At 45.2% G+C, this 72,089-nt stretch overlaps 2 protein-coding genes across 2 annotated transcripts; both read right to left on the bottom strand.

Moving 5' to 3' along the window:
- Positions 1 to 12,485: 12,485 nt before the first annotated feature.
- LOC109766676 (MADS-box transcription factor 51) lies at positions 12,486 to 42,820 on the bottom strand. Its single transcript, XM_020325453.4, has 6 exons — positions 42,287 to 42,820; positions 41,251 to 41,350; positions 14,787 to 14,848; positions 14,610 to 14,697; positions 13,197 to 13,238; positions 12,486 to 12,989 (listed from the first exon to the last, which is right to left on the bottom strand). Exons 1-6 carry the CDS (start codon positions 42,583 to 42,585, stop codon positions 12,921 to 12,923), a joined length of 660 nt encoding a protein of 219 aa, XP_020181042.1. The 5' UTR covers positions 42,586 to 42,820; the 3' UTR covers positions 12,486 to 12,920.
- A 2,112-nt stretch (positions 42,821 to 44,932) lies between these two features.
- On the bottom strand, positions 44,933 to 47,893 carry LOC109766677 (glutamate-1-semialdehyde 2,1-aminomutase, chloroplastic). Its single transcript, XM_020325454.4, has 3 exons — positions 47,572 to 47,893; positions 46,653 to 46,826; positions 44,933 to 46,201 (listed from the first exon to the last, which is right to left on the bottom strand). The coding sequence occupies exons 1-3, from the start codon at positions 47,746 to 47,748 to the stop codon at positions 45,134 to 45,136; spliced, it is 1,419 nt and encodes a 472-aa protein (XP_020181043.1). The 5' UTR covers positions 47,749 to 47,893; the 3' UTR covers positions 44,933 to 45,133.
- Positions 47,894 to 72,089: the final 24,196 nt, after the last annotated feature.

Raw genomic sequence — 72,089 nt, 5'->3', positions numbered from 1 at the left:
AAGCACATTTTTTTTCTTTTTTCTCCAATTTTCAGACTGGCACCGAACACTTGATCTAGTTCGGACGTCAAGTTTCTACTGATTTTTTTTGGTTTTCCAAGCCTATGGCACTTTTAAACTATTTGTGTGTTTCCAGCATAAGTCTCGCAGTGTAGCGTCGGACACCTTTAGAGATTCGGCAAAAACATTCTTGGATATTACTATATATGCATCGGTTTCGAATTGTGTCTTCGGTCAATGGTTGGGTTGCCCGGATCCTGTGCTTGCCTCCTACGTTCCGCTTTGTTCGGCTAGGTGTGCAAAGGGAGAACCACTGCGATTGTGCTTCCAGCTCACATGGTTAAGCACCTCAGTGGAGAAAGCCGAAAACTAACTGTCACAATAAGCATAAACTGGTAGCGATCCGATGACTATGTTAAATGACGGGCCGTTCATAACATTGGCCGAAGTGTTTACGGCTTGACCTCGGCTGTCGCCGAACACTAACCGGGGGCTCGTAGCTAGCTTCCCCAGTTTAAAGCTCCTATTACTAAGTGAAAGTTATAAAGCCCGCATATCTGATTACCTCATTTCCGCTAACGCAACCGCCTTCGGGCACCGAGACGTCGGCTAAGGGTTGTCTTGTTATTGCGGAAACACCCTGCGTAGTATCTACAAAGGGGTAGAAGCCGACGATGAGCCACTTTCAACTGATAAACGGTCGCAATGGAGTCAAAATAAGTATATATCATCAGCGTTTGTATTCATTATACAAGTGTTGCCTTCCGTAGTTAACATTATATAAAGCCATAAATATGCATCAATTTGACTTAAGATTTTGGCCAAGCTGGGTTACCTGCCTCCTGTGCTTACCCCTATGTTCCCGATTGTTCGGCTAGGCGGTAAAGGGAGCACCTTTGTGATTGTTACTACCGGGTCATCCGAGTTAGTACCTCAGACTGGGTGAAGCCGAAAGCTAGCAATCTTAAAGGATCACATTGGTCGGCAATGACGGAAGTGAAAATTTTGGTTCATTAATACCATAGAGTTCGGGAACTTTCCCCGAACTAAATCCTCAATATTTTCCTCCCACATTGATCGGATCGGAGATGAGGTTTCATGATCATGATAAGCATGACGACCCAAAGAAAGGAACCGATAGCGGGACTATTTTCTTTGGAAGATGTTTCTTACGTTAAAACGTAATATAACATATCTCTCTGTGTACCTTTGTTTATAAAACCGTATGGCCGGATTGCCTTGTTTTCCATAAATCTTTGCCCTTATAACGGCTTTATAAAGTAGGAAAACACTCCTCGGCTACTGGCCGAAGAGGTTGAAGCCGATGGTCGGTCAACAAGGTTTTGTACAATACGGATTCGAGCATTAATGATATAGAGTACTTGGATACATAGAATCATTACACATAATTTTTGATTTTACTACGGATATCGACCCTTAATTCGGCCACCGTGCCCGCATTAAGGCTCAGGGGCTACTGGGCTTCGGGCTTATTATTTTATTAAAGGGGCACATCGATCCCCTGATCTGGTGTTGCCACCCGACCAATGTCTCGGGGGCTACTGTGTTGCCTGTTCAATGCAGAAAATTCAAAGTGCTTAGTGTTCGGCTGGACCGAACTATGGGCAAACGCATCTTCGGACAACAATAGGTACCATCTGAACCTATCTGGCGTCAAGCTAATATATTGCGGCAACTTCTCAAGACCCTCTCTCAAGGGCCCGTTCGCCGATCACTATTATCTCTAATATATTACACTGCGTTTCTATTCCTACGTATGTTGCCGAGCTAGAAGTTGATCCTCAGGCCGATTTTGCAAATCGACCTGAGTCTCAGGGGCTACTAGGATCAGCAGTTTTATGTTTTCCTTCAGGTGCATCTTGGGTTTAGACCGACACACACCTTGAGGGCTACTGGATATACATATACTGGCTATATGTCTCGGCAGAGAGTAAATTGCACCAATAAAAAATATTCATAAAAATCAGCCCGTGGTCAGGGTGGTGCACCACCTCGGAAGCAGTCCGGCATAAAGCTCGGGCGCCAGTGGCTGGCTCCATAGAGGGCATTTCCGGCATTAAGCTCGGCTAAATTCGTTCAATCTTTTAAAAGACCAAGGTAGTTTACGACACCTCGGACGCTGACCATCGTTGGAGCTCGGAAGTGGTCCGGCATAAATCCCGGATTTGAATGGCTCGTTCCATAGAGAATTTTTCAGCGTTAAACTCGGATAACCTCCTTCAAACTTTTTCAAGCCAAGGTGATCTATAACACCTCGGATATAGTCTGGCGTTGGAGCTCGGATACAGTCCGGTGTTGGAGCTCGGATACAGTCCGGCGTTGGAGCTCGGATATAGTCCGGCGTTGGTGCTCGGCTGCAAAAGATACCTCGAATACAGTCCGGCGTTGGAGCTCAGATGCAAGAGGACACCGCCGCCCGGGAACAACTTCAAACCCGAGGTGGGCGTAAAAATAACAAGGCATCGATAAAGGTCGAGAACTTAAAGGGGCTCCTCGGATACCCGACGTGTAAACTCTTCGGATTCACCTCGGCGATCCTCAAGATCGAAGATGAGAAGATTTGTTGAACCAGTTTTCAAGACCGACGACTGAAGATGAAGAACATTTTGGAAGAATCGAGGAGCGTCCCCAACTTGAAGACCGGTTCAGGGGGCTACTGACGGTGTCCTGGACCCGAGGGTACTCACCACGTCGTCTCCCGATCGGTTGGATTGGGCCAAGGACCCCCATGACCGTTTACTCATGGGCCAGTTCGGACAGCCGAAGTATACACGAGGAAGTTTCCACAAGACTTGGTGATCAAGACAAGGACTCCTCTCCACTAGCGTATTCTTCTAGGACTCTTGTTATCCTAGGACTCTGGTACATTATATAAGCCAAGGCCAGGCTAGTTGATAGATTATTATGACAATACTCATCATACCTCTAGGGTTTAGACCACAACATACGATCTCGAGGTAGATCAACTCTTGTAATCTCTATATTCATCAAGATCAATCAAGCAGGAAGTATGGTATTACCTCCATTAAGAGGGCCCGAACCTGGGTAAACATTGTGTCCCCTGTCTCCTGTTACCCATCGATCCATGATCCACAGTTTGGGACCCCCTACCCGAGATCTGCTGGTTTTGACACCGACAGCGGGTTATGAAGCAAGCTTATTGAAGGCCCAAGACCCAGAGGCGACCTGAGGCCCAAGAGGATGAACCGCCATATGTTTAACTTGTATTGTAAGGAAATCTTAGTTAGTCATCGAGCCGGACACGTTGTGTATGAGCCGGACGGGACTCAGTAAGCCGCTGGGCATCAACCTGTATATATAAAGGGGTGACCCGGCGGCGGGTTAGGGAAAGAAACAAGAGATCGAGAACTAGGTCAAGCGTATTCTCTCCCTGGTGATCAAAATCCAAGAAATACAACCCCCAAACTTGAGTAGGCCTTTACCTCTTTGCGAGGGGTCGAACCAGTATAAACTCTTTGTGTCCTTTGTCCCGATTAAACCCTTCAACCTAACCTAGTTGTGATGGCTCCACACCTAAGTCCTTTCGCTAGGGCATCTGTCGTGTTAAGTCCACGACAAAGACCATGATGAAAATGTTGAGTGGATTTCATATGCATTGATGTTGATCTAACAGAGAGACCATATTACCTTGTCTTCTCCTTTGAATAAATGTTTGCAGATTCTAGCTTAGTCCAATGCACGTGCACTCTTATTATTATTCACATCATTCGGTCGTGCAAGTGAAAGGCAATAATGACGATATTTGACGAAATGATTGAGGTGGAGAAAAGCTGGTACGAACTCGACCTATTTTGTTTTTGTAAATATGATTAGCTCATCGTTCTTGATTCGGCCCATTATGAATGAAACATGTTTGCAATGACAATTAGAGATTATACTTAATCATGCCATTATTAATTAACTAGGAGAGGATAATGGTTTATCTTGCGTGCCAACATGCATTTAAAATGGTTATGATGTTGTATGATAGGATGGTATCCTCTTCTAAATGATTCAAGTCGCTTGACTTGGCACATGTTCACGCATGTAATTGAATCAAAATCAACATAGCCTCCATGATATTTATGTTCATGGTGATTTATATCCTACTCATGCTTGCACTCAATGTTGGTTAACCTCAATGCATGTTTATGACCGTTGTCGCTCTCTAGTTGGTTGCTCCTCGATCTATTTGCTAGCCTTCACTTAAACTAAGCGGGAATACTGCTTGTGCATCCACTTCCTTAAACCCAAAGTTGTTCCATATGAGTCCACCATACCTACCTATATGCGGTATTTACCTGCCGTTCCAAGTAAATTTGCATGTGCCAAACTCTAAACCTTCAAATAATAATATGTTTTGTATGCCCGAATCGCTCATGTAGCAACTGGGGGCTATCATTATCTTCCATGCTAGGTGGGTTATTCTCACAATGAGTGTTTCTTCACTTGTAATTCACGAGAAAGTGGCTGGTATTCGAGATGCCTAGTTCCATGCTCAAAATCAAATCAAAATATAATAATAAAACAAAACTCCCACAGGACTGTTGTTGGTATGGACGGTACCCGTGGGTTCGGCTAGCCGTGGAGTGTGATTGTTGGTGGAGGGGGAGTAAAAACTTTACCATTCTGTTTGGGAACTGCCTATAATGTATCTAACATGGAAGATAGTGAGATCTCTTGGTTGTTATGTTGACTATGAAAGCATGCCGCTCAAAACTATATTCATCTCTGTTTTAAAAGCTTTGAACTCTTGGCACCTCTACAAATCCCTGCTTCCCTCTGCGAAGGGCCTATCTATTTACCTTTATTGTTGAGTCATCATCTCTTATTAAAAGCACCAGCTGGAGAGCACTATTTTCATTTATATGCTTTGTTTTTAATTGATGTTGAGTATGAGGGTGAGTGGATCTCTTTTGCCATGAATTATAATGTCTAGTTAGTCGTTGATCTTCAGGGGTTCTCTGCATTTATGTTTTGCGGTCTCAGAAAGGGCTAGAGAGATACCATTTTGTCATATTATATCATGATTGTTTTGAAAAATTGTTGTCATCTGAGATTTATTTTTATTACTCGCTATTTGATTATGCTATTGATATGAGTAAATGTGAGACCTAAATGTTAATGTGAATATGGTTAGTTCATAATCTTTGCTCAAAACCTGAATATTGGCTAGACATATTTGCAACACCAAGATAAAACAGAGTTTGTAAAAGTTTTTCTTTCTCACTTTCAGTTTGTCAACTAAATTGCTTGACGACAAGCAATGGGTTAAGCTTTGGGGAGTTGATACGTCTCCATCGTATCTACTTTTCCAAACTCTTTTGCCCTTGTTTTGGAGTCTAATTTTCACGATTTGAATGGAACTAACCCAGACTGGAGCTGTTTTCAGCAAAATTGCCATGGTGTTATTTTTGTGAGAAATCAAAGTTCTCAGATTGACCTGAAAATTTACGGAGAATTTTCGTGGAATATATAAAAAATACTAGCGCAAGAAGTTACCAGGGGGGACCATCAAGAGGCCACAAGCCCTGGGGGCGCCCACCCCCCTAGGGCGCCTTGCAGGCTTGTGGGCCCCCTGGACGTCCTTCGTCCCTAACTCTAATTCTATAAGTACCTATTCACGGAGAAAGAAATCAAAGAGAAGGTTAGTTCTTGATCCTATCTTGCAAGTTGTAGACACCGATTATGAGTTATGATCCACATACCCCAAGGTGACAATAATTGGGATTCTTTCCGGTGATTACCATAGTTTGAGGAGTTCATGTATTCACTAAGTGCTAATGCTTTGTTCCGGTTCTCTATTAAAAGGAGGCCTTAATATCCCTTAGTTTCCATTAGGACCCCGCTGCCACGGGAGGGTAGGACAAAAGATGCCATGCAAGTTCTTTTCCATAAGCACGTATGACTATCTATGGAATACATGCCTACATTATATTGATGAATTGGAGCTAGTTCTGTGTCACCCTAGGTTATGACTGCTACATGACGAATATCATCCAACACAATTATCATTGTCGATCCATTGCCGACGAGCTTTTCACATATTGATCTTTGCTAAGTTACTTTCGTTGCTACTGCTGTTACAAATCACTACAAACTACTACTGTTACTTTTGCCACTATTATAGTTACTTCCATACTACTTTGATACTGAAAACTTTGCTGCAGACATTAAGTCTTTCAGGTGTGGTTGAATTGACAACTCAACTGCTAATACTCGCGAATATTCTTTGGATCCCCTTGTGTCGAATCAATAAATTTGGGTTTAATACTCTACCCTCAAAAACTGTTGTGATCCCCTATACTTGTGGGTTATCAGGCGTCGCCGGGCAAAGCCCGCGCAGCATGGTCTGTGATGGGGCATGTTATCTCTTCCTCTCGCATCGTACAAGGTGGCGTGGGACGCCAGATCTAGCGGAGGCTCTCGTGGCGGCTGGGTGCACGCCGGAGTCGACCGCGAGCTCGGGGCGGCCTGGGCAGGAGTAGTGGTGCCGGCGGTGGTCCAGGTGGAGGCTACGACTCAATGGGCGTCCCTTCCGTCTGGGTCTGGCCTTTGTAGGGGCGGCGGCTCGACTCACCGTGACCGCGGCTAGAGGTCGGAGGTGGCCGCCGCTCCGAGAAGAAGGTGGATGGTGGTGGGTGGATGCGCGACTCCGGGTGGCGGAGGATGGCAGAGATTGGTGGTGTCCTTCCCATCGGTGAGGCTCGTGGCGTCGTGGATGTGGAGGTGGAGGGTTGACCTTGGCCATGGAGGCTCGTTTGTGAGGTGGTGGCATGGCGGTGGCTGCTGTGTGGCGATGCGACGACTCCCATTGCAGTGGTCGGCCTGCTTGAGCAGCTCCGGTTTAGGTGTTCTGATCTTGGGCTGCGAGAAATCCCTTCTTCGCATGCCAAGGCTAGCAACGTCGAAGTCCGAGGACGCCGTCCCGTCCCTGAAGCTGTTGCTTTGGCCCCAATCCGACTCCCTTCCTCATGCTTAGGGGAAACCCTTGGTCCGGGCTCTAGACCAGGCGGCGGCGGTGTCATGCCCTCGTTCCCTCCTTGTAGGCGCGGTCCTATAGCTCGAGGAGTACATGTTGCAAGGCTTAAGTCGGTGTTGGCTACTACTATGGGCGTGGGCCTCCGGTGCGCAATGTACACCATCGCTGGCGCCCTCTCAACGACGCCGTCTTTAGGTCTACCCAGGTCCTGTCGTCCACTTGCCAACTTCTTCTTGGCGCGTTGGGTGGGGTGCGTTGGTCTGCTTTGTCCTCGAGTCTTGGTCTTGTTGTAGAGGTCTCCGGCATCGGTTGTGACGTGGCCTGGTTGCTATGTGGCTTGCCTCATTGCCTTTGGCATGAGGTTGGCCTAGGTATAGCATGTATCATAGTTAGCGTGGTGGGTGTGTGGGTCGATATGGATGCTAATCTTTGTGATTGGCATGGAAATGGCCGAAAGGCGTTGTATCCGGCTTCATTGCCGCTCCTTCTTTAATATATGATAAACATGCTTATGCGTATTCGAGAAAAAAATGTTACTGATGTATAAAAGAACTATATGATGTTTATGGAAAGAGTAGGCAGAAAAATACAACTTTAAAAAATTATAATTATATAACTGGAAAATGTTAAACATGTATATATAAAATGGCCCTGATGGATAAAAATGTACAATGTGTATGAAAATAGGTAGAGACAGAAAAATATAAATTTTCAAAAATGTTGATCATGTATTTGAAAACTATAAATATGTATGTAAAAATATTACTGATATATACGAAAAATGTTGAATATGTATGTAAAAAGTTGACATCAAATATATGTTTCAGAAAATGTTAACCATGTGTTTGAAAACATATTCAAGCGTGTATAGGAAAAATGTTTTAGATGTATATGAAAAATGTTTCATATATTTGGAAAAAAATTTAAACAGGTATAAAAAATATTCATGTTCTATGCGAAAAGAAAAAAACAATGAAAACCAATGAAATTAGTGCAAGAAGAATGAAACGTAGTGAAAACAGAGAAAGAAACAAAGAAATAAAGAAAACGGAAGGAAAACGGTAAACAAACGAAAAAACCATTGAAATGGAGAAAGAAACAAAGAAAACCTAAGAAACACAAAGAAAAGAAAAAAAACCAGTGAAACCCCAGAAAAACAAGAAATTAGAGAGGCCAACTTTAGCCTTTTTGACACCAAACGTGATTCTACTATAAGCTGCTTATTAATATAAAAACTAGCAAAGCCGATATTACTGAAAATCTTATAAAAACAAGTTTTTGATAAATACATCCCAAATATCGCTATCAAAACAAGCATGCTCAAATTTGTGTCACTAACATGAACTCACTACTCAAATTTGCCCCTAATTTCGAAGCATGCTCAAATTTGCCCCTCTGCCACTAGTTTCATTTATAAGAATGCCCTTATGTGCCGTTATCGTCAAGTCAAAGAGCTTTAACCTTTTCTGGGCGTTTGCTGGACAATTTTGCCCCTCTCTTCATGTGATACTTACAAGTGGGACCCATTGAAGAAAAATAAAAATAAAAACCCTATCTACCTTCTCACTCACTTGTGGGCCCACTGAAGAATAAAAGCAAAAAAACCTCTCTCTTACTTACCTGTGGACCCCACATGTAAGTGTCTAGTTATTTTTCTAAAATGATTTCCCAGTTTTGTTAACTCTTAAGGCCCACGGATTAGTCTCATTAATAAGCATATTGTTAATACTAGGTAGGATTAGGGCTAAACTAATTAATGCGACCCACATGTCATGGGAAGCTCACTATCCTAATCAACCCACCGGCGAGCCACGGCAGAGGGCATGGAGCTCTGTCTGGCGACCAAAATGGCTGGTAATTTTGTCCTACGCACTCCTGGGCTCACTCCGCGTCGAATGGAAGTGGCAGGGCAAGCGGGGACGGCTGGAGTGTCGGCTATGGTCGAGACTAGCGGCGGCCCCGTTCGAAGCTTGGTAGTAGAGGGGCTAGAAGGCACGGGGAAGAGGGGATAGAGGTGCATCGGAATCAGGGGATCACCGCGAGTATTCCATAGTGGAAGAAGGGGCTGGCAAGGGCCGATAGTGGCTGAACTCGTCTGCGACCGCTGGAGCGAGGCGTCGTGGGGAGGGGGCTGGATAAAGAGGAGCTCATCAATGAGGTGTCTGGAAAATCCACTACAGCGAATGGATCTCTATGACAGTAAGGGAGCGGGGGGATCTCGGACAACGGCAAATCAAAGATGACGGCCGGCTAACAGATGTGGCGGAGATGGCGTTGGTTGCGGAATTGCAGGGCACCCGAGGTCACTATCATCGGCGTGGTGATTCTTAGCTTGATGGCGGGGCTCGGAGACATGATGGTTGGGCTTCTCAGCGACATTGGCCACGGGAACCGTGGCTCGAGTGAGCACGCGGGTAACGTTCCCTCGGCCTCGGCAGAGGAAGGAGATGACCAGCCAATGGGCTAGGTTGGTTGGGCCGTCCTGGGCCAAACGGTAAGCGCGCCCTCTCTCCTCTCTTTTTCAATTTTTGTTTTCTTTTTTTCCATGGGCAAAAATGTCCAGCAAACGCCTAGAAAATGTTCAAGGCCCTTTGACTGGACGGTAACGGCACGAAGGGGCATTTTCATAAGTGCATCTAACGACAGGGGGGCAAGTTAGAGCATGCTTCGAAATTAAGGGCAAATCTGAGTAGTGGGTTTGAGTTAGGGACAAAAATGTGAATGTCCGTATAATTTTTTTTACTGATGTATAAAAAAAGTTGTACAATGTTTACGGAAAGAGTAGGCACAAAAATATAACTTTAAAATTATATTTATATAATTGGGAAATGTTAAACATGTATATATAAAATGGCCCTGATGGATAAAAAATGTACAATGTGTATGAAAATAGGTAGAGATAGAAAAATATAAATTTTAAAAAATGTTGATCATGCATTTGGAAAACTTTAAATATGTATGTAAAAGAATTCCATATATATACAAAAAATGTTGAATATGTATGTAAAAAGTTGACATCAAAATATACGTTTCAAAAAATGTTAACCATGTATTTAAAAACATATTCAAGCGTGTATGAGAAAAATGTTTCAGATGTATATGAATTTTTTCATATATTTGAAAAAATGTTAAACGGGTATAGAAAATATTCATGTTCTATACGAAAAGAGAAAAAACTAAGAAAATAAAAAAATGAAGACCAATGAAACTAGTGCAGAAGAATGAACGCGGTGAAAACCGAGGAAGAAAAGAAATAAATGAAAACCAAAACAGAAATAAAAAACGGAAGGAAAATAGTAAACAAACGAAAAAAACATTGAAAATGGAGAAACAAAAAAAACAAAACGTAAGAAAACAAAGAAAAGGAGAGAAAAGAAAAAACAAATCAATGAAACCTGAGAAAGGAGCGAATAAGATCAACGAAAAACAAAGAAAGCACAAAAACAAATAAACACAAAAACAAAGAAAACAAAGAAAACACAAAACCAAAGAAAATCATGAAACAACAAAATAAAGGAAACAGAGGAAAACCAGACTAAAACCAACGAACAACTCACAGAAAACGGGCCAACCAGAAACGACAGAAGAGGGGATTCTTTCGTGCGAGAGCTACTTCCATGTCACGAGAGCTATGTCTCGCATTAAGCAGGACCGAAGGTTCTCTCCCGTCGAGCGAGAACAGTATCGGGCAGGCCCATATAGCGTGCACATACTTAAAAAATCAGGAATAAATGGGGGCACCAAGGGATCGATCCTAGCCACTCGGCTCGCCGTTCGTTTCGTGATTAGCTAGTTGGGTGCGGCTTACTTTAGGCGGAACAAGATATTTTTCACTGGTTTTTCCGGGGTTTTTTTTCATTCCTTTTTGCATTTGTTTCTTCATTTTTTTTTCATATTTTCTTCGATTTATTTTGTTTCTTTTGGGGTTTTCAATTTTTTTTGGCTTCCTTTTGTTTTTCATTCTACATTTTTTGTATATGTCAACAACATTTTTCTAATACACATTTAACATTTTTCTATACAAATTTAACATGTTTAATACATGGTCTACTTTTCTTAATACATATTTTTAACATTTTTCAAATGCTTGATTAACATTTTTCAAATACAAGACTAACAATTATCTGAATACTTGATCAACATGTTTCCTATACATACTTTTAAACGTTTTCCAAACGCTTGATTAACAGTTTTCAACTAAAAAGATTTAACATTTTTCTATACACATTCAACACTTTTCAAATGCTTGATTAACATTATTCAAACACTTGTTCAATGTTTCTTTTCAAATGCTTGATTCACATTTTTATATACACGATCAAAAAATTCATCATTTTTTAATACATCATCAACATTATTTCTATACACGTTTTTGACATTTCCTAAATGCTTATTTAACAATTTTAAATCTTGTTCAACATTTTTACAAAGTCTTGGTTAACATTTTTATATACATGATTAAATATTTTTTTTCATGTGTAATACATTATCAACATTTTTCTATACACATTCAACATTTTTCGAATGCTTGATTAACATTTTTCAAATACATGTTCAACATTTTTTGAATACTTAATTAAAAAATTGCAAATACTTGATCATGATTTTTCAAATGCTTGTTTGCCATTTTTCAAATATTTGTTCAACATTTTCGAATGCTTGATTAATATTTTTGTCAAATACTTGTTCAACATTTTTCTCATATTTATTTAAAATTTTCTAAATGCTTTATTTACAGCATAAACAAGAATATTTTATATTATAAACAAAAATAAAAGATTTAAGAAAAAATAAAAAGAAAAAGAAAGTAGGCTGTGGGCTCCCGTGCTCGTGGGCCAGCCCACCTCGCTCGCCCCTTCAGCGAGTCGGAAATATGGGGCATATGGGGCGGGCCGGGCTGGCCCAGGTTGCCAGGTCTGTGGGCACCGTGTAAGGCCCGTGTCCTCGTACGTCCTGACGTCCCCCTTCCTTGCCAACTGAAACCCTTGATGCCGAACTGCTCCATGTCTCAGTACATCCGGTGTAGCACGGCTATCTCCCCCAACGCAACCCCTCCCACAAACTTCCGGCTCTTCCTCTGCACCGCCTTCATCGCCCTTGCGTCGCGCTCGCGGCGGTGCAGGCCGTGGCGTACAGGGGAAGGGGGCAGCGAGCCCGAGTGCACCCGCGGCAGGCGTTGAGCCCCACGAGGAAGTCGAGCACATGCCCGTTCCCTTGAGGCGCCGTGGGCGCCATGGGAGAAGAAGAGAGAGGCGATCGTGGGGCTAGGTGAGAGGGGAGGTCGCGGAGGTGCGGGCGCGCGGCGGCGGGTAGGAAGGCGCGCGATTTGTTCGGGATTAGGACTCAAAGAAAGGAAATAGATCTGCTGAACTGCTGAAGGATGGACACTGCGGAAGAGAAAAACCGGTGGCAGAGTGCACGAGAAAAAAAAACGGTAGGAAGGGATATGCATCGATGGTAGTGGTGGAAGCAACAACCAAACTTTCGTCACATACTTCATTTCTTCTTACTGATATTTTGCCGGGATTTACACCATATGAACTCGAGCTCATGCAAACAAATGCAAGTACAAGCACGTACATGGACGGAACAAAAATAAATGTTTGACACAATACAACAATACACGATGATTCTTGAAATGCTCTTATGGCAATAAATATCAGAGCCCCGGCTGTTCGTAAGAACGGCGTATTAGAATTTGATACAAGATACTTGAGCTCGGTGTTCTTAGGCGATATATATAGCAGACTAGCAGAGCTCCTGCTGCTTCTTTCCTGAGGAGGCTATTCTTAGGCAATAAACCGAGTCGGCTATTGCAAGCATGAACATTGGCTGCAGGTTCTGAACGTCTGGATGCAGATGTAGACTGTGCCTACGTATATATATACCCTCCCCTTCCCAGAACGTTCTCACAGCCTCATTCTTTTCCCGACTCTTGGCCCGACCAGTTGTCCCCTTTCTTCTGTGGATCTCTCTTTAATCTCGCCTATGAACAGAAGAACAACAAGAATATAAAGTAATTTAACCAATGTATGAAGACTAACTGTGAATGAACAATTGATATGTTTACTATGTTCATCCATCAATACTGAAACTTTTTTCTTCTTCTTCTTCTTTTTTTTTCAAAAAAAAAAAAACTGAAACTTTAGTTGCATTAGAGAAAATACTGGAGCTTCAGCATTCTCAAACTAACCTCAGTTTGGGTGAGCTCAGCCACCTTCATAATACGGATGCTCTGCACACACAAAAAAAAAAGCAGCTCTCAAACATTTTTGTATATATACGTGCACCATTCATTAACATTGCAAATGAAATTGTTAATTTTTTTTAGAAAAGGAGGACGACCCCGGCCTTTGCATCTGGACGATGCATACGGCCATTTTATTAATTATTGACACAAGACCTTACAGAGTCATACAACAATAAGCCTAAAGCCATCAAACTAAGCAATATCTGTCGCTATCCCTATCCAGTTGATGTAGGGGCGCTGAAAATCTTGGCCTAATACCAACCAGACCTCGCAGCCAAACCTAACATCTAAGACTTGAGGTCCCAACTAGGACGCCTGCCGGGTATAGGCACCCATCAGTCTGGTGTGCTTCTCAACCAGGACGCCTGCCGGGTATGAGGCCACCGCAGCTACCTGCCACCAATCCATCGTCAGAGCTGTACTGCTGCATCAACCTTGCCCGGTCTAACTGCCGCCGACGCCACCACGACGCCAGGCAGCGTCACCCTCCTGTGCGAGTCCTTCGCCGCTCATCAGGCGCCAAGTCTCCACTGCGCCACGCCGCCGAGATCCGCCGTCATCAATGGAGCAGAGGAAACACCGCTCCTCCTCTTGTCCCCTCCAACCAGCACTTGCTCCAAAACGATGCCCCCATGAGGGAGAACGATACCGAAGGCACCGTCATCGTCCGATCCGGTATACCCAGATCTAGGGTTTCCCTCGGAACTTCCCGATCAGGTTGATGTGACCTGCAACGACGATGCCTCCAGAAGGGAACGACGTCTGAGACGCCGCCATCGTCCGCCAAGACCGCAGTCAGGCGCGATTTTCACCGGAAGCCACGTCTTCCCGACCTCGTGGCTGGCTGGAACCGAGCGGAACCTCGCCACGAAGACGTATGTCGCCGTCGGTACTCCGGCGGAGATCCGGCATCTCCTCACCGGTCCCTCCATGCGCCGCCGATCGGCGGAAGGCCTCCCCGCGACGGATCCAAACGGGGCGTTGGATCCGCAGTGACCGCCATCACCATCACGACCAGGACAGCGCACCCCGCCGGATGGGGCGCTGCCACCGCCGCCGTCCATGCAGGGCCGCCGCTCCGCTGACGATGGTGCTCCGGCCCCCGCCGCACAGCCCGGATTCGCCGTCCTAGCCGCCGTCGTTGGATCGCACGAGAGGAGCCGCCCCCGCCGCCTCAGATGGGATCCGCCGCATCCACCCGCCCAGAAACCTTCGGCACCGGGCCGCGGTGGGCCGCCACCGCGGCCCACGCCGGCGGCAGCGGCGGCAGGAAGGGGCGGCAAGAAGGTGCTGGCGGCGCTAGGTGAACTTCAAATGTACGCTAGAATGTTCTGGAGATAAAAAAAACTAGCTGACCTTAACAGCTGCCAATACTTCTGTAACAATTTCCTCGAAGCGGGTTAGCTCAGCGATGCTCATCTCTTTAACATCTAGTTCCAAGGCCCTGAAATTAGACAGTGTGTGTAATGCGAAATATATAATCTTAGGCACAGCGTCGATCAGTGTATGGATGTGTGATGGATGAGTAATTACATTTGAGCGAAGCTATTTAGTTCAGATACTGACTCCGGAGCTGACTGCTCGTTCAGATCAAGCTGTCCAAAAAATCGAAAGAACCGGTTAGTAACTTGCTACAGAAACCAAGCATGAATAAATCCATTGCAACAGTACAGGTATGAGGTTGGAACTAAATCTCCGATGCATGCTTACCAACTTTACCAGCATTAATTCTCTACCGCAGCTGGTTATATACCTAAATAGCCAACAAAATGGACCTATGGAAGATTGAATTCAAACCCGAAAATTTGAACGCAAGCTGTTTACTTCGAGATTGCTATCAATCGCTGATAAATGTCATCTCCATCATACACTTTTTATTTCTACAGTCGTGTTTCCTTTGTCAAGTGCTTAATTGAAGCTAGAAACAGGATCTAGGATTAAAACAGGAAGCCCATTCTCCTGGGACGATACTTGGCTTAAAAGAGAAACTTTTATGTGACGTCTTCCTTGTCAAATATCTGTATTGACTGTTTCTTTCTTTACACCTGGGTTTAGTTTCACTTTGGAAGATGGTCATCTGCTACCAACAACTTAACTATTGGAGAATGATTGGGAGAGGCTGTTCTTGGTCTGAAAACCATTCCTTAGAATTAGAATAGTATCATTTGGGCCCTAAACAAAACAGTGTTTTTACCACTAAGAGCATCTCTAGCGGATTCCTTATATCTTAACTCCTTATATGCCTCTGTATACTTAACTCCTTCAGAATTTGCTCCGCTAAAGGTTGCGGAACCTAGCTGAACCCCTATATTTAACTCCCTAAAAAAATTGACAAATTCTTCCAGCCTTTATCACATACATTTCAAAGAATTGCACAATAATTCATCAAGCATTCGAACGATTCAAATTCACGTACACGACAAATCGACCATATAAACATGCATATAGTTCATATCATCAAGAAATTCAAATTAAAACATGCACAAAGTTCATCCAAAAGGCACCACATCGGTCAAGTTTGATCCAAAATCACCACAACATTGCATGTCTTATGTCGTGGATTCAGCCCTACCAAAGGCATGTTTCGGCTGAACGTTCAAAGCACTCTCGTGCTCATCATCTCCAAAGAAAACATCACCACCCCCACGGCCACCACCATCATCACCTCCATAGACACCACCATCACCCCCATGGCCACCATCATCACCCCCACGAGAGGCCTGCGATTGTGCTATGATCTCTAAACGAGTGAGTTCCCAATACTTCCTTGCCGTGGCATCCATCGCGTTAGGGTCCATGAACATGATAACCCTCTCTTCGGCCTTCTTATCTTTTGCAAGCCTTTCCTCCTTGAGTGCAATCCTACACTCCTCCTTCACCTTCCTCTCTTCGGCCACCAACTTGGACCTCCAATTCTCGTCCTCCAAGCACTTGAGCTCATTCCGCTTCGTCGTCCTGTCTTCTTTGCGTTTGGCTGCCAGTGCTTTCTTGCTCTCAATCATAGCATCAAGATCCTCTTTGTAGGCGTCGACGCCTCCATGCTTCTTCCTCTCTTTTGCAATCTTGTTAATTACCGTCCTGCCTCCTGAAAGGGTGTTCATCCTCCTCGTCATCAGCTTCGACGGATATGGTAATCCATGGCCTCTTCGGCATGGTCTCAAAGTTCCTCTGGATTCATTTCTCATTGCCAACTAGTTCTTGTCATGGTGCAATGTGAAGGGCTTGCCACCATTCTTCTTGTTGTGTTGTTTGTATAGGTCTCTGATGATAGGCCCATACTCCATGATTGGCACCCCACTCAATGATCCATGGTTGACTTGATCAATACACCTGGACGATCGGGTATTGCTGTTGGACGGTGCCCCGACGGTATCCAAGAGAGCCTTGAGTGCAGTTGGACCGTACGGTGATGGCGTTGGAGTAGTAATCTTCAATCCTAGTCCCGGTGGCAAGGCGTCGGTGGTCGCGATCCCATCTACAAGTACGGAGGCAGCGGCCTCCTTCTGCGTTCCAATAAGGCTACCCTCCGCTCGGATGCTCGGATAGCGATGTGGTCCTGTGCTACTAGGACGTTCTCGTAATATGTCCGAGGGTCTTGGGCCTTCATATCCCCAGCAACGACGAGTACGTTTTGCTGACCAATTCCGCCCCACAGACGAGGATGAAGGAGCAGGAGGACAATGTGCGATTGCCGGAGTGTCCCGGATTGGGATTTTCGCAGTGCCGATGACCTTCCTCACCCGCCAATCTTCTTCAAACTTATGATAATGACCTTCGCCGTACTAAGCCTTTCGTGTCTCCTAGCACTTGTAGCAGTTTGATTGTCTGTTTTTGCGGGCATGGTCGATACTGGTGTAGCGCCTCACGTCGAGACCGTGCTACACATGTAGCTGCTAGTATGGTGGAAAGTGGTGGCGACAACACATGATGATTTCGATTTGGTCATGCTTCTTGAGTACCCAGTCTCAAGCTTCGAGGTGAAAACCCTAGATGTGACCGTAGTTGGTTATACCTGGCAATGGTGATGTTTTCTCGTCATTACCTTGTTGAAGGCATTGCTAAGGTTTGCTCGGACTTTATCTTCAAGGTGAAAACCCAGGATCTCATCATTGGTGGTTGGATCCAGTGACAGCGATGCTTGAGTGTCGTTCCCTTCTTGGAGGCAATGCTACTGGAGAACCTCTCTCATTGTCGTGATGTGAATAGATGATTGGTGCAGATCTGGGCGTTGTAGGAGTTTGTCGATCGTTGTTTAATCCCTGTAGAGTTTCTTTTTCTTCTTCCCCATCTGCCTAGGCATAGATTCGATCTTGTATGAATTTTTGCATTTGCATTCATGACTCCTTGTGTGTATGTGTGTGTTGGTGTTGGATATGTGGATCCTAATTATGCATAGGCCGGGTGTGTGCTTATTGTGTTTGTATCCCTTTTATGCTTCATTTTGAGTCAATAAAATTCACCCATCGTCGAAAAGAAAGGCTCAATTTGTGATTGCTCCACTGTGTTGTGTTGTGCTTATTTTATCATCTACTATAGAAAATTAGCCAAAAAGATAGGCTAAAGCGGACTAAACAAACACTAAAATAGACAAAAACTAGTTGGGAAAACGGGATTATAATCATCCATTGCAATGTCAAAAGCAGCCTAAACCTCTCTAATTGATAGATGGCTTGGAAAGGGGCTTTTTTATCTTTGTTTGCGAAAGAGGCACAGTTTATTCAGATTCCAGCGTTACAGAAACAACCGTGTGAATAGTAAAAATTACAAGAGAGCCCCTGAGGAATCTATCGTCTTCAACCTCGGGAATGAGTAGATGGCGCGTCGTCGTCTCTGCTGCTCCCTCTAGGAGCTGGTCAAACCTTCTTTCAGGCGGACGATAAGTCATCGACACTTCAGCCCCTTTGAACCTACATCCTGGAATCAAAGTCATCACTAGAATTGTAGAAGCATGCCGACTGAGGGATTCGAGCACTTCTTCCAGATCTAGATCCCTCCACCAGATAATGGAGGTCGAACATCGAGTCATGGTCGCCACCCAAACAACCACCATCACTGTCGCTCGAACCAGCGGTCTAGCACCCACTTCATCTAAATAAACTGCCCAATCCAATCGGATCCGCTGCTACCACAGCTTTATGGACCTTCTGTCATTGTTGGAAGCACCGCTGGAGTGGGGAGTGGCGGGAAGGACATTATTATGACTTTAGGGTGCCTTCGCTTAGCCACCGTAAGCAGGACACAAAATTCTACTGGGATAACAAATGTAAACAAAAACAGAACAATTCCCTCCCACTCCGGCCAGTCGCCTCTGAGGCGGGCCGCATAGTAACCCGAATCATCCTTTGTTCGCCAGTGAGCATAAAAATGTTGGGACTTTTTGTGTTAAATAGATTTGCAAAGCTAAGATTCCCATTGATTCAAATTTTCACACGAAAACTTTTCCTGAATGCTCTACTCATCAAAGACGGTTGCAAAGTAGAAATGGTTGGATCTCCCTATGTTTCTTCATGACAACCTGGAATCTTGTTACCATTTGGTTTCGACTACACCATTGCTAGGGTCTTTTTTGTGGGGAGGGGCACCTTGTTTTACACTTTCGTGATTCCTAACTATTTGGTACAATTGTTCTAGTCGATGCATGTTGAAAGTGCATCTCTATATACTCTAGTGGTTCTGTTAATTTATGACAAAACAATTGAGAGACTAATGTTTCATTGTGTTTATTCTGGTATAGCATGTGATATTATGGTTTATGATGCCTTTTTATAAGTGGAAGATCATTGATGAACCCTACCTGCAACTTTTCAACTTGATGTCTACATAAAGCTCTTAGCACGTATTTTACATGCTCTTAGTCAATCCAAGATTCACATTGAGTGTAGGACGGCCATAATGTGAAGAGTGGAAAAGGTAAAGTACTTTGGTCTTAACTCCAAGAACATATCCTAAGACACAATCCTACAAAATTCACACCTTATTCATGTTGAAGTATATATGTGGATTGCCTAGCCCTTTCCATCAGTTCGGACTTGTCTTCCCCATCACACGTGAGAGGGGATGTTACAGTATATGTGGATTGTCTAGCCCTTGCCATCAATTTGGACTTTTGGTTGCATTGGATAGTGCATGAAGCTTAACATGGTATCAGAGCTAAGGTCTTGAGTTCAAGTCCTGGCTTTCGCAATTTATTTAAAAATTGCTGCTGCCCCCCTTTGTGTCCACGTATGAGCCTCTTGAGCCATACCTCTGAGTCTATCCACATGTTGACTTTCCGCGTCACGTGTGAGAGGGGGTGTTGAAGTGTATATGTGGATTGCCTAGCCCTTTCCATCAGTTCGGACTTTTAGTTGCGTTGGCTAGTGCATGAAGCTTAACAATTCATTCCTTTGTATGAGTTTCTCTTTGCCCCAGAACAAACTCAATTTGAACAGTTTGGGACCACAGTTTCTTTCATTCTATAACCGTCGAACCATTCCAACGTAACATTATACGTTTGCTATCGCACTTCCAAGCACAACATTTTTCCTCAGCGCTTCCGAGTCATTTCGGTTTGCTCCTATGCTAGTCACAATTTAGTTTCAGTGCCGCAACTCATTTTCAACTAGTACTCCTGAGTTTTGTATTACTTCTTTTCTGCAAATTCTTATTCTTAGAACTGCTTTGTTTACTATAGTACAACTGAGCGATTAATTTTATCTGGTACTTCGGAATCATTCTATCTTTGTAGAAAAGCTGCTACTTTTTTCATTCGGAACCACCACTCATTATTTCACCAGTACTCTAGAGTACTATATTTCATCTAGTTCCTAAAAATTGGCCGGTAGTCCCACAAGTTTTCTTCCGATACTTTTGAATCTAGTTACTTTTTGGGTGACGGTCAGATTTTGGATCTTCTCTATGAATATCCTCTCATACCTTTTCATGCCTCCGTCCATCCATCTCATCCACCCTTGTTCATTCCACCTCAACCATCCACTTCCTCCACTCAATCCATCTACCACATAGAGAAGCAAGATCCAAGGAAAGGAAAAAGAAATAATTAAGTGTTGGATGATTCCATTTTCATTTCTTGATTCTTTAAAGGCCAAGAAATCCCCTTTACTAAATGCCTACACCTCAAGCTCATCTCCTTTCACCACAATCCTATCCTTGTGAGAAAGAGATCCTTGGATTCTTGAGAGAAGGTTTGATTGATGATCATTCAAGGAGTTCTTATCCAGTGACTTTGCTTTGCTTGTTACTCTTGGATGGTGAGTGCAACCCGGATGGCTAGGAGTCACTTGAGTTCCTATAAAGTTCTACATGTGAAGGACTAGACAGTTTGTATGGGCTCGGAGATTGCCAACTTCAGGAAGATTTACCCTTGGTGGTTATTTGGATAACCAAAATTAGCGCCTAGTTTTAATAAAATGCTCTCAGTAGGATTTTTTTAGAAAAATAGTTTTATCAATAATTTTGTAAGGAAAAAGTATGTGTATAATCTTGATTGGATGAGAATGGCTGCAAGAGATATGCTAAGGGGTTTATAGAAAACTGTTTAATTCTAGTTTTCCGATAAAGTCGTTTTTGGTTTTAGGAAAACTAAAATTTACTTATCATTCAGTTTGTTATGATAACCAAAAAAATTAGTTAGTTACAAACATATTTGTGTTTAGGCAAATCGATCAATTAAAATCTAGGTATCTAAACAACCCTTTAGTGAGGCTTCTAAGTGCAACCCATTGTGGAATAGGTTGGTTGTGCTCCGTGGACCGCTTGGTGGGCGACACAACCAGGACCCTTGTGATCCTGGAACCGTTGGTTCGAAGCCTCCATCAAGGTGGGTGTAGGACATCACCAACATCATCATGTCAACCTATGTTTGCACATTCTACCTTACTAACATACATTCATGCAGGTTGTTATATTTTTGTTTCTCTACTTATTCGACATGCTTGATTGTGTAAGGATGAACTAGCCTTTTGTGCTTAAACTATCAAATCTAAAAACCCTCTAAACCTTTGGACAGATCCCCCCAACATGTCCTTTTTCCATAGGGAGATTGCTTCTTTATGGATTGTCTATCAGTTATATGTTGGCCCATCTACAAATTACACCTAATGAAGCATTGCGTGAAATGAAAGTCATTACATCTCCACATGAGATAACTCACAGATTGCTTGTTGTTTAGTATTCGATAGGTTTGAGGAATAAAGAAGATAAATACATGTGAAGGATCATCGTAAGATGCTGATGAGATGATCTATTGTTGTTTTTACTATATGCAATGAATCATATACCTTGTTGGTGAAGCTAGTGGGATGCGGGTGATTCAAGGATATGAATCTTATGGTTGGGATGGTCAACTTGTCCCCTTTTGGGTAATGTTTTTTATTCATTTGGTTGGTGGTTAATTTTGAGAATGCTTATGATAGTAAAATTTGAGATGTGATAGTTGTTCATAGTCTTTTCCCTCAGCTTTTCATCGAGTTGATAGGGAACAAGGGGTTTCAGATAAGTGTGTTTAACTCATTTTCTTCCTATATGATATTCTCTTTGAATTATTCTAGATCTTGACAATGAGTTGTACTATAGATGATATGACACAATGGATGTCAACATACGTGTACCATGGATGTTTCCACTTTATCTCATATATATTGTATATCCTTCAAGCTTAGTAATTTTATTGTTTATTAAATGATCCACTACTTTGTTCACACACATCTGTTGTGTCGACCATCGAACAACTATGGTTAGACAAAACCCTAGCTGTTGATGCCTCTTTGCGTCCCCTCGCCCATTTAGAGGTGGGGCTAGATACATGGAGAAGGTGTTCTTCTGTTGTCTAGGTATCATGAGGGATACATCATTGCAATCCCACATAACATAGTTTTCAGGACACATTCTTATATTCAATATTGGGCACATTTACAAAGTACAGAAGAACGCGTCATTTTCAAGGGTGTTGCTAAAATGCTAATAAGAAGAGCTTGGCCTTGTTAGTGAGGCAAGAAATCTTCCGCCTTTGTGGACGAAGCTGATTTTACAAGGGTGATTTGAGGAATACAATGGATATGGTTGGGATGGCCAATTGGTCTCCCCTTGGATAGATTTGTGTTGAATTCGGTTGGTAGTTATTTTGAGGAGTGCAAATGATTGTTACTTTGAGATGTAATATGTGCTAACTTGTTTATCCCCTTAGTGTTATGTCGAGCTAATACGGAACAACATTTTTCATATTAGTGTGTGCAACTTGCTTTGTTCATTTATTTCTCCTCTTTGAACTGCTCATTTAGATCTGGGCAATACATCATAGAAAAGATGTATGTCACTATAGGTGTATCATTGATATGTCAACCACTTTTAGACATATATATATTTTATCCTTGAAAATAGCAATTTTTCTTTTCATCAAGAAAGATATTATAAAACTAACAGAGTTGGAAGCCAAGGACTTCTTCTGATATATCTTTTATCCTAGTAGCATAGAAATTAGCTTGTTTATTATATGATCAAGTAGAAAGTGTTTAACAAGAAGATTACTACAAAGTAAGTGAGTTGTAAGTTAAGGATATTAAGGTGAAAGAAATATCTTAGTCTCAAGCATGAAGATGTTTGGGAACCAATTTTCAAGATAGACATTGGTCTTAATCATATGTAATATTTATGCATGTCATCTTGTTGCTAGTGTCTAAACCGTGTCACTACCACCGATAAAGACTAAATCCTGGCCGCCAAGGCTAAGGTGACTAGGTCCTCTTCTACTAGCTGAGCCTCAGAAGGGGCACATCACTAAATCCCCTCATGAGATGATTTCCATATTTTGCTCTTTGATAGGTTTAAAAGGGATGAGGATAAAGCAATTTTGAAGGTGGTGTTAGGATGCTGACAAGGCAAGCTCATACTCTTGTAATGGATCTTCTCTATGGTTGAAGCTAGTGTGATGAAAGTATTTGAGGAATACAAAAGCTATGGTTAGGAGTTTCTGATGATATCTTTCGGATAAAGCTTTCCATTGATTTGTCAGCTTCTCTTTTTGCAGCGCTTATTGTAGTGAATTTTGAGATGTAATAGGGTATAATAGGTTTTGTTCCTTAATTTTCTATTGAGATGATAGGGGACAACAATTTCTAGTTTATGTCTTGAACACACTTTCTTCATTGCATGTCTCCTCTCTAAACAACTTTAGTGTAGAATTTGGTAACAAGTTAAACAATGCGTCATATGACAAGATGGATGCCAACATAGGTACATGTATCCTTGATGTGATACCCCCTTTATCTCCAATACATTGTGATAAGTTTTATTTATACTCACCATTGCATTGAGTTTAACCATGATACTCTCGGGATTTATCTCAAAATATCCCATTAAGTTTTGCTTTTATTTCGTTTCCCTTTTTCTGTATTTTGTAGGTCTTTTGGTTGTTTCTCCCTTGTAAGCACTTACCAGGAATTGCTACCCATTTTTTAGTAAAACATAGCACAATTTGTGGCTGTATATGGTATATTGAACGAGATTGTCCTCAAAATGAGCTCAAATGACGAAATAACAAATTTCCTTTTTGGATCATCCCTATTTGAGGTTGTATGCAAGATATGACCAAGCGACCAACTAAGCACATTAGAGCAATGGGCATAGCACAATACGAGCTCGGGTACGACCGTACAAGGTGGTATGACCATCTGTACCATGCAGGAAGAGCTGGAGAAGAGGCCTAGTCTTCGCGGTCCAAGCTTTGATTGGGTGACATTTGTTTTTATTCCATATGTGGGAGGTAACTAAGGTTTAGGGGGCATCTAATTCACATTGGAGCTCTTGGATCAAAACAGAGGAGTCAACTCGATTCTTATATTCATCTCCAAGAGGTATCCGACCCTAACCCTATTCTAGTCCAATCCCTAGGCATTTTGGGGGTTGTGCCCTAGCCCATACCTCCACACCACCAAGATCCATCACATCCTTGAAGGAAGGACAAATGAGAAATACAAAGAGAGAATCTGCCATCCTTCATTGTCATAGCCCTATTCGCTGACGTTGCGACATCTCACTACATCCGCCTCTCTATCCCTCGTTGAGCCTTCGTGATGGTTGTAAACTTGAACCCCTTTTTAATGTGTCTACTATTTTAGTAATTGTTGGTTCTAGGTTTTGGATGATTTAGTATGTAAATTTAATCTTATTTCATTTTAATTTTCTCTTTTCGTCTTGTTTAGTTACTAGTTTAGTTCGCTACCCTTTACAATTAGCATCTGCCAAGAAGCGAACAGATTAAGTTATTTCCAATGTAGGTTTGGGTGCAATGTAGCTGCATTCAGTAACATGCATAGCTAAGGGGTTGGTAAAAACCTTCCTTAACTCCTGAAGTTTAATAATGGCTTACACTTCCCTTGAAAGGTTCTATTGTCATTTGGACACTTGTGGTCACCACCTTGCATCGTATCAATTTTAATGTTTACTATATGATCCAACTACAAAGATTTCATCATGAAAATTTTAGTAAAGGTTAGGACTTGGATGTTAAGGCACTAATATGAAAGAAAAAATTCTTTCAAGCAAACAGGTATCAAGGAACTAATTGTCAAGATAGACATTGATCTTAAAAGAATAATATTTCCTGCATGTCACCTTGGTGCTAGTCTAATATTTGGCCACACTAGTCTCCTAAGTTTCTTGCAAAACAAAGGTGCCATGACCCCTATACCTCATTCTCCTTGATGATGCCGAGGTCAAGTCAGCCAAATTGGTGAGTTGTTCTTCTTAAGGAATGGACCAACGTACACTATGGTTGTGACATCTAGATGTGGTGGTGGGTGTATAGCAAGGTGCAAAAGCATGCATATCTAGAATAGGTGGCTAGCGAGGTGCATCAGCTAGCATATCTAGAATGGTGGGTTCCTGATTTGGCATGAATGAGGGAGGCAGTTATGGTGCACATGGCTACCGTTCTGGTGTGGAGGTTACATCTTTTCTCAAGTGTACCTGACTATAACGTCCTATGGCCGCATGGGCTAGGTTTTCCTAAGATCAATGTGTAGTGATGTGGGATCGTTGTTGGGATCCTATCGATCATCAGATTTGTACTTCTCGGGATGTGGCTTTTGATGAGTCTCGTCCCTTCTACCCGCGTCCATCTTCCTCAACCTTTTCAGTGGAGTGCATCTCTTTCCTCACTTTTTCTGACACACCTATCGCTCTCGTTGAGCCATTGTCCATTTATCCTGTTGCCTTATTTGTTCGACTATTGCAGACATGACATTTCCACCCATGGTTTCCTCACCTCGGTTGTCACAGGATTCCTCACCTTCCTCCTCGATGACTTCTTCGTCTCCTTCATCGGAGTCTACCCAGTGAATCCTCCTTGTATTCTTCCATCGTCTCCATACTTTTATACTCTCCATTCGTGTGTTGTGGATGCGTCTATCGATGTGCTATCTTCCTTGTCTTAGCCTACTTATGGCTTCCATCCTCGTCCGCTACTGCCTGTTGATCTCCCTGGTTTCTCTGCCTGGCGTTGTTGTTCTTGAACCGACTTCTTATTGTGAAGCTGTTGTTCATCCTGCTGAATGGCGGCTTGTGATGGCACAGGAGCACTTGAATGTAACGACATGTGGGATCTTGTTTATCTTTCTCCCCATGTCTGCCCCATCACTTGCAAATCGGCCAACAAGGTTAATACCCGCTCTAATGGTTCTCTAGACCGTTACAAAGCTCGTGTTCTGGCTCGTGGCTTTCAATAGGAGCATGGTTGTGATTACAATGAGACTTTTGCTCATTTGGCCCATATGACCACTGGTCGCACACTTCTTAGTGTGGCCTCTATTCGCCATGTCTGTGTCTCAACTTGATGTTAAGTGTGCATTTCTTAATGGTGAGTTGCATGATGAGGTTTACATGCAGCCCCCACCTGGGTATTCTGTTCCCTGACGACATGGTATGTCGTATCCGTTGCTCTATTTATGGCCTGAAGCGAGCCCCTTGCGCCTGATTAAGTGTCTTGCCTGGTGACTGTCGCTGGGTTTTCAACGAGTGCTCATGATCCAGCGTTGTTTGTCCACCTTTCTGCTTATGGTCGGACACTTCTTCTTCTATATGTTGACAACATGATCATCACTATCTAGGACCCAAAGTATATTGCCTTTGTGATGGCCCGTCTTAGTGAGCAGTTTCTTATGTCTGATCTTGGCCCTCTTGGCTACTTGCGTTTGAGGTCTCTTTGACCTCTGATGGCTTTTTATTTCCCAAGAAAAGTATATCCAGGATCTTCTTGCTTGTGCTGCTCTCACTGATGAGCGCATTCTTGAGACTCCGATGGAGCTCACATGCTACTTATGGTGATCTTGTTTGATCTACCCATTATCATAATCTTGTTGGGAGTCTTGTCTATCTAGCTGTCACTCGTTAGGATATCTCTTATCCAGTTCATATTTTGAGTTACTTTGTCTCTGCTCCCTCTTAGCTTCACTATAGTCACCTCCTTTGTGTTCTCCGATATCTTCATGGCACGATATCTCACCATCGGTTCTTTCCCCATTCCAGTTCATTACAACTTCAGGCCTATTTGGATGCTAATGAGCTAGCGATCCTCAGATCGTCGTTCACTTTATGCTTACTGTGTTTTTCTTGGTGGTTCTCTCATTGCCAGGAAGACGAAGTAACAGACTGTAGTTTCCCGTCCGAGTGTATAGGGTGACTTGCGTACTGTGGCTCTTTTGGCGTAGAGGTTACTTGGTTATGGTGGTTATTTTTGGAGTTTGGTTTTTCTGACACTACACATACTCTGCTCTTGTCTGACAGTATATGTTCTATTAGTATTGCGTGCTATCCTGTGAAGCATGAGCTCACCAAGCATATTGGTGTTGATGCTGCTTTTGTGCACGCTGGTTTGCAAGATTAGGTTATTGCTCTTCAGTATGTGCCTTTTGAGTAACACAATTGGCAGATTTCTTTGCGAAGGCCTAGAGTAGAGCACAACACGACTTCTATCTATCCAAATAAGTGTTGTTGATCCACCATGAATTTGTGGGGGGGTGTTAGAGTTATATATATTTAGACATGCACCTATTTGTATTTTCCCCGTTTTATACTTAAGTTTTTTGTGTGCATATTTTACCACACCTGTACATGTATATGCTAGCCTATGGCCAACTGGAAAGACAAGTTGTGTATTTCAACAGATAGTCCACTTACTCATTCCACCTATTGCAAGCCACTCTATCCATTCGGCTACCACCAAAGATAAATGGACATCAAATGCAAGAAAGGAAGGAAAAAGGTGTTGGGTGATTTCATGTCACTTCTTTGATTCTTCGAGGACCAAGAAACACATTTCTTGAATCCATCCTCCCAAAGTCCATCTCTTCCACCATGATACGCCTCAAACATACCGATATTTTTTGTATGAATCATCCTATAATGTTATTAATTAGATACCATTTGGCAATAATTCTTATTGAATTTATTAGACTAACATATTAATCAAGTGCCTGGTGCTAGTTCCAAAAAAAATTCCTGTTTTTTTGTAATTTCAAGAAAATCCCTAGAGAAAGTCTGAGGAAAATTAAAATCGAAATGGTTCGAGAAGTTTGAAGACACCAGAAGACCCTGGAGCCTAGGCCCCACCCCAGGTGGGTCCCATAGGGCCTAGGTGTCCTAGGGTTGTTGGCGCCTACAGGGGTGCCTAGTACGTGTGGGACCCTCCCGGCTGGCCTCCAGTGCCTGATGCTCCATAAATACCCTAAAACTTTCACCCTAATTATGGAGCATTTTTCATCGCCTCCACATCATGTTTCAGATGCAATCTTTGTTTTTGGCCTTGATCCGGAACTCTGCCGGAAGGGGAAACAATCTTCATCACCACGCTGCAAGATGAGTTGTATGTAGTCAACCCCCTGGATTACGGGTTCATGGTAGTAGCCAAAGTTGTAATCTCTCGACCTTGATGTTTTAGATGTTCAATACAATAGTGATATGAGCTACCCTAATGATTATGGTTTATCTGATGTACTCGTAGTGATGATGTTGATCATGTTATTTATCATGATACTTTGTAAGTCATATGATCATGTCCTTACTCTTATGTTGTTTTCACAGAAAGACTGTAAGGGAGGCCCCTATAGTATAATTGGTGCAACAAGCCAAAATTGCAAGTACCATGCCTTAAATCTAGATGGTTGGGAAGGCCGCGGCCCCTTTCCATCACTACGCTATGCCTTAGTCTGCTCCTTACTCTTATGTCAACTCATTTCATCATGCTTTGGTCAATGTGTGGGAGAATAATATAAGGCAAATATATATGCATTGTCATAATTCATTAATTTTCCAAAATGCGGCAGGTGTCATTGTTAACCATGATACTTTGTTAGTCATTTGATCATGCACTTAATTTTACTCTTATGTTAACACGCGACGGTTGTGGCTACACGCAGCGGACACCAAATACTTATGTTAGCACGTGGATGCAGCCAACGTGCATGGTCCACACATCCACATGTGGTAGCACGCTGTAGCTGCAACCATGAACTCCAGCGAATGGTCGGGGCAAGGACGTGGGCGGTGTCTAGCACATGCCGGCGAGTTCCTATCTGACCCATGCAAGCTCCTCTCCGACCTTGCATATCGCGGGAGATGAAAGAGAAAAGGAAAAAATATGTGAGGCTATAGGCGGGGCCAAGTGGGTGGAATGGATTTTGGGCTGACGTGGCAGGCACGTTCGTGCGCGTTCGAGCGTCCCCATATCCGCCCCATATATGATCTGACTTTGGGGAGTGTCGGATAGCCCGAGCGTTTGAGGAGGCTTTGAGGAGTCCGGTTGAATGGCCTATTTTTCTTCTCTCTCATGTTCAGACCCTGACCGGGCTATCCGCCCGGACATTTAGAAAACCTTCGAGGAGTTTGGTTGTAGATGTTCTTAGTCCACTTTCACAAATGTCAGATATGTGAGTGTCAAACAATGCTAAATATGTGGTGATTACATTGCCTAAGGTCTTGATTTCAAGTCCTGCCTTTCGCAATTTATCCAAGAATTGTTGTTGCCCCCTCTGTGTCCACGTATAGTCCTCTTGAGTCATACCTCTAAGTCTATTCACATGCTAAACTTCCCACGTCAAACATGAGAGGCGTGTTGAAGTGTATATGTAGATTGGTTGTGTCGCCTAGTGCATGAAGCTTAACATGGTATCAGGGCATAAGGTCTTGAATTCAAGTCATAGAGTTTGTAATTTATCCAAAAATCAATATTCCCCCCTCTATATCCACGTATAGGCCTCTTGAGCCATACCTCTGACTCTATTCATGTGTTGACTTCCTGCATCACACGTGAGAGGGGGTGTTGAAGTGTATATTTGGATTGCCTAGCCCTTTCCATAAGTTTGTACTTTTGGTTGTGTTGGCTAGTGCATGAAGATTAACACCCCTGACTAAGCATGAGATTGCACGATTTCGATGCCTGGTAGCTGCATCTTTCAGTTCTCCATCCATAGGTTCTGCTGGTTCTGCTACCGACTCTTCCCGCAATACGAGACCACCTTCTACACACGCAGGAACATCTTAGTGGATCCTTGATACTAGAGCATCTTTTCATATGACACATGATTCATCCACTTTGTCCTCTATTCAATCTCTCGATTCTCTCGTTCATGTTTTATTGGTGTTTGTAGCTCTCACTCGGTTACTGGCCGAGGCATTCTTAGCACTTCATTTGTTCATGTTACTGATGTTGCTCATGTTCCTTAACTTGCCATGCAGCTCACTTCTGGTGGTGAGATTGTTGACTCTGATTGTAGGGCCATTCTCGACTTTGACTGATGTTCCATTCTGGACCAATGTTTTCATGGCGTCCGTATATCGTCGCTATATCGACGATATAGCGGTATGGCGCGGTCGTAGCCTGGGCCGTCCAGGCCCGCGATAGGTTTGGCCTGTGGCGTCCGCCATAGGCCCGTGGAGTCCGTAGGTCATCCACATGACGCGTTTTCATCGCCATACCAGAAATCGAACGCCTTCGACTCGGTGAGCTCGTGCGCGCGGGAATAGCAGCCGGCGGCAGGAGAATTGGCGCGCGCGCGGGAAGCATCAGGCAGCGGCGGGAAGGAAAGAGCTCTCCAGAGCTAGAGAGAGGGAGAGGGAGAGAGAGAGAGAGGGAGGCCATGGCAGATTGAGATCGTACTTGGAGTCCTCGACCTCGTCCTCTCCGGCGAACGGCCAACGGCAGCCAGCTCCAGCTCCGCCTCCAGCCTCCGCACCACCTCCCCTCCACCCCTGCGGCCCCTTTCCCTACCTCCCGCCAGCCCCCTCTTCCCTCCTCCCGCCACCCCCTGTCGCTCTCCTTCCGCCAGCCCCTTTCCCCTCCAGATCCAGCTGTAGGGAAGCGCCTTTGCTCCAATCGAGCACAACTGCTCATCTCCTATGTGCATCAGGTGACCATCATGGTATTTCCCCGGCTCCCCCCTCGCCCTCTCCTTCTCCTTGCTCTTCCTCCCCATGCTAGTGCTCTGTTTCTTCTGTATCTGTCCTCACTGTGCTAATTTCTGAATATATGTACATGTACTGCCTGTTGCGCTGCTGCTATATGTAGTGTTCAGTCATGTACAACTCACTTGGGCAACTCATTTGGTACAACATATTACAGCAAGATTATGAAGTTGTGATTTAATTTGCTATCATCCGCCATAAGGTTGTGTCTATGATGTCGCCATGCCATACGCCATAAGCGTTATAATGTTACGAAGGGGGTCAGTCGCCATAAAATGCGTTACGCCATGAAAACATTGTTCTAGACCGTCACAATATGCTCTCCTTGGTGCTAGCCCCCAGCGCCATGACTGCCAGGGCCTCTGGGAGCCTAGCTGGCTTCACCTCCCCTCCGCTGCCATCGCCGCCAGCCTTTACGCCTATGTTGCCTTGTCTACCAGCTCTTTTTAGCAGTGGCATCATCGCTAGTGACTTCTATGGCTCTCATCTCTTGTCCTTAGTTTGACATGGCCTTCTTGGATCAGTCTCAAGTGGTGTGTCTTTAGACTGACGGGGTTTTCAGCTTGGCAAACAGGCCCAACTACCTTATCATCATAACGCGATTGTGTCTCGGTGCCCTTTCGACCTTGTTCACTCAGATTTGTGGTGCAACTCCTTTTGGCTGGAAAGGGGGTCATCCCTACTATATTATCTTTATAGGTGATTTCTCTCGCCACACTTGAATATATTTTATGTCTTCTCATTGTGTCATTTATTTATTTATAAGAATTCCGCTGCCATGGTTCATACTTGATACGTCTCCAACGTATCTATAATTTTTGATTGTTCCATGCTGTTATATTATCATTCTTGTATGTTTTACAATCATTTTATAGCAACTTTATATCATTTTTTGGGACTAAACTATTGACATAGTGCCCAGTGCCAGTTGCTGTTTTTTGCTTGTTTTTTACTTTGCAGGAAATCGATACCAAACGGAGTCCAAACGCAGCGAAACTTTTTGGTGACTTTTTCTGGACCAGAAGACACCTGTTGGGCTAAGAAAGTACCTGAGGGGACCTCCGAGGGGAGCACAACCCACCAGGGCGCGCCTGGGGGCCCAGGCGCGCCCAGGTGGGTTGTGCCCACCTCGGTGGCCTCCCGCACCGCCTCTTTGTTCTATAAATACACCAATATTCCAGAAACCCTAGGGGAGTCGACGAAAATCAATTCCAGCCGCCGCAAGTTCCAGAACCACCAGATCCATTCTAGACACCATCACAGAGGGGTTCATCATCCTCGTTGGTGCCTCTCCGATGATGCTTGAGTAGTTCATTGTAGACCTACGGGTTCGTAGTTAGTAGCTAGATGGCTTCCTCTCTCTCTCTCTCTCTCTTGATTCTCAATACAATGGTCTCTTGGAGATCTATTTGATGTAACTCTTTTTGCGGTGTGTTTGTTAGGATCCGATGAACTTTCAGTTTATGATCAGATCTATGTTTTTATCCATGAAAGTTATTTGAGTCTTTTGATCTCTTATATGCATGATTACTTATAGCCTCGTACTTCTTCTTTGAATCTTTGGTTTAGTTAGGCCAACTAAATCGATTTTTCTTGCCATGGGAAGAGGTGCTTTGTGATGGGTTCAATCTTACGATGCTTGATCCCAGTGACAGAAGGGGAACCGACACGTATGTATCGTTGCTATTAAGGATAACAAGATGGGGTCTATTTCTACATAAATAGATCTTGTCTACATCATGTCATTGTTCTTATTGCATTACTCCGTTTCTCCATGAACTTAATACACTAGATGCATGCTGGATAGCGGTCGATGTGTGGAGTAATAGTAGTAGATGCAGACAGGAGTCGGTCTACTAATCTTGGACGTGATGCCTATATAATGATCATTTCCTGGATATTGTCATGATTATTTGAAGTTCTATCAATTTTCCAACAGTAATTTGTTGACCCGCCGTTTGCTATTTTTCTCGAGAGAAGCCACTAGTGAAATCTACGGCCCCCGGGTCTCTTATTTATTATATTTGCCTTCGTGATCTATTTTTATTTGCTTTTCTTTTCAGGTCTATTAATCCAAAAATACAAAAATACCTTGCTGCAATTTTTATTTATTTATTTTATCTCGCGTTCCCGCGAGATCTATTTATCCAATCTACTACAATTTTACCTATCTTTTTACCCGTGAGGGATTGACAACCCCTCTCTTACATCGGGTTGCAAGTATTTGTTCTTTGTGTGCAGGAGCTGTTTACGTGGTGTTGCGTGCTTCTCCTACTGGTTCGATAACCTTGGTCTCATCACTGACGGAAATACCTATCGTAGTTATGCTGCATCATCCCTTCCTCTTTAGGGAAATACTGACGTAGTTCAAGCCGCATCAATACTCAATTCTCCATGCCCATTTGTGTGTTTCGTGCTGACTCTGCTAGAGAGTATATCTTGAAGATGTTGCTTGGAGGTCTTGCCGAGCAGGGTACTCTTGCTCAATTCTCTTGTCCTGGTGCTCATGCTTAGAATGGCGTGGCCGAGCACAAACATTGTCACCTTCTTGAGATGACTCATGCGTTAAAGATCGCCGCCTCTCTTCCGCCTCAATTTTGGGTTAAGGCTCTTTCCACTTCCACCTATCTCATCAATCTTCGGCCATCCACTGCTTTGTAGGGTGGCGTTTCTTTCGAGTATCTTTTTTATCATTCTCCTAATTGTTCGGTGCTTCGTTTGTTTATTTGTGTTTGCTATGTTCTTCTTGCCCCTTGTGAGCGCATCAAACTGACCACTCGGTCTGTCGAGTGTGTCTTCTTAGGCTATAGTTATGAGCATAAGTGTTGTTGGGATCCTATAGATCATCAGATGCGGATTTCCTAGGATGTGACTTTTGATGAGTCTCGTCCCTTCTACCCGCGTCCATCTTCCTCAACCTTTTCAGCGGAGGGTATCTCTTTCCTCACTTTTTCTGACACGCCTATCGCTCCCATCGAGCCATTGTCCATTTATCATATTGCCTTGCTTCTCCGACTATTGCAGACACGACATTTCCACCCATGGTTTCCTCACCTCGGTTGTCACAAGATTCTGCACCTTCCTCCTGGATGACTTCTCTGTCTCCTTCACCGAAGTCTACCCCGTGATTCCTCCTTGTATTCTTCCATCATTTCCTCACTTTTATATTCTCCATTCGTGTGATGTGGATGCGTTTATTGATGTGCTATCTTCCTCATTTTAGCCTAGTTATGGCTTGCATCCCTGTACGCTACCGCCTATTGATCGCCCCGCTTTCTATGTCTGGCGTGCTGTTCTTGAACCGACTTCTTATTCTGAAGTTGTTGTTCATCCGGCTGAATGGCAGCTTGTGATGGTAGAGGAGCTCTTGAATGCGACGACACGTGGGATCTTCTTTCTCTTTCTGCCTATGTCCGTCCCATCACTTGTAAATGGGTCTACAAGGTTAATAGACCCGCTCTAATGGTTCTCTTAACCATTACAAAGCTGGTCTTATGGCTCGTGGCTTCCAGTAGGAGCATGGTCATGATTACAATGAGACATTTGCTCATTTGGCTTATATGACCACTAGTCGGACACTTGTTGTTGTCGCCTCTATTCGCCACGAGTCTGTGTCTCAACTTGATGTTAAGAATGCATTTCTTAATGGTGGCCTGCATGATGAGGTTTACATGCAGCCCCCACCTGGGTATTCTGTTCCCTAACGACATGGTCTGTCGTCTCCGTCACTCTCTTTATGGCCTTAAGAAAGCCTCTTGCGCCCGATTGAGTGTTTTTCCTGGTGACTACCACTGGGTTTTTAGCAAGTGCTCATGATCCACCGCTGTTTGTCCACCTTTTTGCTCGTGATCAGACTCTCCTTCTTTATATGTTGACGACATGATCATCACTAGCGAGGATCCTGAGTATATTGCCTTTGTAAAGGCCCGTCTTAGTGAGCACTTTCTTATGTCTGATCTTGGCTCTCTTTGCTACTTCCTTGTGTTTCAGGTCTCTTTGACCTCTGATGGCTTTTTATTTCCCAAGAAAAGTATATTCAGGATCTTCTTGCTCGTGTTGCTCTCACCGATGAGCGCATTGTTGAGACTCCGATGGAGCTCACATGCTACCAATGGTGACCCCTTGTTTGACCTGACGTACTATCGCCATCTTGTTGGGAGTCTTGTCTATGTAGCTGTCACTTGTCAGGATATCTCTTATCCAGTTCATAAGTTTGTCTCTGCTCCCTCTTTGGTTCAGTATAGTTACCTCCTTCATGTTCTTCGATATCTTCATGGCACGATATCTCACCATCGGTTCTTTCCCCATTCCAGTTCATTACAGCTTCATGCCTATTTGGATGCTACATGAGCTAGCAATCCTCGGATCGATGTTCACTTTATGCTTACTGTGTTATTCTTGGTGGTTCTTTCATGGCCTGGAAGACGAAGTAACAGACTGTAGTTTCCGTTCGAGTGTAGACGGTGACTTGCAAACTATGGCTCTTTTGAAGGTAGAGGTTACTTGGTTATGGCGGTTACTTCACCAGTTTGGTGTTTATCACACTACACATACTCTGCTCTTGTCTGACAATATATGTTCTACTAATATTGCGCGCGGTCCTGTGAAGCATGAACTCACCAAGCATATTGGTGCTAATGCTGCTTTTGTGCGCGCTGGTTTGCAGGACCAGGTTTATTGCTCTTTCGTATGTGCATTCCGAGTATCACCGTTGGCGGATTTCTTTATGAAGGCTAGACTAGAGCACAACACGACTTCTATCTCTCCAAATCAGTGTTGTTGATCCACCATGAATTTGAGGGGGGTGTTAGAGTTATATATATTTAGTAATGCACCTCTTTGTATTTTCCCCATTTTATAGTTAAGTTTTTTTTGCATATTGTACTGAACCTATACATGTATATATGCTAGCCAATGGTCACCTGGAAATACAAGTTGCATATTTCCTAACAGTAACCATAAATACCCTTCAAATGATAGTCCACTTACATATTCCACCTATTGCAAGCCACTCTACTCAATTTGTCAACCACCAAATATAAAGGGACATAAAATGCAAGAAAAGAAGGAAAAAGTCTTGGGTGATTCCATGTCACTTCTTTGATTCTTTGAAGACCAAGAAGCACATTTCTTGAATCCATGCTGCCAAAGTCCATCTCTTTCACCATGATATGTCTCAAACATATGGACAATTTTTATATGAATCACCCTATATTGTTAGTAATTAGATACATTTTGGGAATAATTCTTGTTGAATTTATTAGACTAACATATTAATCCTGTGCCTGGTGCTAGTTCCCAATTTTGTTTTGGTATTTTTTGTAATTGCAGGAAAATCCCTAGAGAAAGTGTGAGAAAAATTAAAATTGAAATGGTTCGGGAAGTTTGAAGACACCAGAAGACCCTGGAGCCTTGGCCCCACCCCATGTGGGTCCCATAGGGCCTAGGCGCCCTAGGGTTGTGGGCGCCTACATGGGTGCCTAGTACCTGTGGGACCCTCCCGGCTGGCCTCCGATGCCCGATGACCCATAAATACCCAAAAACTTTCACCCTAATTATGGAGCATTTTTTCGTCGCCTCCACATCACGTTTCCGAGGCAATCTTTGCTTTTGGCCTTGATCCGGAACTCTGCCGGAGGGGGAAGCAATCATCACCACGCTCCAAGATGAGTTGTGAGTAGTCAACCCCCTGGATACGGGTTCATGGTAGTAGCCAAAGTTGTAATCTCTCCACATTGTTGTTTTAGATGTTCAATACAATAGCGATATGAGCTACCCTAATGATTATGGTTTCTGATGTATTCATAGTGGTGATGTTGATCATGTGATGAATTATTTCTTTATGTTTGAAATTATATGCCTTTTGTTTGATCTATAGATTATTTCTTTCTAGTTGCTTGTCTACTCTTGGCTAGTTTAGATTGATAATCAATAGTGGAAGAGGTGTGCATAGTTGGGTTCACTCTTGCAACTAATCGACCATAGTGGCAGTAAGTGAAAAAGGCTTGTATTGAATTGTTGCCACCAAGGTTTAGGTTTAGTACAAGATTCATTGTCCCCTAAACATAACAATATGTCATCTTGGTAAATGCAATTACTCATGTTTACATTTAAAGCCATATGATGTGAAGACGATCTCCATCTATAGACGGGCTATTTAGCTATTAGATGCAGAGAGGATCTCAGTTTAATAGTATTTGGGCGTATTGTCTATATAAGAGCTTACACATTCATTAATCTGGCATGGGCATGAGATTTTCATTGTGCACTTTTTCACATGATTATTTTACTCACCACACTTTTATATTTTGCAAATTTAAACTTGGTGAACCTATGAACCCCAATCCAAACACGTTGTTATATTTTTTTAGTTTTGTTTTATTCCAAAAATAGAAAAAATATTCATCACACATTATCTTTTAGTTTCTTGTGCAACTAGTAAGACTAACAAGGTTGACACCCTTGTTAGAACTATTGGGGACACTAGTGAAGTTTTATTTTTGTTGCAAGCACTCAATTGTTGCAGGGTATATACCGTTATCTCCATAGATTGCTATCTTGGTTTCTCATTGAGGGAAGACTTGTTGCGTACTTCATACTCCTACTCTAAGGAGCCCAACAAGGGTGCATACAACACAATCACACAGCAATCCTATTCTTGTGTGCGATAGGACCTTTGATTCATGGAAGAGCTTTGCTTGAAGATAATTTGAGGAGTTCCTATAAAGAACCTTGCTTTCTTGTTACTATTGGATGGTGTCATAGCGTAGACGGTTAGGAGTAACTTAGATCCTTTGATTACTTCGTGTGAATGATTAAAGAGTTTGTATAGGCTCGAAGATCACCTATTTGGTGAAGATCTACCCTTAGTGAGGATTCTTAATGCAAGCCATGATGTAATAGGTTGTATGTGCTTGATGGGTCACTTGGTGGGTGAAACATCTGGGATCGTTGTGATCTTAGAACCTTGGATTCAAAGCTTCCATCGACGTGGATTTACGATTACGCCAACTATCTGAACCATGGGAAAAGTATATTCGCATCACGAGCGTTTGCATTCTCTTAATCCTAGTCCCCTAGTTACTTGTAAGCTTTAATCTTCCGTTATCTAGTACTCTTGACAGCTTGCTTCTTAAGTTCTTTGGGTTGCTTAGTCCTAGTTATGTTGTTCTAAAAATTGCCAACAACATTGAAATTGGAGTAGAAATCTTTAGTGGGACTATTCGCACCCCCCTCTAGCTCTTAGACCTTGATCCCAACTGTCAAATTTGAACTAAAACCACGACAATTTTTTTCGATCGGAGAGAGTTATAATTATCAGGTTGTATGGTAGAAAAGTTGAAAGCAGAATTTGATGTTTACCTTTCTATGTGTATGATGTAATGAGGTAATTATAACTTAAAGTTCAGATAGTAGTAGTTGATAATAGTAAACTTGTAAGTTTGGTGTGGGATAATGCATCAAATTTAAATATACAATGGAGATAAAAAAGAGAAAGACAAATACATCAAGTTTGAAACATGAATTCTAATTGAAGGTTCATAAAAGAACCGCAAATTGTGCAAATAAGACTTCTTTCATGGACCAGTCTCTCTAGATAGCACAAACTTATCCTTTATTGCCTTCACCCCCAATATTTCTACTCCTATCTCCACTAGTGATTACAGACCAATCGGCTTAACTCTTCTCTAAAACACATTACGAGGCTACTGGCTAACAGGCTACAGAAAATTTTCTTGAAACAAGCGCACAATTACTAGTATGGCTTCCTTACGAAAGATCTATCCAAGATTGCTTGGAGTGGTTCAAAAATTTATATTAGTGCCACAAATAATAATAAAGAAGAGATCATAATCCTCAAGCTAGATATTGAAAAATCTTTTGACAAAGCTGAACACAATACCATACTGCAAATTTTGGGAGCAAAAGGATTTGGGACAAAATGGATCAACTACGCCATTATGATTCTACCTTCAAGCACTTCATATGTCATGCTTAATGTTGTACCTAAGAAAAAAAAATTATTGCAAGCCAAGCTGGGTGACCCCTTTCCCCCTCTCCTTTTTGTTCTAACAATCGATCTTCTTTAGTCGCAAAGAAGGCCATGTAGCAAGGGTTGCTCCAAACTACTTTGTCTAATGCAAGATGCCATGATTTCACAATAAATCAGCATATAGTTGATACCCTTATGGCCATGCAAGTTGATGGTAAGCAGTTGGTCTTTCTTAAAGACACTCTCGATACTTATGTTTGGATACACTTGGCTCAAAGATAACTATCAAAAACCATTATGATCCCAATCAATGTGCGAAGGGTAAAATGCAGGCTCTAATAAGAACCCTCAAATGCAAAGGAGAATTCCCTTTGACATATTTCGGTCCCCCACTTGGGATACCAAGCGAAGAGTTGAATATATCTCACTTATGGCCAGACACAGGTGACTACGTCATGGGGATGCTGGAACACTTCAACGAGAAAGTAGAACAAAACCGGTAACGAGGATGACGGTATAATGAGCATGTGCATGACTCAAGAGGATACGGGCACACCTCGGGTTTTGTAAAGTATCGCGAAGCAAAGGGAACATCACATGATAACCAAAGGTTTACTCGAATGTCATTCGTGTAATCATAAGGATCGATATGGACGTCCCCGGTTCCGCTATCGGTCATTGAATGATGGAATTTCGTTCATGTCTATGATTTACCGAAGCTACGGGGTCACAAGCTTAAGGTAATCACGATCTCCTAAGTGTTAGTAGGATGAGAGTATCGAGGATTTATATGTGGAATTGTTTCATTAATATTCGGAATAGTTTCAAGAGGAACAGGAAGCGTTTCGGGGTCACCAGAAGGGTTTCGGGGTTTATCGGGCAATACCGGATATTATCGATAAATAATATATAGGTGGAAAATGTATCCAGATGTGTTACATTAATAATAAAGTTCTCTAATGATTGTTAGAGGGCTTTTATATTTAATTTTATTGGGCCACCATGGCCCAATAGGAAGTGGCGCCCCCCCTTTCCTTTTGGGGGCCCCGAATTGGACTAGGGGAGGAGTTGAGGAGTCCAACTCCTCCCCCTTGGTCGGCGCCCCAAGGAGGGTCTTTCCCTCCTTGGTAGAAGCCAGTCTCCTCCCTCTAACATATATATACTTGAGATATTGGCCCTTTTGATGATACAAGTTTTGGAGCCCCCTCTAGTTCTAGTTGATCTAATTTGAGGTAGACCTAGTTCCTCTAATCTTCATAATTAGAAGCCTCGTGTGGTTCTAATCTCCTCCCTCTAATTCTACGACGAAGATTAGTCCTGGACGGCAAAGCGCTGCTGGATCGTGAAGACCGTACGCTTGCAACCAAGTACACATGTCGTGATTTTGGTCTTCTGTTCGAGGGATCGTCATCAACATTTCGAGGGACTCCAAGTACGATCTATACTGACTCGTCTACTTCCGCTGCATTCCGGAGTCAGTAAAAATCATTGATCCAAACCTTATATGCATCTTCATATTGTTCCAAGGTGATCACAGGGTGATTTTTTTCTACTATGTTTCCCAACATGCCATACCAATGAAGATGGGGCAATAGAGTTTCCAGCAACGAGACTATTCGTGTTGGAACAGAGTAAGACAATGTGTTCCCCTAGGCCAGGAGGGCCTCCACTTCAAACACAGGGCCAAAGCCCTACTATCTAGTTCGAGCCATGAGGTGCGGTGAAATCACATATTGTCAATGGACTTCGTCAGATTGCAACCATGGTCGCCCCACCTAGCAGCTTAAGGACGAGTTGCATCTCTAGGAGGGGTGTGATGTTATGTACATTAGTACATGGCCCTACCGCCATGGCAACTCCCAATTATGATATCAAAACGATACCAATTCCTATGTTAAGTAGTGTATTGTTTAATATGGAAATATATCTTTCAGCTTGCTACTTAGATTGGATGGTTAGTCCTCTATATAAAAAGGACTCCCTGCGAGGAATAAAGCAAGCTAGAATCAGAAGAATAACACTTATATCATCCCTCCAGGGCAAGAGCCCTTCCTGTACCTCCCTACAACCTTAGCACACAACAAGATTCCTCACATGTATATTGTAATCAACTTGAGAATCATGTGCATCAGTATTGAGATAATTTACATGTACCCCCTCTGCATATTAGTTTTATCTTAAGTCAAATTTTGAATACTTTGACCAAGTTTACAATACCAAATCAATACCATCAGATTCATCATTGAATATATTTTCACATTATATATACTTGTCAACTGTAAATGTTCATACTATTTTCAATAAACTCAGTCAAACTTTATAAAGTTTGACTTAGGTCAAACCTATATGCAAAGTAAATAATAACAGAGGGAGTATATGTAGTTAGGCTCATGAATTCAATTGGCAGATAGCACATGAACAATAAGTTGTTTAATTACTCATATGTGTACCCAAAATAACATATACATAATACAAACATGAATCTAACTATGAAGCTGGTAGAATAATTAATTAACCTAACATATACACACATACATACATATTCCTTACCTGTATATTGCAATAACCCCTGGAATCTCGTGCTGCTATATTCAGATCATCAATTACCATGTCGGGAATGTCCTTGCATCGACCAAAAATTTGCTCAACGCTGCAAAAAATAGAGTAGAAATAGGAAATTTAAAATGAATCTAGTGTAATAACATACTGTAGTAAATACTTTGTATCTATTAACAAGGTAAAAGAAACTGATCCGATAACTTCACACTAGAACACGATTGGTCGGCACTAGCTTCACAAAAGGGCTTTTAAAAAAAATCAAGGACAGTTTCACTATCAGAACTATATATGTATGCTAATGCTAATAAAAGAAAATGGCATAATCTGCGTAGAAAAGTATACAGTGGTGGTAGAAATGCAATAATTTGCACTTATATACGAGTGATATTATGCATGTATTCAAACTAGTGTGTGTTCTTTTAAGGTTGGCACACAAGTAGTACGTACTGGGGCAACATGTACACTGTTAACAGTAACTTATAACAGTCTTACAGCAGGATTGCTGCATCTCATATTTAGCTGCTGAATGTATATTACGGAAAAAAGCACTCGCGACGTGCAGGTGCAGTGGGAGCTTTTAGGCACAGAGAAATATTTAACTAGACTGACAGAAGGGCGCCCAGCTTAATTTTGCCAAAATTCCAATGGTACGGCTGTAGGAAATAAATCATTCCCCATGGAAACAAAGAAATGCAACATAAAATCAGAGAAAAATAATCCGGCGTGGCTATGGGTAGCTACATATCATATTTTTGGTCGGGCTATACATGCACAGATCCTTCAGTTTGAGAACTAACCATCGCGAACTCGGGCGCCTAAACACGATCCGCGGCAGCCGGCAATGATTTTCTAGACCAAACTGTGTGTGCTCGGCCGAAACAAGAAATGCAAGAGCACCGGTGCAAGATAAAAGGCAAAAGTACTAGCTGCCAAGAACAGCAGAAAACACACGGATACTTACAAAAGATAGCTGACTAGAGAAAATTTAGATTAGTATATATAGTATACATACGGATATACGGTATACCTGGTGTCGGAGGAGACGAACTCGTAGAGGCGGCCGGCGGGAGAGAAGACAACTAGCGCAACCTCGGCGTCGCAGAGCACGGAGAGCTCGAAGGCCTTCTTGAAGAGCCCGCTCCGCCGCTTGGAGAAGCGAACCTGCCGGCTCGTCCTGTCCTCTATCCGCCGCAACTCCACCCTCCCCCGCTTCCTCTTCCTCTTCCCTCCTCCCTCCTCCACCGCCGCCGCCGCCGCCTTCAAACTCTCATCCTCCTCCTCCTGCTGCTGCTGCTGCATCCTCCTCCTCCCCACATCCTCCGACATTCCCAGTCAAGGCCCTAGCTAACTAGCTACCCGGCAAAACGCAACCGAGCGAGGAGCGGAGGAGGCTGGTGGCAGCTGGTCATAAAGATGGGGAGAATTAACTTGGGAGGGGGAGAGAATGAGAGAGATTCAAGCGAAAGTTGTGGAGGGCAGGACGAGGGGCTCCATGGGCCTGTCCATCGGATGGGTACGGCACCAGTTGCCGGGCACGGGCCCCTGACCCAACCTCGGCGCCAAAACTAGAATTCGGGCTGAGAACCCCAATACGTGTAGCCTCCTAGCGGGGCAACAACGCTGTTTCGCTGTTTTGTGTCTCGCTGACCTTGTGGGCCTATCTTTGTTGGATCTGAATTGGACGGTTCGGATCACATGTCTTCGTTACGAGCGATCAACGGTTCAAGCAGCAAGAAAAAAAGAACAGGTCGATTCTGGTACAGTATTTTTGGAGAGAGAGAGAGAGAGAGAGAGAGAGAGAGAGCGCAGTTGTTTCATTTTATGTCGCAAGTAACCAGAAGAGATCGATTCTGGTGGAGAAAGAGAGAGAGCAGATGTTTCATTTTATTTCGTAAAGTAGTATATGCAATACAGGAAATAGAGCATGCTACCGATCTCCTTACCAACAATCAACAAACAGGACATAGTACTAATCTGAACATGAACAACCAAGAGTTTGCCAGAATTGCACATAAAAATGAATTATGCATCACCTTCCATAATGTAAATTTATCACAAGTGATTTTGGTATTTACACAAGGTGAAGAGATCGGAAGGAAGGGATGTCTTCTCTGTATGTATCAGTGACCGTTGCTTTTCTGCTATGATGGTCTTTGGGGCCTTAGCTTGATGACTTTCAACTGTCTACTATAACAAGATTTATCTGGCTTCAACCGTGAAAAAAACGATTTGTATGGCTCCCGTGAGGAAGGGGTAATAATTGCGCCATTGACTCCTCCCGTGTTTATAGTGTTGCTAGGTGGCCTAGGGACATGGATAAAATATTTGTTATTACTTCATGTGTTCTTGCTGGCATGGTGTTTGATGGTCGAAAGTTTTTCTGAAGAAAAAAACAGCCAACAAACACCCGAAGAGATGACAGTTGCTAATTGACAACTAGCTATCACCTTTTAACTGTGACCAAGGGACGCTCCCCATGATGATGTATTGGTGTGTGTATTTTTTTATCCACAAAATTAAGTATTCAGCACAATGAATGATGTGCCCTTGATTTTTAGGTCTTTTTTTCTGAATCAATCTATTCCTTCCACTCCCGAGGACCCGCCTCCCCCTGTTCGCCACTCTAGCAGCTGACAACGAGGTGGGGAGTCCGGGGGGCGTTTGGACTGCAGCCTGGGGCTGCCCTACCAATTAATTGACGTTGACTGTCAGAGTTGGCGTGCGTTTGGAGGATGCCAAAATATCGGATCCACGCCAATATCTCGGTAGCCGGTTTACTCTGTACACCCACGCGTTGGCGAATCACTGGCGGCAAGAACCAATGCCAAATTATTGGGGTGACCAATTTTGGCAAGGCTACCATGGACGTGAACCAATTGGCCTCCCGGTGCCTCGGTTGGGCTAGTAGTTTAGGTTAGAGTTTATTATTTCTCGTGGGAGTGGTGAGGTGGCGGATGGTGGCGCTTCATCTTCAAGTTGATCTTTCGAGCTCTAATGCTCCTCCAGTTCGTCCATCAGAACAAAGTCGATGGAGTTTTGATATAGATTCATGCAGTCTTCTTGGGACAATGAGGTTAGGGTTTCTCGCCATGTGTAAGACAACGAGATTTGATGTCAGGCGCTTCAAATCAATTTATGGGTTTATTGGTGACGACTACAAGTGAGAAAATGTTGGTTGTTAGCGGCACTTGCATGAAGATTTCCCGATAGGCCGGCTCCATTAAAGAAGCGACGGAGGCAGCTTGTTCATGATTAAAAAAAAGAGTGAGAGAATGATGTGCCTTCTCTTTGTGTGGAAAAAGATGGAATCATCGATGAAAGAGACCCCCATACCTTTGCAACATGCACTTGTATCCTAACAATTGGACGGACCTAATCAAGTTGCACAAGAGAGCGAGTTAAAGGGAATATATATCACCAGCCAAGCACGATGTCAACCTGAAAAGAGTATCATATCTGAAAATGGAATGGGGCAAGATATTTGACATAACGTGCTCAAGTAGAAAATTTGCTTTTTCCTTCTTTGGCTTTAGCGAGACAAGAAGATGTACAGCGACCAGCACCGTTGATCCAACATCTTTAGGCACGCAACGACACAACGGTTACATTTGCTGGCTTCTTTACCTGGTGCAAAAATATCCATTGAACAGGTAGATGGAATAGGAGAAGAAAATTGAGGTCGTAGCCGAAGTTTTATTGCCAAGACAAAATCACCCCAAATGCTAATTCAGAAGAAAAGAAATGGTCTAGAGACAATATACTGCTGCTTCTGCTGCTGCACAACAAAATACAATACAAAACTAAACTTCAGCCACGTACAACTAAGAGAGTACAACAGAAGGAAAAGCTCCAAAAGGTTTGCAATCCGAATTGTCTATATCCGTCGAAGAACTTTCTCGGCAGCCTCCACGGTTTTCTCAATGTCTAGGGTTGTGTGTGCCAAGCTTGTAAAACCTGCCTCGAACTGGGACGGTGCCAGATACACGCCTTCTTCCAGCATCCCACGGTGGAACCTCCCAAACTTCGCGGTGTCGCTCTTCTTGGCGTCATCAAAGTTGTGCACTGGGCCACCTGCGAAGAAGAATCCGAACATGCCCCTGATGTGTCCTCCACACATCTCATGCCCTGTTTTAGCACCCGCATCCAATATCCCCTGGACAAGTTCACCGGTGACCTTGTCCAAGTATTCATAGGTGCCAGGCTCCATCAGACGCTTGAGAGTGTGGATTCCGGCAGTCATAGCTAGAGGGTTTCCACTCAGGGTTCCTGCCTGGTACATTGGCCCTGCTGGAGCAACCATCTCCATGATTTCCTTCCGCCCACCGTAAGCACCAACTGGAAGACCACCGCCAATAATTTTCCCCAAGGTTGTCACGTCAGGGGTGATTCCAAAGTACTCTTGTGCCCCACCATAAGCTAAACGGAAACCAGTCATCACTTCATCAAAGACCAGAAGTGCACCGTCTTGTTTGGTCACCTCACGGAGAGCATTTAGGAAAGCAGGCTGCGGAGGAATGAAGCCAGCATTGCCGACAACCGGCTCAAGGAAGACTGCAGCAATCTCCCCTTTGTTATCCTCAAACAGCTTTTTAACTGCCTCAACATCATTATAAGGTGCTGTTAGAGTCCCAACGGTGGCTCCCTTAGGCACTCCAGGGGAGTCTGGGAGGCCGAGGGTGGCAACACCACTGCCTGCTTTAACGAGGAAGGAATCTGCATGGCCATGGTAACAGCCTTCAAACTTGAGGATCTTTTCCCTCCCAGTGAATGCACGCACAAGGCGGAGTGCTCCCATGCAAGCTTCTGTTCCTGAATTTACAAAACGAACCATTTCGATACTCGGCACAGCGGAGATGACCATTTGAGCCAACACATTCTCCAACGCACATGGAGCACCAAAGCTAGTTCCCTTCTTCAGAGTTTCAATAAGTGCAGCATTCACCTGAATTAAACACAAGCCTTTAGTAACGCTGAATTTGGTTCATAATGGTCAGTCAGTTTCTATCTTGCGATTTCCAAATAAAGCAAGATATGTTTAGTCCTAACTTCATGATTCCTCAAAAGTTTTGACCTGAGATAGTATTAGGCGATCCCAGCAGTTTGATCCCACAATCTAATGAATAACGCATGTACTTTAGCTAGTGGTATTTCTTTTTTGGAAAAAATGGTGATTAGTCAAATTAATCCTACCGAGTACAACAAAGAAAATCATCAAATATTCACTCTGGGCAACAATAAAGCAGTTCAAAATATACAGGTAGAAACATTACATCCCATACATTTTATGAAATACGCCCTCCGTCCCGAAATAAATATCACGGATTTAGTACAACTTTAGTACAAAGTTGTACTAAGTCAATGGCACTTATTTTGGGACAGAGGGTAGGATGTACCTCATCATCTGCATGACCAATGATTGCAGGACCCCAGGAACCAACATAATCAATATATTCATTTCCATCCACATCCCACATATGAGAGCCCTTCACAGAATCAAAAACTATGGGCTGCCCACCGACTGATTTGAAGGCACGGACTGGTGAATTAACACCTCCAGGCATCAATTCCTGTGAAGAAGTGAGACATCAATCAGTAAAAGATCGACATCAGATAATAATGAAAATAAAATGTGAGTAAGATCTAAAATAATAGAAGAATGTAACGATGCTCTGGATGAGGATGGACTGCGCCATCTCATGATAGTTCACTAAATCCAAACAGAGCAGCACCAAACAGCTCAACATCTGTCAACGCAATATGCCAACTACTGATCTAAGACCCAAAACATGACTAAAAGAATGGTTAAATGCACTGGCCACTTTTACATTTCTCGAGTCCAACTACTTATGGCAACCATTCCACCTTATATTCTCATCATGGTTGTAAATGCAGGTAGCAGAATCAAACATACACGTAGTTGCCCACCATGTACACTGAGACTAATTCTGTGCGTGAAACTTGACGATAGATGTTGTGTCTATGCTAATATTTCTGCCTACACCTAGCAATCTGGTCTAAGAATACAGTTGACCTTGACCTTGCCAAATGCTGACATTGCCCATCTAGGCAGCACAAGGGCCCTGATTTTCAACCTCTAATCTACCCATACCACGCCTTCAATTCGCATACCAGACACAAAAACATGCAAATTTGCCCCAAGTTTACCCGATAACTTTTGAAGTTGGTCACACACGACGTCTCTCCACAATTGCACTCAGAAAAAATCCGCATTTTCCTCCCCCGGGGAACCGCGAAGAGAAAATCTCAAACGTGGCACTAAAAGAGAGAGAGACAAACAGAGAGAGAGAGCACCTTGGCGGCGTTGAAGATCTCCTCAGATTTCTGAACCGTGTAAGCCTTCTCGCCTATGGAGACGGCCGCCCTCACCGCCGACCGAGAGCGAGGCGCGCGCGAGATCTTAGGCGCGGCGACCGGCCGGATCGAGATGCCGGACGCCACGGCGGCGGCGGCTGCTGCTGCTCCGGCCATGATGCTTCCTTCTCCAGCGATGTCGTCGGGTGCGGGGAGAAGATGAGGAGGGGATAAGAGAACTGGTGAGGGGTTTGGTGGGATTGGGTCTTAAGAACTCGGCCCTGCCCGCGTGAGAAGAACGTCGTTTTTTTCTTGTGAGAAGATGGAATGTGTTGTACTCCCTCTGTATTTATTAACTATGCATATTAGATTTTGTCAAATTTATAAAAAAATATAAACATTTACCATAACAAATCTATATGATGTGAAAGTATATTCAATGATGAATCTAATGATACTAATTTGTTATTATATATGTTAATATTTTTTATTAGTAACTTTGTCAAAGTTTACAAAGCTTGACTTTGACCAAAGGTAATACATGGACTAAATAAAAACGGAGGGAGTACGGGCCAGATGGCCCTCAAGCTTAGAGCATCTACAACCGGATTTCGCAAATCCGGCTCCTCAAACGTCTGCGGCGTTTTTGCGGACACTGAGCGGACACCCCTCAAATGTTGGGTTGCACATCTACATAACGCAAATTTCGATTCTCAAATCCATGCAATTCATGCACATCGATCATACGGTACAAATTGTCTGAATACCAAAATTCAAAACAACGCAAAACAAATCATAATTCAATAAATCGGACATGGCAAAATGGTCAATGTTCGAGCATGACGGATGGCCTCGGATCACTGGCTGGGCGCCTGTTCCGAGCGGAATGCGTCCTGCTTGTCCTGCTCTGCATGTATTCGGGCAGCCTCCTCCGCCTGCATCCGGGATGCCTGCTCCGCCTACATCCGGGCTGCCTCCTCCGCCTGCATCCGGGCCGCAGCCGCCCTCGCCGCCTCGTACTTCCTATGGTCGTTGATCTTCATCTTGTCCTCAAGCCACTTCTTCGCATACTCATCATAGAGGGGCTCGTCCGCTAACATGATCCTTGCATCTTCTGCGTCTCGTGCGAGTTGTAACCTCTCCTTCTCAAGCTCTATGTCGCCGAATATCTTGGCCTTCTCGAGCTCCCATTTGATCGCCGCTTGTTGCTTCTCCAACTCGATCTTCTCCCTCTGAATTTCCAGCTTCTTCTACGCCCTCTTTCTGTTCCAGTCCATCATTTCCTTTTACGCATCCAACATGAGTTTGTACCTCTCCTCCTTCTTGTTCTCCCTCACCGAAAAAATGCTTGTCCATGTTGACGACATTTTGGTAGCCGCGGCATCATGGGCGGCACGTGCCTTCTCCCACTTGTTTCCCATGACTTGGCGGTTGTCCTTTGGCATGGTGGCTTCTCCATTCGTCACGACAACATCGTCCTCTTCATCGTCCAACCCAATTGATTGGTTCGAGCCTGAGCCATCATTCCTCTTCTTGCTGGACTTGAGGTCGGCCACAAGTTGGTTCCACTTCGGTTTGCCATTCAATATGACCCAACAATGGCTAAAAGCAAATGGCTTCTTCTCCACCTCGTGATACAAAGTGGCCGCCACCGTCGTCTAGCAAACAACATATGTATGAGCACGAGAATTTAAACACAAAAAGCATATGCAATGGACGACAAAGATGAGGCAATCGAGCTTACATGAGTTGCGACTCCCATCCCACTTTGAGGTCGTTTGGTCACTTGTGAGTAGTAGCCGACGTACTTGTTCACTTCCCCTTGAATGATCCCCAGCGATGTTGGAGAGATGCCACATTGTGTGTGGTCACGATAGGATGCGGCTCCACACACTCCTTTTGTTCGTGATACTCCTTCCAAATCTTCATCCAATAGGTGTTCCCCTTTTGCTTGGCGCCACATATTGGATCCATCGTTGTGCCCAACCAAGCTTTGACCAATAAGATGTCCTCAAAATTGTGACGCCCGGATAATTAAGCTACAGTAACCCTCTACTAATGAGGCCACATCACCACGGTTACTGTTGATAAACTCGCGTGGATTCAAACCCCTTCAAATTCGAATTTAAAATCAAGTCAAACTATATAAGTTTTCAAATGTCAAAACTAAAATGTTCATAATGTTGCAAATAATCACTGAGTAATTGTCATGTTGGAACCAAACTCTTTTCGATTCCGAAAGTGCCCCTGGAAACGTATTTAGTGGTCCAGCAGTTTTTAAAATTGGCCTTTTCAATTTCTAAAAATGGTTAGACAACTCCTTTTAGCCTCAAACTTTTTGTGACTCCTAGAAATAATGTGGTTGACTTATGTGACAAGTCTCATATCTACCAAAACTCATTTAGTTTTACAATTTAATAGAAAACAGTAGCTAAAATTGAAACAGAAAATAAAATGTGAAAAAGGAAAAGAGGCCCCCCTACCCCCCTCGGCCTTAGCCCATTCGAGCGGCCCAGCCGGCCCAGCTCCCCCCTGTTGTCTTCCTACCCCTACTGTGTGCTCGCCCGGGCGCGCCCTCGCGCGTCGCCGTCGAACCCGCTCGTCGCCCCGCGCCTCGCCGCCGAGGGGATAAGACCGAGCCCTCGGCCTCGTCAGCTCCCTTCCCCCTGCAGATATTTCGCCTCCCCTCTCCTCCCTCCCATCTCCATATCCACCTCCCCGATGCGGTCGCCGCGCCACCACCGTGGCCACTGTAGTCCCCGAGCGCCCCCGACCTGTCCCGCCGCTTCCCCGGCCTCCGCTACATCTTCCCTGACCCCAAGCTCAAGCCAGGGGCACCGGAACGCCGCCATGCCATCATCTTCTTCCACTCCGTCCGCCTCTGGCCGCCGCACGCCGACGACGTCTCCGGCCGTCGCGTGTCTCCTTCGGGCCTTCCCTACAATGGCAGTAAGCCACCGCCCCTCCTCCTCCTCCTTCCCTTTAGCTCGCCCGCACCCCGTAGCCACCCCGTCGTGACGTTGTGCCCACGCCGCCATCGTGGAGCTCGCAGCCGTGGCTACCGCTGCTGCCACGCCCGTCCGTGGCTGCCGTCATGCTCTTGGGTTCCCCAGGAGCCCAACGCGTAAGTCCACACTTTCCCCCGTGCACTGTAGCTCGTTCCACGCCACCGCCACATCTTGTCGTCGACGTCCTTTCTGACCCCCCTTCCGCTCGTTCTGTTGCCACCATCAGACCCGCGGCGTAGTGCCCGTTCGAAAGAAGCCGACCGCGCCACGAACGGCCGCCCGTAGCGCGATTACGGCCGGCTCCGGCGCGCCGCCACCATTGTTTTGGCCGTCGCCGGTGCGCCACCGCCACCATCGACATGGCCGACCTGGGGCCACCCCTTGGGTCACTGACCCGTGGGCCCCAGGGCCCCCCTTGACCAGTTGACCTGGTCAACCTGCTGACTAGGCAGCGCCCAGCCGCTGAAAGGTGGGTCCACCCCCTAAAGTTAAGTAAAAGCATTTTAGAATTAATTGATTAACCTAATAAGTGGCTGACAGATGGGCCCAGGAGATTAATTAGTTTAACTAGATTAGTTCTTAACTCTGTTAACCCCTTTGTCAATGACAGGTGGGGCCCAGACGTCAGTTTGACCAGTCAACTGGCTGGTTGACTGCTGGCGTCAAGATGACATCATGTTGATGCAATAACTCTGTTTTCGAATTAATTTAAATAATAATAATTCCAGAAATTCAATAAAACTTCTAAAATTAATATAAAATAATCCATAACTCGGATGGAAATACTTTATACATGAAAGTTGCTCAGAAAAATATGACGAATTCGAATATGCCCTCCGTTCGTCTGCCATACGTCCCTAGCATAGAGAACGTGGAACCGTCCCCCTCCGTTTCATCTGTCCAAAAATGCCAAACTTCGGGAAAACATTCCCGGATGTTTTCCCCCTTCGCCGTTATCGTATAGCACTGCATTAGAACACCCCTAGCTCTGCATGTTGTCGTGTTATGCACTTGTTTGCTATTATTTATTGTTTCTTACCCCTCTTCTCTCCGGTAGACCCCGAGACCGCTGCTGATGCCACTGTGATCGTCTATGTCCCTGAGGACCCTCCTTCCCTTTCAGCAGAGCTTCCAGGAAAGCAACCCCCCCCCCTTGATCATTCCGATATCGCCCATTTTGTTCTCTCTCATGCTTGCATTAGATTTTGCTACTGTTATTGTTTGCTCCGATTCTGATGCATAGCCTGCTTTTGTAACCTGCTCTTGTACCTTACCTGCTTATCCTAAACTTCTTAGGATAGGTTGGTTGGTGATTCACCAGTGCCCCCCCACTTTGTCCTAGTGGCCCCGGCTTGTTGACCGATGACTCGATCAACGTGATCGACGTACAGGGCCCGACACAGCACATCACACCCCCATTTTGTTGCTCGACTCTGCAGAGCTACTATCAACTGCCAAGGGTGATGCCTCGTAACGCACTCCCGATGATAACTCTGTAGTGTAGTGATAACCCACAAGTGTAGGGGGTCGTTTGTAGCCTTTTCGATAAATAAGAGTGTCGAACCCAACGAGGAGCTAAAGGTAGAACAAATATTCCCTCAAGTTCTATCGACCACCGATACAACTCTCACTACTAGGGAAAACCTTATACACAGAACTTTAGCAGTAGCGCGTGTTAAAAAAGCACGCTGGTGCTAAGTAGCAGTAGTGCGCTGATGTAAACGGCGCTACAGATACAGTTGTAGCAGTAGCGCGCCTGAAGATAAAAGCGCTACTACTAAAATTTCCACGGCTTAGCCGATAGGCTACACATAGTAGTAGCGATCTACGTCGAACCACGCTACCGCTACTTGCTTTGTAGCAGCGCATTTACGCTGAAAGGCGCTACTGCTAAAGGAAATAAAATTAAATGGAAAGCAAATAGAAAAGTAAATGAAAATGAAAGAAATAGAAAAAGGTGAAAGGAAAAAAAATAAAATGTAAAGAAAAATAATGAAAAAGAGGAAAAAGAGAAAGGAATAGCAGTAGCGCGTATCGAGTAACGCGCTGTAGCTAGCTTAGCAGCAGAGCACTTCCTGGAACACGCTACTGCTACTTCTGACTTAACCGCGCGGTTCGTTCTTCCCCACGACCACTTCCCCCAAATCCAACTCCTCCGCTGTCGCCGCCGCCGTCGCCCGTCGGCCGCCGCGCGCTCTCCCATCGCTCTCCGCACACCCTCGACGCCGCCCCCGACCCCAGATTCGACGCCGCCCCCGACCCCGACCTCGACGCCGCCCTGACCTCGACGCCGCCCTCCGCCGCGCGCCTGAGCCCCGACCCCGACCTCGACGCCGCCTGCCCCTCCCTCGCCGCAGGCACCCGAGGTGAGCACGCCTGCTCCTCCCCTCCCCTACCTCTGCCTAGGGTTCTTCAAATTTTAGTTGCATCAAATTAGTTAGGGTTCATCTATGGGTGGAAACGAATCAGATGCGGATGTTATCGGATACGGATGCAGCTCGGATGTTTTCTTAGATGATGAATAAACACTATTGTAATGCATAATAAAACGGGTAAAATTTGACCACTTATTTCACTTTTAAGTTGGATAATTGGAATATCCGCTACCACTTTCCACACCTAGGTTCATCAAATTAGATGGTAATTAGGGCAGTAGTTCCTAGGTACTAATTAGTTAGTAAGAACTAGGTACTAATTAGGTACTGGTTTATTTTTATTTATAATAAGTTTATTTTTAGTAAGAACTAGTTGAATTAATAGAACTAGTTGAACATGTCACATTTGTTGTTATTTTTTTAGTTAAAGAAATTATTCCCGCATCGACGTCGACGATGCCTATCCCGCATCCTCGTCGTCGTCCACTCGGCGGAGGACACCTGCTTGACCAGATGGGCCATGTCCGGGACTGGGCTCCGCCGGGCTGGTACTGGGAGGCGCTACCTACCGGGGGCGCAGCTTGGTGAGGAGTCAGCCCGTCATTGACCCGAACCTTCTTTGGTGGCGGTCGTGTGGGCCAGTGACGGTCCAGAGGCTCGAGGACCCCGCGGAGGTGGTACGTCACCGTGTCAGTGAGGAGGACACGCACGTCCGTCGCTACTTGTTTGCGTTGGAGCACAGGTTCTCCAATACCTGGCAGGTTCTCCAGAGATCTCACTGGAGCTATGATCCTGTGATGGTTCCTTCTCTTTGGGTGTCCACTGCACGTGCCGATACCCATCGTGCGCTAGGGTTTTAGTTGTATTAGTGATGTTATATGTATGATACTATTTGGGATGTATTAGTGATAATATTCGATGATTTACGAACGCATGAGATGATTTACTTTTGCTTATTGAATGCATGCTAATTTGAATACTTATTTATTTTACGATTTGGTTTTGCTTATTGAATGCTCATGTCAATATGAGTCCTATAAGATATTTTGAAATGTATATCTTGTGTTGCTCAAATAGGATATGTGCTTGCCCAAGTGGCCGGTCATGTTTGCAAGTTATACCTCCGAGTGGCCTATGTTTTGCCGGAGTGTTGATTCATTTCTGTTCCGGCAAATTTCAGGCGCTCGATATGTCCTATTTTAGCAAAGGTCATGTCGCATTTTTCCATGAATTTTGGCATGACTTGTGCCAAAATATGTAGGAAATATGGAGTGCCCTGGATTTGTGTGTTGAGTATCCTGGTAGTTGCCTTCGATCGATTTTCAATTAATGTTTCAACTATGAACATAGGAAATGTCTGACGACGAAAAGGATTTCGGTATTTGCGAATACTGCAAAGACGAGCGCGACCTGTGCGACAGAATCTTCCTAGATGATGATAGGCGCTTCAGCATCAAGCTGGACGAGAACTTCGAAGTGGATACAGTAAGTCACAACGACAAGTCTTTTTTCGTAATTAAGCATGACATCTGCTTCATTTGCTTCAACTTATAATTTAAATCTTTTACTATTCTACTAGTGTATCCCCTGCCATGCAAGAGTTTTTTTCTTAGATAAGATAGGTTTCAGTCCTATGAAAACTACTATGGAGGTAAAGAGAGTTTACTTGAAGACCGAGCATGGTTATACTTTCCACGCAAAATTATACAACGCAGACACCTACACCTATTTTGAATGCAAAACTTGGCAAGCACTATGCAAGGCTTATGCATTTGAGCCTAATATGTTTATCACCTTTGATATTCGTCCCGAAGATGATATTGAAGGTAATAGAGACATCTGGGTCGATGTGCAGACGCCTCCAGTTATACCATTATGTGAGTTTCTCAACCATATTTATGTCTTCGATATTGTTTACTCAAAAATAGTTGACAGCTTATTTCCATTCAAGCAAACATGTCTGGCGCTTGGTAGACATGACCGTCCACTGTCCCGGGGCTGAACTAAACTGAGATAGGTCATTATGTTTCATGGCTTGAGAATCTTCATACTGTCAAGACAAATTATTTTCCTGGACTTACAAATCTTAGTACTCAAAACGTGCGACCAATAGTGTTCGTACTGAACTACGGTAACATCTATTTAGGAAAGATGGTAAGATTTTTACTATTTGTCCTCAGTGCATCTTTTGCATACATTATTTTTAAGCTAAACTTCATTGCTAAGTATGTTACTATACGATGTTCTTCAGCAGGGACTCCGATGAATGTTGTGCCTCATTGGATCGAGACTAAAGGTCGCATGAGAATTGTTAGCTTACGGCCAAGATATCCTATAATGCACTTTAGTGCATTCAGGATTTCTAATAGCGAGGAATGCTTAATAGTGAAAGAGTGGAGCAAAATTGTGAACGATCGCAGAGAAGTACTAGGGGGCAGCAATCAGAAGCGCAACCCACAATTAGGAGACAGGTTCATCTGCATGCTCCAACTTGATGAAGCAGGAGTGCTACACATGTTTTATGTTATTTTACCTGAGAGAGAGCAGCAGGAGTGATTAGCTAGCTAGAATGAGTTATGATGATTAAATAGCTAGTGTTGGTGGTAATGACTATGATGATTATTATTAGCTAGTGTTGGTGGTGATTAGATAGCTACCGCAGCTAGTGTTGGTGGTGATTAGCTAGCTAGAATGAGTTTGAAGATGATGATGTGTGCTACACTATGACTATGATGATTAAATAGCTATTGTTGGTGGTAATGACTATGATGATGATTAAATAGCTTGTGTTGGCGGATTAGATTCAAGTGGAGGCAACATGTGGTGCACATTGAAAGTACTACTAGTCCAAACTAGATCAAGTTTGGATTAGTAGTATACTTTTGACATGCACCACATGTTGCCTCCACTTGAACCTAATCCACCTTCATTTGACACACTGTTATGGACATATTGATATAACAACCTCATAATTGGTATTGTACCAAAATTTCTATAATGGCGTATAAATACACTAAAAATAAAAAAAATAAGAAAAAGAATACTAGTAGCGATGGAGAGTAAACACGCTACTACTAGCTATATTAGCAGTAGCGCGGAAGTGAACAAAGCTGTAGCGCCTTACTAGTAGCGCGGTGTCCCACGCTACTAGTGGGCATTAAACCCGCGCTACTACTAGGGTTTTCCTTAGTAGTGTCTACGCACACTCGACGTTTTCTTTACCTAAAATAAGTATGAAACTACTTGGCAAGAATAAAACTACGAGTACATTGCGAGAATAAAACTATGAATAAATTGCAAGGTAATAAAAGTGGATAGCTTTTGTCAACAAGAAAGTCATTTGTCCCTACGTAATCGATAACAAGTACCGGTAATCATTCTTGCAATTTTACATGAGGGAGAGGCATGAGCTAACATACTTTCTCTACTTGGATCATATGCACTTATGATTGGACCCCTAGCAAGCATCCACAATTACTAAATATCATTAAGGTCGTGAAACCCAACCATAGCATTAAGTATCAAATCCTCTTTATCCCATACGCCATAACCCACTTATCCGTGTTTGGGCTGCTGTCATCCCCCGCAACACTGACAATAAGCAAACCATGAACGTATTGCAACACCCTACAGCGGGGCCTCCTCACGTTTGCATGAGACGGAGGGCACCATAGGACAGCACCATAAATAAAATATACAATCATACCAACCAAGATCACGATTAACCCATAGGACAAAACGGATCTACTCAAACATCATAGGATGACCATAGATCATTGGGAAATAATATATGGAGTTGAGCACCATGTTTAAGTAGAGATTACAGCGGGGAGAAGAGGTGTTACACCGCTGCATAGAGGGGGAGAAAGTTGGTGTTGACGGTAGCAAGATTGTTGATGTAGATCGCCGTCACGATCCTTGCCCCGGCGGTGTTCCGGCGCCACCGGGAGAGAGGGGGAGAGACCCCCCTCCTTCTTCTTCTTCCTTGGCCTCCCCCCCTAGATGGGAGGAGAGTTCCTCCTCTGGTCCATGGCCTCCATGGTGGCGGAGGGGCGGGATTCCCTCCGAGAAGGATCTCCCTCTCTGTTCCCTTCCGTTTCGCGCCTCAGATCTGGCCAAAAACCGTTTCTTATATTCCGGGAGATCCGTAACTCCGATTGTGCTCAAATTTTAACATGATTATTTTGGATATAAGCTTCCTTGCACCCGAAGTAGAGACCCACCGACCTACGAGGTGATCATAAGACACTTGGGCGCGCCTGGGGCCTAGGTCACGCCCTGGTGGGTTGTGGGCATTGTGGCCCCCCGTTTGCATTGATTCCACCTCCCAAAAATCACATATATTCCAAAATAGGTATCCATAAATTTTTATCACGTTTGGACTTGGTTTGATATGGATTTTCTGCGAAACAAAAAACATGCAAAAAAACAGGAACTGGCACTGGGCACTGGATCAATAGGTTAGTCCAATAAATCATACAAAAAGTAGCCAAAAATATGTGAAAGTTGTATAACATTGGCATGAAACAATCAAAAATTATAGATACGACGGAGACGTATCAACATCCCCAAGCTTAATTCTTGCTCGTCCTTGAGCAGGTAAATGAAAAAAAAGATAATTTTGATGTGGAATGCTACCTAGCATAAACTTGATCATATATCTAATCATGGCATGAATATTCAGACATAAGTGATTCAAAGCAATAGTTTATAAGTTGACATAAAGACATCAATACTCAGGCATCCCAACAAACAATCGTGTCTTTCAAACTATCAAAGCTAAAGAAACATATCCCTACAAAATCATATAGTCTTGTCATGCTCCGTCTTCTTAACACAAAGTATTTATCATGCATAACCCCGATAACAAGCCGAGCAATTGGTTCATACTTTTTAACGCGCATCAGCTTTTTCAACCCTCACGCAATACATGAGCGTGAGCCATGGATATAGCACTACGGATAGAATAGAGTATGATGATAGGGGTAAATATAGAGAAAACAAAAAAGTAAGAAAGTCTCACATCGACGCGGCTAACCAACGGGCTATGGAGATGCCCATCAATTGATATCAATGTGAGGAGTAGGGATTGCCATGCAACGGATGCACTAAGAGCTATAAGTGTATGAAAGCTCAATATGAAAACTAAGTGGGTGTGCATCTAATCCTATAATGAAAAATTCCCACTAGTATATGAAAGTGACAACATAGGAGACTCTCCATATGAAAAACATGGTGCTACTTTGAAGCACAAGTGTGGAACTAGCATGCCCCTTCTCTCTTTATTTCTTTATTTCTTTCTTTTTTTATTTTATTTTTTCTTTTTCTTTTCCTTTTTAAATATTTTTTCTCTCATTGTCCGGAGTCTCATCCCGACTTGTGGGGGAATAATAGTCTCCATCATCCTTTCCTCACTGGGGCAATGCTTTAAAAATGAATAATGATGATCATCACACTTCTATTTACTTACAACTCAATAGAAATAAAAATTACAACTCGATACCTATAACAAAGAATGACTCTATATGAATGCCTCTGGAAGTGTACCAGGATGTGCAATGATCTAGCATAACAACGATATCAAAAAACGGACAAACCATGGAAATATCATGCTAGCTATCTTACGATCATGCAAAGCAATATGACAATGAATGCTCAAGTCATCAAAATGGAAGCGGTGGAATTTGCATGACAATATATATCGGAATGGCTATGGAAGGGCCATAATAGGTAGGTATGGTTGCTGTTTTGAGGAAGATATAATAAGGCTTATGTGTGATAGAGCGTATCATACCACGGGGTTTGGATGCATCGGCAAAGTTTGCACCGACTCTCGAGGTGAGAAAGGGCAATGCATGGTACCATAGAGGCTAGCAAATTGCGGAAAGGTAAGAGTGCGTATAATCCGTGGACTCACATTAGTCATAAAGAACTCATATACTTATTGCAAGATTTTATTAGCCCTAGAAGCAAAGTACTACTACGCATGCCCCTAGGGGAATAGATTTGTTGGAAAATACCATCACTCGTCCCCGGCTGCCACTTATAAGGAAGATAATCAATAATAAATCATGCTCCAACTTCATAGCATAACGAGAGACTATATGTGCATGCATCGGGAATCACAAACGTTAACACCAATATTCTTACTAACCACAACCGTTTACTAGTACCTACCACATATTCCATCTCTATATCGCAAAACTATTACAAGGAATCAAACATATCATATGCAGTGATCCATAAGTTTTATGTAGGATTTTATGACTAACCATGCAATTGACCAATTCCTTTTGACTTTCTAAATAGATATAAGTGAAGCATGAGAGTTTAATTCTTTCTACAAAAGACCATGCTCTAACAAATATAAGTGAAGCAAAAGAGAATTCTACAAACAACGGTTTTCTATGTGAAGAGAAACAAGCAATCCAAGCTTCAAATGATATAAGTGAAGCACATGAAGCATTCTATAAAGCCATACTCAAAAGATATAAGTGAAGTGTAATGAGCATTTTATAAATCAACCATGGACTATCTCATACCAGCATGGTGCATAAAAGAAAAGTAAAAACTAAGCACAAAAGACGCTCCAAGATTTGCACATATCACATGAACGAAACGAAGATGAAAACATACCGATATTTGTTGAAGAAAAATGGGACGCCTTCTGGGGCATCCCCAAGCTTAGACGCTTGAGTCTCCTTGAATATTTACTTGGAGTGCCTTGGGCATCCCCAAGCTTGAGCTCTTGTCTCTCCTCCTTCTCCTCATATCGAGACCTCCTCGATCTTTGATCACTTCATCCACACAAAACTCAACAGAAAGCTCGGTAAGATCCGTTAGTATAATAAAGCAAATCACTACTATAAGTAATGCTGCAAACCAATTCATATTTTGTTTTTGCATTGTAGCTACTGTAATATAACTTTTTCATGGCTTATTCCATTGATAGAATTGATAGCTTCATCAAAACAAGCAAAAAATGCATCAAAAACAGAATATGTCTTAAACAGGACAGTCTGTAGTAATTTAAACATTCACCATACTTCTGGTACTCCAAAAATTCTGAAAAATTTGGACAAAATAAAAAATTTGTATAGCAAGACTGTGCAAAAAGTTTAAGAAACTTTAGACGTTCCAGTAAAAAAATGTAAAATCACGCACTACAGCCAAAGTTTCTGTTTTTGCACCGCACATACCAACAAGCAATCTAATCATCCTAAAGGCAAATCTTGGCACATTATTTTTATAATGCAATGGAATTGTACAAGGGGATAATTATTTTTGTGAGAAGCTTCATGAAAAATTCTACATTGTTTTCGTGAGCATGAACACAAGTGTTCAGGGTCGACCCTCACTTCTCTAATGCTTAACTTCCAATCACTTCTCTTTTGTGAAAAAGTTTTTAAGTTCCCCTCTATATTTTTGTTTTAACACTTTATAAAAGCACTCAACAGAAATAAATGACTCTCTAAAACTTCCGGGTTATCTCCCTGACAACGCTTTCTTTAAAGCCATTAAGCTAGGCATAAAGTGCCCAAGTAATGAATCCATCCGGATCCCAAGGTATATCAAAGCCAATTTTAATTAACAATGATTTGGCATTTAGTAATGAGCACAAAGAAACATATATCATGCAATGAAGAAGTCTAACTCTCTTCCTATGCATCAGCATGTCATACAAGAACAATTCATGCACATCAAGTAAAGGCCAATACATAGCATAAGAAGTTTCTTGCAATTCTTTCGTGTTGGAAACATAGAGAGGCGGAAATGTAGTTCCTCTCTCATAATAATTGCAAGTAGGAGCAGCAAGCACATGCATATTACATTCATCAAAATTATCATGTGCAACGGTAAAAGGCAACCCATCAATGTAATCCTTAATAAGTGCAAACTTCTCTGATATAGTGTAGTTGGGAGAATTCAAAAAGATAATAGGACTATCATGTGTGGGTGCAATAGCAACAATTTCATTCTTAATATAAGGAACTATAGCAAGTTCATCTCCATAAGTATAATTCAAATTGGCATCTTGGCCACAAGCATAGCAAGCATCAAGTTCATCAAAAAGGGATATTTCAAAAGAATCAACGGGATCATAGCAATTATCATAGGATTCAACCTTCGGTAAGAACGAAGGGACATTAAATAATGTATGAGTTGGAGAGTTACTCTCATTAGAAGGTGGGCATGGGTAGCTAATCCGTTCTTCCTCCGTTTGTTCTTCGCTCTCCTCATCATCTTTTTCATCCAATGAGCTCACAGTTTCATCAATTCCTTCTTCCATAGACTCCTGCAAAATATTAATCTCTTCTGGGACCGCGGAGATTTTCTCAGTAAATTCATCAAAATCAGAATTATATTTATAATTATCATAGCAATATTTAAGGATGAATTTTTTAGGTCCATAAACATCATCATCAAAAGCTTCATACTTTAAAAACAAAGATTCAATTTCATAAGCACCCTTAAAAGCAACAAATTCTTCTATTCGTTCCACATCATAATAATCACATATACCATTGGCATAAGAAGCCAAGGTTTCATTATCATTAAATTTGCATGAAAAGGGGAGGTGTGGAGCGTTCATCCTAGAGCAACAAATATAAACATATCTCTGGCATAAATTCCAAGCATACCAATGCAACATATCAATTTGATCCCATAATAATTTCCCTTTTTGTGTCAAGCGATATTCCCTAAAGTATTCACGTTGATCCAACGTTACTCCCATATCAAGTTGAATGGGGTTTTCTCAGGATTATCAAAGCAGTGCATAATATTTTTCACATAACGAGCATCAAGGGTTTTAGGAGGTTCCCCATCTCCATGAGTAGCAAGTACAACTAATTGTCTTGGTGTTTCGTGTTCCATATCCATAACTAAATGTCGGTGTACAAAAGAAGGGGCGCACCTTTGTACCCCTTTACCTGTGCATGGGCAATCGGAGCCGCGCCCACGGTTGCACCAAGCAGAACAGGGGAGGTAAATTGAGGTAAAACCAAAGCCCAAGACAACCAGAGCAACACCAAGGCCAAAGACCACAAAGAGCAGAGGGACGAAGTAGGTTCCCCCCGGCAAGACCCTTGCCGGGGGCAGCCTCGGCAGCCCCGGCAAGACCCTTGCCGGGGTAGCTCGCCCCACCCCCACAGAGCGAGCCACCCTTGAGCCCACAGTCTCCAACATCATCAACCACGTTGGGCCAGGGCTCGGGAGGCACCTCCATGGTGGCATGTATATCTTTGTGAAGACAAGGAACACTCAAGATCAGATGAGGATTAGAAGACGATGACCCTCGGCGAGATTCTTGCCGGGGAAGGCCACCAGCCCCCCGGCAAGATCCTTGCCGGGGACGACAGCGCGCCCCGGCAAGGCCCTCACCAAGGACGCCAGCAGGGCCACTGCCAGGCCCGCACCAACCAAGTCTCCGCCGCCGTTCGCATGCAGCTGCCAGCCCAACCAGCTGGGCAGGCGCCTGCGTGGCAACATGCAGCTTCCAGGCCAACTCGGCACACACCTACGTGGCGGCATGCAGATCTTCGTGAAGACCCTACCACCGTGCCACCTCAGCTGCCTGCCTGCCTGCATGGCACCGCATGCACCAATGGCTAGGGCGCGTGTCAGAGCGAGGAGGAGCGGCGACGGACGGGATGGGCCTCGGTCCCGTCCCCAATAAAGCAAGAGGACACCTCAGCTATGCATTAAATGCGTCTTGTCCTGTAATACGAGTGATAAGCTCGCAATACTGTGCACCTTTCCACTTCCTATATGCCACTGTGGCAGCCCCTTTCGACTATAAAATGAGGCCCATGGCATACTGGAGGAGGATTCGGCTCTTTCGAACCACACACTCACCATGGCTAGTTCGAGAGCTCAAGAACTCTCTGAAATACACCCACCAAAGCAGGACTAGGGTTTTATGCATCCTCGTGGCCCGAACCTGGGTAAACGATCCTCGTGCTGATTACTAATCCTGCTCTTCTCGCAACCCTGCGCCCCGGCAACCGTAGTAGGGATTCTTGTGATCCCATAGGTGTCGTTCCACACCAACATCTTTGGCGCGCCAGGTAGGGGGCGCAATTGTGAGAATCTGGTCTAGTAGTTGGCCTAGCAGTTCCTCACCGCCATGACTACTAAGAAGGAGATGGCCAGGAGAAAAAGGGCGCCGCCTGCGAACGCGAAGGACGCCAGTGCGGCAGCAGAAAAGCTAAGTCATTCGGAACTTTGAGTTACTTCCTTTTATATATAAGGTTATCGTCCTCGAAGATCTTGCCTATGTATGAGAAACCTGCACGCAAAGGGGCCCTCCCGCAATTGGCAACACCCTTGTTCTATTTCAAGTCCGCTCAACAGCTCAAAGCGGCTGCGTCGAGAGTGGTAGGGTAGCCTTCCGCACTTGGCAACGCTCCCGACTCTGACTCGAGTGAAACTCGACAATTCGGGCGGCCGCACTAAGGGCGGTAAGGTGGTTCGCCTGGCAGCAAGCACACCTGGCAGGCCAATGGGGATCCGTCCCCAAGACGCCGCCCTGGGTTTACGCGCCGGCAAACCTACCCGGTTAACGTAGGGTGGACACACAAAGGAAAATCGAACGGGAAAATAACATGCATGATACTAAAAGTGCTACAGAGTCATATTACATCAAATTGTTGCTGTGGTTCTAACTAGAGATAGCAATTGTCTTGGTTGTGAACCTACAACGGCGATAAGAAACGGGGTGCCTAATCTTGGCGCTGGCCCTCCACCCTCAGAATTCCGCCAACACGGCTGATGATGGGCTTGATGTGCTCCCTGAGCGACGCGAGGTCGGTACCTTCCGGCAAGCTCTCCAGCGCGGCGTCGAAGTCGAGGCCGGGGTACCAGTATGCCACCTTGGTGAGAACCTTGGTCATGGCGCCCTGGCAAAGCCTCCAGGCCTTGTCGGCCAGCGAGGCCGCCCGGTTGGAGTGAAGCTGCTCCAGGGCCCCGAGAACACACTCGAAGAACAAGGTCAACTTGGCGTTGGTGGTCCCGCTGCGCTCCGGGGCGTACCTCATGCTTGGCATCCCCATGGTAGCCAACTGCACGGTGATCCTGTCGGCGACGTCCTCGAGGCGGCCGATCTAGCGGTTCACGCCCTCCTTGAAATCCTTGTGCTCGGCGACCTGGTTCTTCTGCAGCTGCTTCTCGGTCTCTAGCTCCTTGGCCAGGATCCCCTTCCGGGTTTTGACCTCCGTGAGCATCCCCTCGAGGCCCTCCAGCTTCAGCGTGAGGTCCTTGATGGACTTGTTGGCCTCGGAGAGCTCCCCAGCCCTGCTGACGGCCGCGCCTTGCGCCTTCGTCAGGGCGCTGTTGAGCATGTCCTTCTCCCGGGACAGCTTCAGGGCCTGCTCCTTCAGCCCGTCCCGCTCCGCCTCTAGCTCCTTCACCTTGTCGGCATGAACCTGGGCCTGGGCATCGAGCGCCTCTTTGTGCCTCGGCTCCAGCTCACTGGTCCGCTGCAAGACAAGCTTCTCCACCTCTTCATCCTTGCCGCGAAGCATGGCGGCAAGCTTCTCCTCGCGCGCGGCGAGGTCCTCCTCCTGGGAGTTCAGCGCGGCCTGTTGCTGGGTTCGGGCAGCCTCGGCTGCCGCGGCCAAGCCCGCCGCCATCTCCTGGGCCTTCTTGATGTCGGCCAGCTTCATGGTGAGCTCCACGTCACGCTTGGCCAGCTCGCCCTGGGCGGCCTTCAGCTCGTCGCGAGCCTGGCGGAACCAGTCCTGTGTCTCGGCGACGCGCTTCTAGAGGTCCGCCTCCGCCTTCCCCACCACCGCCGTCCTGGACTTAGCCTTGTCCAGGCGGGCGCGATGGAGCGCCTGGAGCTTCCGGAAGCTGGCGCCCATGGCGTGGAGGAGCCGCTCTTCCTGCGAGCCGTCGCCACCAACGCTCGGCTCATCGACGACCTCAAGCCCGGCGGCGGCAAGCACTTCGTCGTCGAACACCTCTCCCTCGACGGGTGCCCTGGTGCTCGACGCGCCTGGAAGGTGGACGAACAAGTCGTCACTCACCCTCAGGTACTTGCCGGAGCCGGAAGCAGTAGAGGAGGAAGGCTGGTCATCAGCCACCTCCTCCTCCTCCTCGGCAGCGGCCCTGCCGGCCTCCCAGGCAGGCCCCTTGCCGGTCTCCTCAGCGGTGGCCTTGCCGGCCTCCCCAGCAGGCCCCTTGGCGGCGTCCTCAGCAGCGCCCTCGGCGGCCTCCTCGGCAGCGATCCTCTCGGCGTTCGCCTCGGCGGCCTTGGCGACGTCCTCGATGACGGCGTCCACGTCCTCTGGGTTCACCGAGGAGGAATCTGGACACCGAAGAAGGGGGTGAGGCAAGGCCAAGACCAAGGGCCAGCAAGAAAGAAAAAGGAACAGGGACAAGAGGCGAGCGACTTACCATCACCGGTGCCAGGCTGGGAAAAAGAAGTCCCTCCCCGCCAACATTTGGCGTCGAGGCAAAGCCGCCAGCGCCAAGTTCTCCTCCTCCTCCTTCATGTGCGTGGGCTCAGTGTTTGGCGCCCTTACTGGGGACGCCCCTCGGGGCGGCGTGGTCGATGGGGGCGGCGTGTTGGGAGTAGCCCTCTGCGGCTCCTGCTGCTGCTGTTCTCCTCCTGCATACTCGGCAAGGTTAGCACCAAAGTATCATACCCCTGACACATGTCGACAAGGGGAGGGTGGTGAGCTTACGCTGGGGGCTGGACCGGGGGCTGCTGTTCGGGCTACTCAGCACCACCAGTGGCGCCCTTGAAGTACCAGCCGGAGGCTGGCCGCCCGCTGAGGTCTTGGCCCTCTTCACCCTTTGGGCCAGCGTCTCCACATCCCTGGCAAGATAAACACAAGTCAAGACAAGCGACACAGATTGAGGAGGTAGAGATGACGGGAAGGAGCCAGATACTTACTCGTCGTCCGCCTCCTCCTCTGCTGTTTTCCTCTTCCTCCTCGGCCTGAGGGACCCGTAGTCAAAAGTGACCCCCGCGCCGGCATCCGCCGGAGGAGGGGAGGAGGGCGGAGTCTGCGGGCGCGTGGACGAAGAAGAAGCAGATGTCTTCTTCCTCGCTGCCGCAGCCTTCACCACCTTCTTCGCCGCCGCGGCCCTCATCTGGCGCGCGGACTCCTCCGGGGACTTTGGCCACCACGCGCCCCTGGCAGACCGCACCGGCTTGCCGGAAGTGGCTCGCCGCAGGACTCGCCCTCTCCTCGTGGCCGGGGGGTCAACAGCCCCGGCCTCCTCCTCCGATGACTCGTCGGCCGCTCCCTCAACTAGAGGAGCCTCGGTGCCAGCACTGCTGGCCTCCCCGGCGGCAGCCGCCCACCGGGCGAGCTCCTCCTCCTCCGCGGCCGTCGCGGCCTTGTCCTCACCAGCGCTGCCGGCCTCCTCGGCAAGCTGTGCCTCCCTCGCCCTGGTGGCGATGTAGTCCAGTTCTGCCTGGGTGGTGTCCTGGACAAGCAGCCGCTCGGCGTCGGCGTTGATGTACCCCTTATGCAGAGTGTCAAAGAACTGCTGCACCTCGACGTCCTTCGGCTCCTTCCAGCTCGGGTCAGGGCCATGCGCGTTGCAGTCCGGCATCATGGCGATGATCTCGGTCCGGCGCGAATTATTGCACAACGGGACCACTCCCGCCGGCAGCTTGAACAAGGGCCCCTTGAAGACCTTGCCGGCCTTCGCGGCGGCCCTCGCGACCTTGCCGGTCCGCTCGACCTCGCCGTAGTGGCCCACATCGAGCTGGAAGAGCCGCTAGCAGAAATGGGCATGCCCCATCACGGTGAAGTTGTGGTCGAGGCCGGGGCGAAGCCGCATGATGTCGGCGGGGTTCGTGAAGAGCCAGGCCGGCCTCCCCTTGTTGTGCAGTGGAGCGATCCGGCGGCGGATGAAGTGCGCCCCGATCATCTCAAGGGTGAGCCCGGCCTCGGTGAGCCGAAGGATCCTGATGGTGGCGACCGTGAGCTTCTCGTCGTCGGCGTCGACATCGCTCCAATCGCTTCTGCGGACCAGTGGCGCCCGGCGAACTTCGCAGAACCTCGGCGGGTCCTTCTCTTCGATCCAGCACCACCGGCCCCGCCATTCTTCCCACCTCTCCTTCATGGCACCCTCCGGATACGCCCCCTTGGACCTTGGGATCCAGGTGATGCAACCGGAGATGACGCCCCCTGGTTGGATCCGAGGGGAGAAGTAATGGCGAAAGAGTGCCGTGTTGGGGTGCACCCCGGCGAAGCCTTCGCAGAGGTGCGCGAAAAGGGCCATGCACGCCACCGCATTCGGGGTAAAATCCAAGAGGCGGAAGCCAAAGGTGTGCATGATGTCGCTGAAGTAATCGAAGAAGGGAGGACAAAGCCCGCAGGAAAAATAGTCAACAAAGAAGGGGTACCGATTTGGGGCAGCCTCGGCGCAGTTGGCGGGGATGACGCGCGTGGCTGGATGCCCCGACTTCTCTCCCCTCGTCTTCACCCCCCACAGGGGCCTGAAGGCTTCCCGAAGCTCGAACACGTCGACTGTCAAGGGGAAGAAGGTGGACTGCGTCCGCTGCACCGCCAGCGCACTCTCCGGCAGCTCCGCCGCTCCGGCGTTCTTAGCCACGCCCTTGCCCTTGACGGATTTCGGCGCCATGGCGGCTGGGAGAGAAGGGCAAAGCAGAGGGCGGCGGGAACACAACGGCGGCGAGCGAGAGCGAAGCTTGGGAAAGAAGAGGAAGACGAGCGGAGGCTTCTAAGATTGGGATTGCGCGAAGGGTAAAAGGAACAGTGCGCTCGCGGTTACCCCCCTTTTTATGGGGAAGGTGCAGGGCGCGCTGCCCATTTACTGCGATGTGACGCATGCGTGCGGGAACCGCCCCATGCATGCCGCCCATGTCATGCGCATCCCCCCACGCCGCGCCACGCCGCGCGCGGGTCGTGGGTAGCGAAGCGCGCGAAAAGTTTTACCGCGGTAAAAACCGCCCCGCCTGCCCACGCACCGTTTTGGACCTAGCCTAACAACGTGTCGCGCTTATGTGTGGCCCAGGCCTGCGGGCTCCTGTCGGTGTACAAAATAAGGGGCGCACCTTTGTACCCCTTTACTTGTGCACGGGCAGTCGGAGCCGCGCCCACGGTCGCACCAAGCAGAACAGGGGAGGTAAACCGAGGTAAAACCAAAGCCCAAGACAACCAGAGCAACACCAAGGCCAAAGACCACAAAGAGCGGAGGGACGAAGCAGGTTCCCTCCCGGCAAGACCCTTGCCAGGGGCAGCCTCGGCAGCCCCGGCAAGACCCTTGCCGGGGCAGCTCGCCCCACCCCCACAGAGCGAGCCACCCTTGAGCCCACGATCTCCAACATCATCAACCACGTTGGGCCAGGGCTTGGGAGGCACCTCCATGGTGGCATGCAGATCTTTGTGAAGACAAGGAACACTCAAGATCAGATGAGGATTAGAAGACGATGACCCTCGGCGAGATCCTTGCCGGGGAAGGCCACCAGCCCCCCGGCAAGATCCTTGCCGGGGACGACAGCGCGCCCCGGCAAGGCCCTCACCAAGGACGCCAGCAGGGCCACTGCCAGGCCCGCACCAACCAAGTCTCCGCCGCCGTTCGCATGCAGCTGCCAGCCCAACCAGCTGGGCAGGCGCCTGCGTGGCAACATGCAGCTTTCAGGCCAACTCGGCACACACCTGCGTGGCGGCATGCAGATCTTCGTGAAGACCCTACCACCGTGCCACCTCAGCTGCCTGCCTGCCTACATGGCACCACATGCACCAATGGCCAGGGCACGTGTCAGAGCGAGGAGGAGCGGCGACGGACGGGACGGGCCTCGCTCCCATCCCCAATAAAGCAAGAGGACACCTCAGCTACGCATCAAATGCGCCTTGTCCTGTAATACGAGCGATAAGCTCGCAATACTGTGCGCCTTTCCACCTCCTGTGTGGCAGCCCCTTTCGACTATAAAAGGAGGCCCATGGCATACTGGAGGAGGATTCGGCTCTTTCGAACCACGCACTCACCATAGCTAGTTCGAGAGCTCAAGAACTCTCTGAAATACACCCACCAAAGCAGGACTAGGGTTTTACGCATCCTCGTGGCCCGAACCTTGGTAAACGATCCTCGTGCTGATTACTAATCCTGCTCTTCTCGCAACCCTGCGCCCCGGCAACCATAGTAGGGATTCTTGTGATCCCATAGGTGTCGTTCCACACCGACACTAAAGATAGAGAACAACTTAGAACAAAAAATAAAAAACTACTTAGTGATAAAGCAAACAAGCACACACGAGAATATTCACCCCACGCTATTGCTCCCTGGCAACGGCGCCAGAAAAAGGTCTTGATAACCCACATGTGTAGGGGAGTTTGTAGCCTTTTTTGATAAATAAGAGTGTCAAACCCAACGTGGAGCTAAAGGTAGAACAAATATTCCCTCAAGTTCTATCGACCACCGATACAACTCTACACACACTTGACGTTTGCTTTACCTAAAACAAGTATGAAACTATTTGGCAAGAATAAAACTAGAAGTACTTTGCGAGAATAAAACTACGAATAAATTGCAAGGTAATAAAAGTGGGTAGCTTTTGTCAACAAGCAAGTCATTTGTCCCTAGGTAATCGATAACAAGTACCAGTTCTTGCAATTTTACATGAGGGAGAGGCATGAGCTAACGTACTTTCTCTACTTGGATCATATGCACTTATGATTGGACCCCTAGCAAGAATCCGCAACTACTAAAGATCATTAAGGTCGTGAAACCCAACCATAGCATTAAGTATCAAGTCCTCTTTATCCCATACGCCATAACCCACTTATCCGCGTTTGGGCTGTTGTCATCCCCCGCAACACTGACAATAAGCAAACCATGAACATACTGCAACACCCTACAGTGGAGCCCCCTCATGTTTGCGCGAGATGGAGGGCACCGTAGGACAGCACCATAAATAAAATATACAATCATACCAACCAAGATAACGATTAACCCATATGACAAAATAGATCTACTCAAACATCATAGGATAACCATAGATCATTGGGAAATAATATATGGAGTTGAGCACCATGTTTAAGTAGAGATTACAGCGGGGAGAAGAGGTGTTACACCACTACATAGAGGGGGAGAAAGTTGGTGTTGACGGTAGCAAGATTGTTGATGTAGATCGCTGTCACGATCCTTGCCCCGGCGGCGTTCCGGCGCCCCCGGGAGAGAGGGGAGAGAGCCCCTCCTTCTTCTTTTTCCTTTGCCTCCCCCTAGATGGGAGGAGAATTCCCCCTCTGGTCCATGGCCTTCATGGCGGCGGAGGGGCGGGAGACCCTCCGAGATTGGATCTCCCTCTCTGTTCCCTTCTGTTTCCCGCCTCGGATCTGGACGAAAACCGTTTCTTATATTCCGGGAGATATGTAACTCTGATTGCGCTCAAATTTTAACATGATTTTTTTCCGGATATAAGCTTCCTTGCCCCCGAAGTAGAGACCCTACCGACCTATAAGGTGAGCATAAGACACCTGGGTGCGCCTGGGGCCTGGGGCGCGCCCTGGTGGGTTGTGGGTGCTGTGGGCCCCCGTTTGCATTGATTCCACCTCCCAAAAATCACATATATTCCAAAATAATTCTCCGTAAATTTTTATCATGTTTGGACTTTGTTTGATATGGATTTTCTGCGAAACAAAAAACATGCAAAAAACATGAACTGGCACTGGGCACTGGATCAATAGGTCAGTCCAATAAATCATATAAAAAGTTGCCAAAAATATGTGAAAGTTGTATAACATTGGCATGAAACAATCAAAAATTATGGATACGACGGAGACGTATCATCTAGCTATTCAGTCATGGTCATCAAGGGTGATTCCTCCTTCACCACTCCCGATACGGCTCTGTCGTGCAATACCTCAAGTGTGAACCTCGAGGGTGATTCCTCCTAAGTTCACCTTGACGATTTCTGAAGGAAATATGCTCCAGAGGCAATAATAAAATGGTTATTATTATATTTCCTAAATCATGATAAAGGTTTTTTATTCATGCTAGAATTGTATTGATCGGAAACTTAAATACATGTGTGAATACATAAACAAATACCGTGTCTCTAGTAAGCCTCCACTAGACTAACTCGTTGATAAAATATGGTTAAGGTTTCGTAACCATAGAAATGTGCTGTCATTTGATAATGGGATCACATCATTAGGAGAATGATGTGATGGACAAGACCCATCCGTTAGCTTAGCATATTGATCATTCAGTTTATTGCTATATTGCTTTCTTCATGTCAAATACATATTCCTCCGACTATGAGATTATGCAACTGCCGGATACCGGAGAAATACCTTGTGTGCTATCAAACATCAAAACATAACTGGGTGATCATAAAGATTCTCTACAGGTATCTCTGAAGGTGTTTGTTGAGTTGGCATAGATCGAGATTAGGATTTGTCACTCCGAGTATCGGAGAGGTATCTATGGGCCCACTCGATAATACACATCATAAGAAGCCTGGCAAGCAATGTGCCTAATGAGTTAGCAAGAGGATGAAGTATTACGGAACGAGTAAAGAGACTTGCCGTAACAAGATTGAACTAGGTATGAAGATACTGACGATCGAATCTCGGGCAAGTAAACATACCGATGGACAATGGGAATTACGTATGTTGTCATAATGGTTCGACCGATAAAGATCTTTGTAGAATATGTAGGAACCAATATGGGCATCTAGGTTCCGCTATTGGTTATTGACTGGAGAGGTGTCTCGGTCATGTATACATAGTTCTCGAACCCGTAGGGTCCGCTGGCTTAACGTTCATTAACGATATAGTGTTATATGAGTTATATGATTTGGTGACCGGATGTTGTTCGGAGTCCTGGATATGATCATGGACATGACGAGGAGTCTCAAAATGGTCGAGAGGTAAAGATTGATAGATAGGACAATGGTATTCGGACATCAGAAGTGTTTTGGAGTGTACCGGGTGATCATCGGAGTACCGGAGGGTGTACCGGACACCCCTGGGAGGTTAGTGTTCCTATTGGGCCATAAGAGGGGAGCACACCAGCCCACAAGGGGCTGGCGCCCCCCATGGAAGCCGCCCTAGTAGGGAAAGGAAAGGGGGGGGGGATTCGGCCTCCCCCTTCCTTCCTCTCCCCCCTTTCCTTCCCCCCTCCCACAAACATGGCAAGGGGGCGC

This window comes from Aegilops tauschii, chromosome 7 (genome assembly GCF_002575655.3).
Source record: "Aegilops tauschii subsp. strangulata cultivar AL8/78 chromosome 7, Aet v6.0, whole genome shotgun sequence".
Classification (NCBI taxonomy): domain Eukaryota; kingdom Viridiplantae; phylum Streptophyta; class Magnoliopsida; order Poales; family Poaceae; genus Aegilops; species Aegilops tauschii.
Note: the sequence above shows the minus strand (reverse complement) of the source record. Positions and strands in the feature narration are given on the sequence as shown.

What these genes read in the sequence shown, in the direction of transcription:
- LOC109766676 (XM_020325453.4), bottom strand. Translation starts at nt 42,585, where the DNA reads ATGTCGGAGGATGTGGGGAGGAGGAGGATGCAGCAGCAGCAGCAGGAG. An exon ending in CTAAATAGCTTCGCTCAAAT is followed by an intron (nt 14,698 to 14,786) that starts GTAATTACTCAT and finishes GTCTAATTTCAG; the next exon opens with GGCCTTGGAACTAGATGTTA. An exon ending in CTGAGCTCACCCAAACTGAG is followed by an intron (nt 12,990 to 13,196) that starts GTTAGTTTGAGA and finishes TTCTGTTCATAG; the next exon opens with GCGAGATTAAAGAGAGATCC.
- LOC109766677 (XM_020325454.4), bottom strand. Translation starts at nt 47,748, where the DNA reads ATGGCCGGAGCAGCAGCAGCCGCCGCCGCCGTGGCGTCCGGCATCTCG. An exon ending in AGATCTTCAACGCCGCCAAG is followed by an intron (nt 46,827 to 47,571) that starts GTGCTCTCTCTC and finishes ACTTCTTCACAG; the next exon opens with GAATTGATGCCTGGAGGTGT. An exon ending in TTGGTCATGCAGATGATGAG is followed by an intron (nt 46,202 to 46,652) that starts GTACATCCTACC and finishes TGTTTAATTCAG; the next exon opens with GTGAATGCTGCACTTATTGA.